Here is a 72,089-nt window from a genome sequence, read left to right on the forward strand (position 1 = left end):
AACAGCCACCGGGTGTACCAAGATGGCCGCCGCTCTAGAGCTAGGCCGAAGCCGCGGCCTTTCCTAATATGCCGATCCAAACACGTTGACCCCTTCGGATCACAGAAAAGATTACAAAAAGTTTGGTTTATACTGCAAGACACTGGCAATCTTTTCAATGAGCATAATCCAAGTGAGCTTATGTTTCACCAGGGCTAAATCTAAAGTCAGATTTTTCCAAGAGGTAACAATAGCGATTTTAGCCTCTAAGAACATAAAGTGAATTAAAGTTTGCGTGTGTCTTGGGACATTCTCCACTGGTTTGTTCAGCAAGGCAGTGCAGTCATCATTAATATTAACCATGGTACCTGAGTATATGAAGGAGTGAATCCTTATGCCAAGTCCACCATGTGTGTAAAGCTGTGCCTACCTGACCACAACCCCTAAAGCAGGAGGCTGACAAGCCTGGATACATCTTTGAAAGGCGTTCTGGTACCAAATACCACCTAGCATAAACGTTATACCCTGCTTCAATCAGGGCTACATTCATAATGCCTTTGTGAATGCACAAGTTCCATGACTGGCAATCCTCCACCTCTGGTGTCATGTCCAAATCCTTCTCCCACGCCAGTTGATAGGAGAGTTTGGCAGATAGGGTGGTGAACAGTTTGTACAGCACAGAGATGCCCCCCTGCAATTACAAATTCATACACTTCAATGGGACTGTGTCTTGAGCAGTGTTAATTTTGTAGACTAAATTAATACTAAAATACGACTACAACTAAAACAATTTAGATGACTAAAATATGACTAAAACTAAAATGCCATTTTAGTCAAAGGACTATGACTAAAAATAAATTAAATTTATATCACAAAGGCTATATCTGTGTCTGTAGTGCATGTTCAAACCTTAATACCATACATAATAAACATGTTAATAGATATTTACTCCAGGAGTATATAATGTTTGGCCGTTCTGAAGAAATAATGTATTTAAAATTTAACTTTTACTGCAGAGTCAACTAAAATACGACTAGAACGAAAACAACACAGGTGACTTAAAATACGACTAAAACTAAAATAGCTTTTTAGTCAAGACTATAACTAAAACTAAATTGAAATTTGATGTCAAAATTAACACTGGTCTTGAGATGGTGGGAGAAAGCTGAAATGCCCCTATAGATGTCTATAGCAGTGGCCATCAACCCTGTCCTCAGGGCCCACTAACAAGCCAGGTTTTATGTATTACCTTGGGGAGATGCCGACTAGAATACTGCAATCAATGAGCAGCAAATGATATCACCTGTGATGTATTTCAGTTATCTTGCAAACCTGGGCTGTTAGTGGGTCCTGGGGACAGGGTTGATGACCACTGGTCTGTAGAGTTTACAGGTGTGTAGGCACAGCCAGTATGTAATCCTATGGCCATTGGATTGCGGTAAGTGGTGGAGTGGAGTAGAAGGTTGTTAATTTGGGTCAGACATGGGGCAAAGGGAAGCAAGCAAGGAAGAAAGGGTGACAGGGGGAAAGGAAGATCAAGATAACATGGGAACAGAAAGGACAGGGTAAAAGTAAGGATAGGGGGACAGGATAACAGGGCGGTCAGGAGCACAGGAAGGACAGGGTAACAGAAAGGAGAGGGTGACAAGGTGACAGGGAGAAAAAGGTAACAGAGTGACAGGAAGGACAAGGTAACAGGAATAACAGGGTGACAGGAAGGACAAGGTAACAGGAATAACAGGGTGACAGGAAGGACAGCACACTCCCATGACTATTCTGATTGGCTATCACAGTGGTCACATGATCTGGATTCCCCTGTCTTCTAATCATTACTGGAGAACTGTAGGTGTCTATGACAGGTAGGTCCCTCTCCTGGGATCTGCACAGAAACCTCTGCTGTCCATGGACACATACACGGTTTGTGGGGGTAAAGCCCACCCTCTTCACCACCACACATATGCATTACTAGGGTGGTAAGTAGGGATGAGCCGAACACCCACCCCCCATCCGGCTCGGTTCGCACCAGAACATGCAAACAGACAAAAAATTAGTGTGAACGCCGTTAAAGTCTATGTGACACGAACATGAAAAAGCAAAAGTGTTTATTTTAAATGCTAATATGCACGTTATTGAAATAAAAATTGTTTGGGGACCCAGGTCCTGCCCCATGGGACAAGTATCAATGCAAAAAAAAGTTTTTAAAACTGCTGTTTTTTTTAGGAGCAGTGATTTTATTAATGCTTAAAGAGAAACAATAAAATTAAACATTCCTTTAAATATCGTGCCCGGGGGTCCCCTTAGTCTGCCTGTAAAGTACCACATCTTTCCCATGTTTATAATAGTACCACAGCAAAATCGAACAGCATACAGGAATTGGTTCAGTCGGAAATATTTAGAACATGTTCTATTTCTAGGTCCGTTAGAATTTTTGACGTAAAAAGTCAGATGGGTCATACACACCATCAGAATTTACAATGAAAAGCTCCCGTCTGATTTTACTATCGGACATTCCGCTCGTGTGTACGCGGCATAAGACAGGTGTTGTCTGGTCCTTAGGGTTACTGTAGCCAGATCCACTGGTCTTGTGTTCCAGGACTTGGGAAGCAGCTTTTGGAATAGGGCAGAGCTGAGCAGCATAAGTAACAGAATTTCACACTGAGATATCAGGACACAGCACGGAGCTAAAACCTCAAGGGAATTTAAACTGGGATAGTTGGCAAGTATGAGGCAGCTGCTTTATTTATTAAATACACTGCCTGCGAGCCACTAACTAACCTGCTTGCCTAATCTAGCTCCTCAACACTATACACGGCCACTATGTAAGCAGCCTTATATAGTGTGGGGCGTGGACTTAGTCCCCATGAGCCATGATTGGCCAAAGGCACGCTGCCTTTGGCCAATTATGGCTCTCTCAGCAGAGCGTGCTGTGATTGGCCAAAGCATGCAAGTCAGGTGCATGCTTTGGCCAATCATCATACAGCAATGCACCGCAATCTCGCAGTGTATTATAGGGTGTTCTGCAGCGCTTGAATTTCCCGCGAACGCCCCATAATATTCGCTGTTCGGCGAACATCAAGCTTATCCCTAGGGGTAAGAGCGGAAAGTGTTACTAAAGTAAATTTTTTAATAAAAATAACAAACATGTTATACTTACCTACTCTGTGTAAGGGCTCCATTCACCTTAGCACGCCCCCAAAGTCACATGATTTCAAGAGCAACTTTACATGGGGACAGGAAGGACAGGGTGACAAGAAGGACAAGGTATTGGGGGGGCAGGAAGGACAGGGTAACAGGAAAGACAGGGTAGCAGGGTGACATCAAAGACAGGGTAACAGAGGGACAGGGTAAAAGGGGGACAGGAAGGACAGGGTAACAGGTAGCGCAAGGTGACAGGAAGCACAAGGTAACGACACAGGAAGGACAAGGTGACAGGAAGGACAAGAAGGAAAAGGTAACAGGGGGACAGGAAGGACAGGGTACCAAGAAGGACAGGGGGACAGGAAGGATAAGGTAAGGAGGGGGGGGGCAGGGTAACAGGAAGGAAAGGGTAACAGGAAGGGAAGGGGGACGAGAAGGAAAAGGTAACGGGGGACAGGAAGCACAAGGTAACAGGTTGACAGGAAGCACAAGGTGACAGGAAGCACAAGGTAACAGGGTGACAGGAAGGACAAGGTAAGGGGGTGGGGCGGGGTAACAGGAAGGACAGGGGGACAGGCTGACAGGAAGCACAAGGTAACAGAAAGGACAAGGGGATGAGAAGGAAAAGGTAACAGGGGGACAGGAAGGACAGGGTACCAAGAAGGACAGGGGGACAGGAAGGACAAGGTAACTAGGGGGGGGGGGGGGGCAGGGTAACAGGAAGGGAAGGGGGACAAGAAGGAAAAGGTAACGGGTGACAGGAAGCACAAGGTAACAGGGTGACAGGAAGGACAAGGTAAGGGGGTGGGGCGGGGTAACAGGAAGGACAGGGGGACAAGAAGTATAAGCTAACAGGGGGACAGGCTGACAGGAAGCACAAGGTAACAGAAAGGACAAGGGGATGAGAAGTAAAAGGTAACAGGGGGACAGGAAGGACAGGGTACCAAGGACAGGGGGACAGGAAGGACAAGGTAACGAGGGGAGGGGGGCAGAGTAACAGGAAGGAAAGGGTAACAGGAAGGGCAGGGGGACGAGAAGGAAAAGGTAACGGGTGACAGGAAGCACAAGGTAAGGGGGTGGGGCGGGGTAACAGGAAGGACAGGGGGACAAGAAGGAAAAGGTAACAGGGGGACAGGCTGACAGGAAGCACAAGGTAACAGAAAGGACAAGGGGATGAGAAGGAAAGGGTAACAGGGGGACAGAAAGGACAAGGGGACAGAAAGGAAAGGGTAACAGAGTGACAGGAAGGACAAGGTAAAGGGGGACAGGAAGAACAGGGGGACAAGAAGAACAAGGGGGCAGGAAGGACAGGGGGACAAGAACAGGGTGACAGGAAGGAAAGGGTAACAGAGTGACAGGAAGGACAAGGTAAAGTGGGGACAGAGTGTCAGGAAGGACAGCCCACTCTCATGACAATTGTGATTGGCTATCACAGTAGTCACAAGATCTGGATTCCCGTCTTCTAATCATTATTGGAGACCTGTAAGTGTCTATGACAGGTAGGTCCCTCTCCCATGGACATATACATGGTGTTGGGGGGTAAAGCCCCCTCTTCACACCACACATATGCATTACTAGGATGGGAAGAGCGGAAAGTGTTACTAAAGTATTTTTTAATAAAAATAACAAACGTTCTGCTCTCACATCCCCATGTCACACTGTTTCTGGAGACTTTACATTGTGTGGACCAATCCAGTCTCCTGACAGTAGTACGGCACCTTTGGTGACTTTATGTTGCTCTGCTTTGATTGGGTGTCAGTGAAAAGAATGGGCTACGACTTGTCATTTGTCTTTGATGTCCAAAGTCGCAGACAATTCGCACAATGTGCATGTAGCCTGGAATGTGCCCCATCCTCCTCGTCTGCTCCCTGTGAGAAGGGGGACACTGACATGCTCAGGTAGGTGTTGGGGTGGGGGAGGGGATTACACCAATGCAGGGAATGCCAAGCCTTGGTTTATTTTGCTGCCTTTCCACATACAGAGCTGCTCTCATCTCTGTCTCTTCTATCCTCTTGTAGCCACATTGGCGCTGAGCTCAGCCCTCCTCCTCCTATCCCAGGGCAGGGGGCGGTGACTGGAGACGTGACGTCGCCGGAGGACTACAAGTCCCAAGATGCAGCGCGGCGCTTCCTCCCCCCACGTGGGGGCCGCCTGGTTGCAGAAACAGAAAGTGTGCGGCCAGGGTTCACCTTCACCCTTATCGGCTTGTCTCATCATCCGGGGAGGGGGGCGAGGAAGAAGACATGAGTGCCGGAGCCCGGGCCGCCGCCGAGGAGGAGATCCAGCTGACTAGAGGGCCGTCCGGTAAGGGCAGAGAGGGGCGCGGAGGACGGGGCCTGGGGGGAGCGGGACATTGGGGGGGTCACCCCGGGGAGGGCGGACTGTCCTGGGTGGGAGGATGGGCAGCAGGCTGGTAACCCATTCATGACCGCACTGTCACTTCATAGACTGTCACTCCCCGGACACATTCTGAAAGGACTTTATTATTTTGTAAAGCACTTCCACCCTTCTCCTCTAAGCGAAACGTCACCGCCGCGCATGCGCTGATCCCAGACAGCTTTTAAAGCACATCTGCACCCAATATCTGCACATGTGCAAAGACCACCAATAGGGACATGGGACGCCATCTCTGTCATCACTGACTGACATATCAGTGTGGATGTCACAGCACATCCTTAACCACTTAGTTACCGGGCACCTAAACCCCTTTCCTGCCCAGACCAATGTTCAGCTTTTAGCGCGGTCACTCTGACAATTGCGCGGTCACACAGCATTGTACCCAAATTACACTTTTATCATTTATTTCCCACAAATAGTTTTCTTTTGGTGGTATTTGATCACCTCTGGGTTTTTTATTTTTTGTTAAAAAAAAAAAGCAAAACTATTTTTTGTATTTTGTTAATACATTTTGCAAACCAGTAATTTTTCTCCTTCATTGATGTATTCTGATGAGGCGGCACCGATGGGCTGCACTGGTAGGTGACACTGGTGGGCATTGATAGGTGGCACTTTGCACTGATTGGCACTTATGTACTGTGGGCATTGATTCGCGGCACTGGCAGGTGGTACTGGTGGGCACATATTAAGCTCTCCCTCTTCGGGGCCAATGTCCCTTCAAACAGAACCCGGTTACTAGCTTCTTTTTTCTCCTCACGCTGTCAGCGTGAGAAGAAGAAAAAAACTATTACCGATCTTCTGTTTACATCACATGATCATCTGTCTTGAGCTGACAGCCGATCACGTGGTAAGGGGCCAGGATCCCCCCTTACTCGGATCTGTGATCACCCGAGTCTGACTCTCGTGATCACAGCACGTACCCTTCATCGGGACGTGGTGAGCCTTCAAAGGAAAGGATGTCTATTGACAGCCTCCCAGCATAGCAGATCCGCACTGTAGCCGTCATTCGACTATAGTGCAAATCTGAAGCAGTTAAACATAATCTCTCTAAAACTGAGCTATTGATATCCCCCCTGCTCGTGCCACCCTCCATGACTTTTCCGCCAAAATCAACAATTCAACTATCACGCCAGGGTACTAGGTGTAATCTTAGACCAGTGATGGTGAGCCTTGGCACCCCAGATGTTTTGGAACTACATTTCCCATGCTGCTCAACTACACTGCAGGGTGCATGAGCCTCATGGGAAATGTAGTTCCAAAACAGCTGGGGTGCCAAGGTTTGCCATCACTGTCCTAGACTATGACTTGTCATTTCAGCCCCAAGTCCAATCGTTGTCAAGTTTGTAGAATTCTCCTCCCTAACATCTCTAAAATTCACCCCTTTTTAACAAATGAAACCGCCAAGCTCCTCATTCACTCCCTTGTTATCTCTCGTCTTGATATTGCAACTCCCTTCTCATTGGCCAACCTCTTCATAGGCTCCTCCCCTCTTCAGTCTATCATGAATGCTGCTGCCAGACTTATCCACCTTACCAACCACTCAGTGTCTGCCAACCCTCCCCTCCAATCCTTACACTGGCTGCCAATCACCCAGCGAATTACATTCAAAATACTAACCACAACATACAAAGCCATTCTCAAATCTGCCCCGAGCTACATCCCCAATCTTGTCTCCAAATATCACCCAAATCATCCCCTCTGCTCTTCTCAAGACCTCCTACTCTCAAGTTCTCTCGTCTCCTCCCATGCTCGTCTCCAGGATTTCTCCAGAGCTTCTCCAATCCTCTGGAACTCACTACCTCCACTGGTCCGGCTATCTCCTGCTCTCGCTACCTTCAGGCAATCTCTTCAGGAAAGCCTATCACATCCCCAACAACTTCCATCAGCTCATTCCCCACAGTTACAACCTTTTGTATCACCTGCCCCACCCTATTAGATTGTAAGCTCTTCTAAACGGGGCCCTCTTAATCCTCTTGTATTTTATTGTATTATAACTGTATTGTCACCCTTTTCATATTGTAAAGCGCTAAGTAAACTTGGTGCTATACAAATCCTGTATAATAATCATTGAGCATGCATGGCATTTCCATGGCGCATGTGCAGATGCACTGAAAGGACCCATAATTTCCCTTGGGATCAAAAAAATAAGACCTTGGGGAGGTGGCCGGATTGCCCCCCTGAGCGCCTGTCAGCCATTGCTTCGCTAACTCCTGAAAACTGATCCACACCAGATAGCTTTTCAAAGGACAGCAGACACTGCCTTCTGAGTTAGTGGTTGACCCCTATAAAAAAATAAAATAAAAACAACCTGTAAGACAAAAGCATAATGAGCTAGTATGCATTGCATAATAGCTCAGTATGAAATACTCCCCTTAGATCAAAGTTGTTGCAGAGGTCCCCGTACACTGATGTGACTGGTGATGTGTCTCCGGGAGTTATTTACAAGTATGTGGGCTCTGGTGCTGTGATTAGCAAGAGCCAATATGATGTCACTCCCGTGCACGGGAGCCACTGGTCACGGCACAGGCCCTTTAGAAATGGCGCGATTAAGCCATTTCTTCAGTGCATATGCGCCAGCGATATCGGCACAAGCGTATTTGGCAAATATCTCCAAAAGGTGCAGGTTTAGGAGATATTTCCAGTACCTACAGGTTCGCCTTATAGAATTACCTGTTGGTACAAGTGGTGTAACAGAGTTTACAACCGAACCACTTTATAGAACCCAAAAGCTGAAGTTTAGTGTTTTTTTTTTCCTCCACGGCTTTATTGACCTATTTTACCTGTAATTAAGAAAGTCCCACCTTGGGCAGACTGTTTGATCCTGTAGAAGTCTTCCCTGCAGGAATAGCCTGTCCTCTTCCTGGGTCTGTACTTCCGGATTTCTGTCAGATTAGCCAACCCGCCAGATTAGGTAACGGAAGTGACGTAACGTCAGCTGCGCATTTGTTCCACCGCTACCAGGTTTGCTAATCTGACAGAACACCTGAAGTCAGAAGAAGGCAGGGAACATCTTAGTACACCCAGCTACATCTTGAATTTCACAGTAATTTTAGCAATAGTGAGCGTATATATACCCTGTTTCCCCTAAAATAAGAATTAGCGTGATTGTCGACGATGGCTGCAATATGAGCCCTACCCCCCAAATAAGCCCTAGTTAAAGTCCTTCTATGTATTATTCTCAGTGTAGGGCTTATTTTTGGGGAAAGAGGGTAGGGCTTATATTGCAGCCATCACCGGCACTCGCGCTAGGTCTTATTTTAGGGGAAACAGGGTAGTACGTTGACATCTGTGATACTGTTTGGTTGTTAAATTTTGAAAGCCTAAAGGTTTAGCACTGGGTAGTGTGAGGTGTACCGACATGGCCTCCGCCACCTTTCTAAAAGCTGGCGTCCAGCTCCTTTCAAAATATAACATCAAAACAGCATCACAGATGTCAATATATTCTAGTTATTTATATACGCTTTTTTTCAGAGAATTTGAATGATAAAACAAAAACTTTTCTTTCACTCATGGTTAGTGTTTGGCTGAAGCTATTTATCAATCAACTGTGTTTACTCTTTTGAATTCATAATCACAACAGAAACTACCCAAATGACCCTGATCAAAAGTAGGAGGAGTTTTCATAATGCACTGGCTGTCCTATCAAGATGCAGGACCCCTGACCATCTGTCTGGACAGTGCTGATTGGCCCTGTGCTGATCACATGCACTCTCCCAAGAAAAGAAAAAACTAGCCATACACACCAAACTGAGCATGTGCAGCCTGACTCCACTAACTGTCTTATCCGAACATGTTTTGGGGGCAGTGCAAGAAGGGGAGGATCTGTGCATACAGCATCAAACAGCCTTTTCACACAATGCAGAGGATTAACCCCTTAGGTTCCACAGTGAGTATAAGAAGCATACTTTACTGCATATACAGACTGATTTTACAGTTGTGGGTTTAATAACACGTTAAGGCTTAAGAACCACTTTCAGCCAATCATACATGAAATTAAATTTGGCCAGTTCTGGAGGAATCGGCTTGAATTTCGATCCATATATGGGCAGCCTTGTGGTACACAAGTCCATCTATTGATTGTCTTGATCAGTGGCTGAAGCGATGAGCGCCCGTTTACCGTGATGCACTGGGTCCTGTGGACCTGGCGGTCACGGATGTTCTCGAGTGTGCGTGAGAGCAGAATTCTGGGAGGATGTCATAGTACGCCCTCCCAGAGTTAAGCAACCGCCCTGTAGCCATTATTCGGCTATGGGCAGGTTGTTAAGTGGTTAAAAAGGGGTCATCCATAACAGCTGCGTGTATCAGCTCCTCAGTAATTAAGAGGGAAATTGCTACTATGTATACAGTTTTGTACTGACATTGATTTTAATGTTTCTATTAATTACTTTCTCAATAAAATGTATTAATTTTTAAATACTTTCCTGGTCTGTCCTCACAATCCTGAGGGGTTATGCTGTGCCTTGTGTGCTAGGCCTTTTTCTTATTTGTAAAAAGTGAGTTCACGCTAATGCCGTGTACACACGGTCTGATTTTTCGACGGAAAATGTTCGTTGGGAGCCTTTTGTTTGAAATTCCCACCATGTGTAGGCTCCATCAGACATTTTTTGACATCTGGATCTCAAATTTCCAACAACCTCGTGTGACTGTGTGTATGCAAGACAAGTTTGAGCCAACATCCATTGGAAAAAATCTTGCTGATTTTGTTGTCGGAATGTGCGATTGTGTGTACGCGGAATAAGGCTTCATGTACACTAGCCTACATTGGCAGCTCCTAAACTTGAGTTTAAGGGCTCTTAGCATTTTTTACCAAAGCTCCTAAATTCATATAGGCTTTTAGCAGAGTTTAGGAGCTGCTGTGTTTTAGTTGAGGTTAAGCCTCCCTCTCCTGAACGTGGAGGAATCGCACTCAGGATAGGAATGTTTTGACTGCGGGAAAACAAAAAACGTGGCAAAAAGGCAAACTGTTTTGCTGCGGTCTGGGTAAGGCTAATACATGTAGCTTTAGGTGAGTTTTTAACAGATTTTCTCCACTCAGGGGAAACAGCGTTTACAATAAACCAATGTGCATGAAGCCTGTGAGTTAGTAAAAGGCAAACCTTTTCTTTGGTTTTGGATAGAGCGGAGAGGGATTAGAACCTCGGTCAGTTTTTATTGCTGTCTGTGCCCCCATTAGGGAGATTCATTGAAAGTGAAAGAAAATCCCGGAATTTTTGGGTCATCTCCAGAAAAGTAATAGAGGGGAAATCTTCCAGTGGGGACACTAGTTCTGGTGCCCTGGGGATCCTCAAGAGGTTCTTTTACTTTGCAAGGATTTCCTCTCACTACTTGATTTGGTTGTGGGACAGGAAGTGTAGCTTTGCAGGGAGAAGAAACAGCCAGATCGCTATTCCCTGTACACAGAACTCTGTGTGATTGGACAATCAGCCAATCACCTGACTTCAGCCAAAATCTTTGTACAGGTATGTCGCCCGGGCCTGCAGGTTGGAAGTAGTTAAAATATGTAAGTCAAAGCATTAAACAACGATACGTACGAAAAACGAATGGTCATCCATTTACATCCGGTTTTCACCCGCCTCTTTTTTCTGTTAAATGGAACAAAAATGCAGACTTGTTCCCTTTAGAAAAAAACAGACCTGAACGAAAGCAGACGAAAAACTGTTGTAAATGACCGACCTCCAATTTTCCATTCATATGCCCATAGGAATGCATGGACAGACGGAATGCCTGGGTCTGGAAAGGGGCCGCAGTCCACCCGGGCGAGTTGCTTGTTAACCCACAAATAGTCTTGATGTGGCAGCCGATCTACAGAAATCTGGGAAACATCTGAATTGTCTGTCCCTACGTAAGCGACGTTAAGATTTTCAGGATCTGTTTTGATGCTGTGTGTCTAATTCTGAGCTTACCACCATTCTAGTATCTGTATAGCATTCAATTCATACCCAGGTGTGTTTTCATTGGCACCACATAGAATTCTTGGTTGGGTTTTGTCAGAAATACTCCACCCTGCAAAGACAGTGTTCTATTTAGCTCTGTAATACTGTTGAAATTATTAATGAAAAAACATACAGAATATGATGGAATAATCTCACTTAAAGAGGAAGTAAACCCTGATGAGTTTACTTCCTCTTTTTTTCCCTGCAAAGGCAAAGCATAATGGACTACTATGCATCGCATAGTAGCCCATTATGTGTCACTTACCTGACACAGGAGCCAGCGAAGTCGCCGCTGTCCCCTGTAGTCCGCCGCATCCATCTTGCTGGTGGCGTCTCGCAGCTCCGCCGCTGTCATTCGGCGAAGCCGCGATGACGTCACTCCCGCGCATGCGCACGGGAGTCGACAAATGCGGCAGCTCCATTCTTGGAACTGCCGCACTCAGTGCGCCTGCGCGCCGCTGTCTACGGCGCATGCGCCGTAGACAGCGGTGCCCGTTTTCGGGCAAATATCTCCTAAACCATATAGGTTTAGGAGATATTGCTTGGACCTACAGGTAAGCCTTAATCTAGGCTTACCTGTAGGTCAAAGTGGTTTGTAAGGGTTTACAACCACTTTAAAGTGAATACAAACTGCTTGGCTTAGGTGAAAGAACAGGTTTCCTTGATAGTAGGCCCCACAGGGAATCTTAATGCCTTCTCTATGCTCCTCCACTTACCCGCTACAGCCTCCGAAAATTTCTTTGCAGTCTTTGGCTTTCACAAAATTTACAGGGGGCGCTGTTGTCAGAGTCATTCCTTTATACAGGCACCACCTCTGCTGAGCCCCCCAGAGAAGATCATGGGGCTCAGTACTGAGGGCGACCCCCCGCCCCTAAATTGGAAGCCCTGCTCTATGCTGGGAGTGCGCTGTGCGGCATGCTCCCAGCACAAAGACAGATGCACATATATGCAGACCCATGGGCAAAAAAAAGCCCAGTCCAGTAAGGCCACATATGTACTGTCCGCGCCAAAGGGTTAAATAATATTTCTATTCTCCAAAAATAATCCATGCTCAGCTACTACTTAACCACTTGCTTACTGGGCACTTAAACCCCCCTCCTGTCCAGACCAATTTTCAGCTTTCAGCGCTTATGCACTTTGAATGACAATTACGCGGGCATACAACACTCTACCCAAAATACATTTTTATAATTTTTTTCCCACAAATAGAGCTTTCTTTTGGTGGTATTTGATCACCTCTTTGGTTTTTATTTTTTGTTAAAAAAATGTTTAAAGACCACATTTTTTATATTTTGTTATAAAGTTTCACAAACAGGTAATTTTTCTCCTTCATTGATGTACGCTGATGAGGCGGCACTGATGGGTGGCAATAATGTGCACTGATCAGCACTGGTTGGTTAAACCGATAGGCAGCACTGCTAGGTGGTTCTGGTGGGCATTGATAGTTGGCACTCATGAGCATTGATAGGTGGCACTGGTAGGGGGTACTGCTGGCACAGATGCGGCAGAATTGCCGCCTCCTCTTCGGGACAGATGTCCTTTACAAACAAGCCGGTGAGGAGCGTTTTTTTTCTCCTCATGCTGTCAGCGTGAGGAGAGAAAAAAACAGATTACCGAGCTTTTGTTTACATCATGTGATCAGCTGTCATTGGCTGACAGCTAATCACGTGGTAAGGGGCCGGGACCAGCCCCTTACTCGGATCTGTGATCGCCCAAGTCTCAGTAAATCTGAGCTCACAGCGTGCGCACTGCAGGGGGGCGCGCAGGGCGCATGCAAAGGGGAGGCTGCGGTATGACCGCCTCCTGGAAATTCAGGTCCGCGCTATGGCTGTCATTTGGCTATAGCGCGGACACCAAGAGGTTAATAGCCCTGTAATCTATTTTTCTTTTCAAATATTTTATTGGCAACAATCAAGAAAAAGAAACCGGCACAGTTACAGATGTTATAGACGTAGGTGAACATTCCAGCAGAGCATTGGAGTAGTAAAAAGTCACGACCATGCATATAGATATAGATTGTACAACTGATTCCCATTCAAAGTGGATCAAAAATCAACAAGTAGCATCGATGGGAGAAGTATGTGAATGTGAGTCCAAAAACTATAACCAACACATAAGGCAGGGATACTCTGCCCGAGCAATCTGGGCAACAGTAACAGGTACATAACGTGTATTATATGCCACCATAGTCAGAATAGTCAGTGAAAGGAGAGAAAAGAGCAAGTAGAGGGAAAAGAGAAAAGAAAAAGAAAAGGGGGAACTAAAGGTAAAGAAGAATAGAGACTAAAGGAAAAGATAAGGAGAGAACAAATAAGGTAGAGAGAGAAAAGGTACTGGCCAGGCCGCCCCCACGCCCCATGGAAAATTGGGAACAAACCACCACCACTAGGAATAGGATCAGGGTTCCAGGAGACGGCTATCAAAATCGGGGGGGGGGGAGATAATGATCTGCCCAAGGGCGCCAAATTTTAAGGTGTTGAGGAATCTTATCCAAGATTGTGGCTTCGATTTTACTGTTTATCATAGCCAGAGTGACTCTATTTTTAACTTCCACAATATTCAAAAGAGGGGATTTCCAGGCTTTCGCAATGGTCTGTTTGGCGGCAGTGGTGAGCTGGAGGAAAAGACGCAATTGTGCCCTAGAGAAGTTGTGTGGGGGGAAATTAAGCAGTGCAAGGGCTGGGTCCGGGACAAGGGTTGTATTAAACAGGGTGGAAGCCATTTGGAATATGAGTGCCCAGAAGTGTTCCACCACAGGACATGTCCACCATATATGAAGATGGGTACCCCCTGCATCACATCCTCGGAAACAGTTGGGAGAATAGGTTGGAGTGTATTTAGCAATCCTAACTGGGACCAGGTACCACCTCATTAGAACTTTGTAACTAGCTTCTAATGCCACCACATTCTGTGATGATAGTTTAGTTGTTGACCACATCCTTGTCCAGTCTTCCGCATCCCAATCTATGGATAAATCTTTGGACCAAGCAGAAGCATATGACGGTAGTGGGGAAGGGGAAGACATGAGATGCGCATAGAGGCTAGAAATGATACCCGGTGCATGTGGGTCCGAGTCGCATATATTCTCGAATGTGGATAGGTTGTTCGATACTCTGTAGGGGCCTATAATTGTTTGGAGTAATCTATTTTTCATAAATTGTTTCTTACTGTGTTTTTCTGCTTCCTTGTAATGCCCTCTCTGAGCTCCCAAACCTCTCCTTCTCTCCTTCCTTTCTGCTTGTTTAGGATGGGCAGTTCATGTTAGTTGTGGTCATATGCACACTACAATCCCATAGTCCAGGAATATGCATTTAGCGGACCTCCAGCTGTTGCAAAACTACAAGTCCCATCATGCCTTGTAGTTTTGATGACTGGAGGTCATGCTTGTGGCTGTTAGTCTTGATATGCCTCATGGGACTTGTAGTTCTGCAACAGCTGGAGGTCCGCTAATTGCATATCCCTGCCATAGTCCATCTCAGGAGCGGGCTGCTGCATAATTACAGTGGGACCATAGAAAACAGACACCTTCTAAGGAAGTTAAATCACAGCAGCAAAAAAAAAAAGTATAACTATAAAGGCCCACTATATAAGCGCTTTTGGCCTGTTTACGATTAATCATTAAAAGTGAAAGAAAAGAAAAATCCCAAATTGGATTGTCCCCAGAAAAGTAATATAGGGGAAATCTTTGGGGCCCCAAAGAATTCCCTTAATCTGTATGGATTTGCTCTCACTTCCTGTTTGGCTATGGGACAGGAAGTGAAGAAAAATCTCCGCAATGCGACACAGATGGCAAAAAGTGAAAAAAATTGACAGCCATTATAACTCTCCCTGGCCCTATCCAGAATGGGAATAAAAAGGTTTACCTATAGTTTTACTTTGATTTGAAGAGGACTAGTGTCTGGGTCTTACACACTACCTATGTTTTGGTGCATTTTGCCTAGATTTTGGCACTCCCTATTATTGTTTTCCATTTTTTCTTGGCTGCTGTTCTTCTTTCTTCAGCATATTGTCTGCTGATAAATTTTGCAGTTTCACTGAATTTTTAATAAAAAAAAAAAGAGAGAAAAATATGCCCAGAATCATTGAGAACAAAAGGTCGGAGTGATGTTTCATATGGCATCCACCTGCTGGGCACCAGTAAGCTGATCTCTGGGATCGGAGGGAGAATGCACTTAAGGAGAGTTGGAATAAAACTCTCCTGTAGGCTTCATTGATTCCATGTAGAGACGTTCTGCTGGCAGGAGATCTAATGGTGTCTGCCGAGCTCCAGAAAGCCACATCATTGACTCCACAGATACTAAATGTACTTGGTAATAAGATAATGGCTTACAGTAATTGTGGCCTTGTGTAGAATAGAGATGGAACATGAGGTTCCGTATACTGGAAGTCTCCGGGGTACAAACAAGATGGGTCTGTAGGTTTTTTCAAAGCGGTTGTAAACCCGCTGTTGTGTGTTTTTTTTTTAAAGTTTTTTTCCCCACCTGCAAAGGAAAAGGCATATTGAGCTAGTATGCACCGCATACTAGCTCATTATGAAATACTTACCTTAGAACAAGGCCCCGACATCTGGCCCGATCCACGCGGAAGGAGCTGACATGTTCCCTCGGCGTGTCTTCTGGGTATTGCGGCTCCGGTGCTGTGAGTAGCCGGAGACGCGATATCGTCACTCCCGCGCATGCGTGCGGGAGATTTCTTCCCGGCAGGGTCCAGCGTCTGCCGGGCTTCCAGCCGGGAATCCCCTAAGCGCATTGCGAGGGGAATATCCCCTAAACTGTACAGGTTTAGGAGATATTTTTTTTTACCTACAGGTAAGTCTTATAGGCTTTCCTGTAGGTAAAAGTCCCCAAAATTACTTTACAACCTCTTTAAGTTGATTTTGTAAGCTGGAACAGGTACATTAAGTGTAGCACCAGCCAAAAAAACTATTTTTAAGCTTTTGGGATAGCATAGGGAAGGGTTATCACCCCTGGAATGTTTGTTTTGCTGTCTGTGCCCCTGTTCAGATTTCACCTCACTTTCTGTCCCTGTGATAATTGGATATTGAAAATTTTGGGTTGTTGTAGAAACAAGGATTGGTGATAAACCATCAGTGGAGACACCTTTTTCCCATAATAACTCTTAGGCCTCATGCACACTGGACATTTTTTGACATTTTTACAGCAGCTGTTTTTGGCTGTAGATGTTTTTTTTCTACACTCATTAAACACTCATGTTATTCTGTGTCCATGGACACATATTCTGTTATCCGCAGTTTTGGGCAGTGGCGTTTTTGAGCAGTAAAAAAACAAAACTAGTGGGTCCTGAGAGATGTTTTTCAGCTGTAAAAACGCTCTAACGCCGATAAACGCTCAAAAAGATGCTCACCAGTGGTTTTTTTTTTTTTTTAAACGTTTTTGATCCATTGAAGCCTCAAGCACAATGGACGTTATCTAGGGGTGCACCGAATGGGTTTTTTGGTGCCGATACCGAAAATGAAAAATACACTAGGCCGAAAACCGAAACCGATACTGAAACAGCACCGATACCAAAACATATTTAAAAAAAATGTTTTTATACAGGAGATGGTCAGAGACTGGGGACATAGTACAGGAGATGGTCAGAGACTGGGGACATGGTACAGGAGGTGGTCAGAGACTGGGGACATGGTACAGGAGGTGGTCAGAGACTGGGGACATGGTACAGGAGGTGGTCAGAGACTGGGGACATGGTACAGGAGGTGGCCAGAGACTGGGGACATGGTACAGGAGTTGGTCAGAGACTGGGGACGTGGTACAGGAGATGGTCAGAGACTGGGGACGTGGTACAGGAGATGGTCAGAGACTGGGGACGTGGTACAGGAGATGGTCAGAGACTGGGGACGTGGTACAGGAGATGGTCAGAGACTGGGGACGTGGTACAGGAGATGGTCAGAGACTGGGGACATGGTACAGGAAGATGGTCAGAGACTGGGGACATGGTACAGGGAGATGGTCAGAGACTGGGGACATGGTACAGGGAGATGGTCAGAGACTGGGGACATGGTACAGGGAGATGGTCAGAGACTGGGGACATGGTACAGGGAGATGGTCAGAGACTGGGGACATGGTACAGGGAGATGGTCAGAGACTGGGGACATGGTACAGGGAGATGGTCAGAGACTGGGGACATGGTACAGGGAGATGGTCAGAGACTGGGGACATGGTACAGGGAGATGGTCAGAGACTGGGGACATGGTACAGGGAGATGGTCAGAGACTGGGGACATGGTACAGGGAGATGGTCAGAGACTGGGGACATGGTACAGGGAGATGGTCAGAGACTGGGGACATGGTACAGGGAGATGGTCAGAGACTGGGGACATGGTACAGGGAGATGGTCAGAGACTGGGGACATGGTACAGGGAGATGGTCAGAGACTGGGGACATGGTACAGGGAGATGGTCAGAGACTGGGGACATGGTACAGGGAGATGGTCAGAGACTGGGGACATGGTACAGGGAGATGGTCAGAGACTGGGGACATGGTACAGGGAGATGGTCAGAGACTGGGGACATGGTACAGGGAGATGGTCAGAGACTGGGGACATGGTACAGGGAGATGGTCAGAGACTGGAGACATGGTACAGGGAGATGGTCAGAGACTGGGGACATGGTACAGGGAGATGGTCAGAGACTGGGGACATGGTACAGGGAGATGGTCAGAGACTGGGGACATGGTACAGGGAGATGGTCAGAGACTGGGGACATGGTACAGGGAGATGGTCAGAGACTGGGGACATGGTACAGGGAGATGGTCAGAGACTGGGGACATGGTACAGGGAGATGGTCAGAGACTGGGGACATGGTACAGGAAGATGGTCAGAGACTGGGGACATGGTACAGGAAGATGGTCAGAGACTGGGGACATGATACATGACACATGATACAATTGATACAATGCAGCCAGTGTCCCCTCATAGCAGCCAGTGTCCCCTCATAGCAGCCAACCTGTGAAGAGAAGAGGAGAGCCGCCTCCGTCGCCTGTTTGATCACAGCGCCGGGAACATCACAGCTTTCAGTTCAATAGCTCTGTGTTCCCGGCCTCGCGCTGTCACGTATAGCCCCTCCCCCTTGTCAGGGCACTTTGATAGACAGATCATCCGTCCAATCCTGCAGGTGATCTGTCTATCAAAGTGCCCGGACAAGGGGGAGGGGCTGCACGTGACGGCGCGCGGCCGGGAACACACAGCTATTGAACTGAAAGCTGTGATGTTCCCGTGCTGTGATCAAACAGGTGGTGGAGGCGGCTCTCCTGCACTATAGCACGATATATCTTTTCATGATGGGCGGCACCAGGGGCAGGGGGCGGAGCCCTGCCCCCTACCCAGGCCCCGCCCCATTTTCTGCTCCATTATCGGACGTTTTTCTCTTTCGGCAAATTGCCGAAAAGGGCATTTTCGGCCGATATGTTTCAGCGGCCGAAATTTCGGTGCATCCCTAATAATAACGTCATAAAAACGCTAGCAGCTTTGCAGTGAGTTTTTCAGCCGTTTTGCAATAGCGTGTTGTAGCATTTATTAGCTTTTTTCTGCGCTATCGTTTTTTTGTGTTTTTTTTTTTTTTTTTTTAAGAGAAACATTTTTTATTTTCCATGGATCAAAAATGTTAAAAACCGGTGCCGAGCAATATTTTTGAGCGTTTATCGACGTTTATTATATTCTTATACATGATTTATATAGCGCCAACAGTTTACGCATTTACGCATCTCTTTACATTGTACGGGGGGGGGGGGGGAACACACAAAAAAAGTACAGTTCAGTACAAAAGGTACAGGAGGGCCCTACTCGTAGAGCTTACATTCTAAAGGGAGGGGGTGGTACAAAAGGTAATCGCTGCAGAGAATGATGTGATGGAGGTTTATCAGCATTAGGGTGTTTTTACAGCTGAAAAACGTCTCTCAGAACCATTGTTAATTTAGTCGACTAAAATACGAGTAAAACAATTGAGATGATTAAAATGCGACCAAAACTAAAATAGAATTTTAATCAAAAGACTAAAATGGGACTAAAACTAAAATGCCATTTTAGCCAAAAGACTAAGACTAAAACTAAATTGAAATTTGACTTCAAAATGAGCACTGGTCTGTAGTGCATGTTCATACCTCAATACCATAAACAATAACGTGAGATTATTCACTCCAGCAGTATAGAATGAGTTTGGAAATTGTAGAGAAATGTTAACTAAGGCATTCCAATTTAATTACACCCATTCGATTTTAGTTAACTAAAATGTACTAGAGATTTTAGTCGACTAAAACGTAGGACATTTTAGTCAACTAAAATTTACTGGAGATTTAGTTGACTAAATACAACTAAAACAATTGCAGAAGACCAAACTGGGACTAAAACTAAAATGCCATTTTAGTCCTAAGACTAAAACGAAATCGAAATTTGCTGCCAAAATGAACACAATTTTTTTTTTTTTTTTTTTTTTTTTTTTTTTTACTACTGAAAAACGCCACTGCCCAAAACTGATGATAACAGCCTATGTGTGCATGGACACAGGATAACATGATGGGGAGTTTAATGACTGTAGAAAAAAATGTCTACAGCCAAAAACAGCTGCTGTAAAAACGTCAAAAATGTGCAGTGTTCATGAGGCCGGAAAAACAAAATTTTTTAAATTTTCTTAAAAAACAAACAAAAAAAACCCTAATGCGTAAAAACGCTATTGCAAAAACATTGAAAAAAGTTGAACAACTCACTGCAAATCTTACTGGCATTTTTATAACGTTATTTTAACGTCCAGTGTGCATGAGGCCTTAAAAGAGTGAATTTCCCTTCCGAGGGGTAATTTCCTCTCACTTCCTGTTGTCTATAGGGGGCCGCCTGGAATAACACGGGTTACACACATCCATAAACTAGGAAAAGGCAAACCTAGCAATGCCTCGTTTACCAAGATATCGTTACAGCGGACCTTCACTCCCCCGAGTCGTGTAACCCCCCCACAGTCTAACGGCCCCCTTTCCCTTTTACATGCTTTGAAGTTAGTGTATTTATTCCGGGGTCAGCTCCTTCCAGCTCTTTTCTTGAACTTTTCCTAAAATAAAAAACCGCCTCCGACCTTTTGCAGTTGCCTGTCTGTTCTGCTTACCCACTTGCCTTTAGTACTTTGATTTGACCTGAAAACAATTGTTTGCATTCTTTGGGTCAGTGACTTAAAGCAGGGGTTGACAAATTTGCTTGGAATCTAGGAGCCAGCTAAAAAAGTTAGGAGCCGGGTCGGTAACGGCAATCCAGACCTGTCCCTGGCCTGACATGGAGACGAGTGAGGGGAGGATAGCGCGGCCCCCCCACCTGTCTCCATGTCATTGCCCATAGCTCTTAGAGGGACATTTTTTTTTTTTATTTTTTTTTTTTCAAATGACAATTTTTTTTTTATTTTTTTTTTTTTTTATTGCATTTTAGTGTAAATTTGAGATCTGAGGTCTCTCTGACCCCAGATCTCATATATTTAAGAGGACCTGTCCTGTTTTTTTCAATTACAAGGGATTTTTACATTCCTTGTAATAGGAATAAAAGTGACAATTTTTTTTTTTTTAAAAGCACCGTGAAAAAATAAAAAGTTAAAATAAGAAAAAAAAAAAAATGTTTTAAATGCGCCCTGTCCTGCCAAGCTTGCGTGCAGAAGCGAACGCATACGTGAGTAGCGCCCGCATAGGAAAGCGGTGTTCAAACCACACATGAGGTATCGCTGCGTTCGGTAGAGCGAGAGCAATAATTCTAGCCCTAGACCTCCTCTGTAACCCAAAACGTGCAACCTGTAGAATTTTTTAAACGTCGCCTATGGAGATTTTAAAGGCTAAAAGTTTGTCGCCATTCCATGAGCGGACGCAATTTTGAAGCGTGACATGTTGGGTATCAATTTATTCGGTGTAACATTATTTTTCACAATATAAAAAAATTGGGCCAACTTGACTGTTATATTTAATTAAAAAAATAAGACTTTTTCCCTGAAAATGCGCTTGTAAGTCCGCTGCACAAATACGGTGTGACAGACAGTATTGCAACGACCACCATTTTATTCTCTAGGTTGTTAGAACTCCTAAACACACACACACATATACATATATATATATATATATATATATATATATATATATATATATATATATATATACACACACACACACACATTTTTTTTTTTTTTATTATTCTAAGTAAAGGTGAGATGGGTGGGCAGTGAAAGCTTCATTAGCATCGCTGGCTGTCATACCAACAGCCACCACTAGATGGCGCCAGATTACAGAACTAAACATAGGACCACAGAAGGCCTCAAAGCCGCGGCCTCAATTACCGGCCGGCGGCGGCGCGGCCCGACACGATCACGCCAGGGGGGGTGGAAGGAGACAGGATACCCCCGCTGTGCTGCCCCAGGCGCCAGATCACAAATTCTAGTCGCCAATGCGATCTGGCGCCCGGGGTTTGTCGAGCCCTGACTTAAAGTATTTAAAGCTGTATCTGCAGACAAAATTAATTTGCACCTCGTGTTTCAATTATTTCTAGCCTGCTTCTGTTAACCACTTGCTGCCCGCCTTATAGCACTTTTACTGCTACAGGGCAGCAGCTGTGTGCAGGATCACATGTATATATCTGATTGTGCACTTCCACCAGCAGGGGGCGAGCGCTGCTTCTGCTGTGTTCACAGCTGAATCTGATCTACAGGTGCTGGGCACTTTATGTCTGCTGGCACACGCAGATTGTTATCTAAACAAGGCAGAGTTCCGTTCTGAGAGGGGAAAGGGACGGATTCTGGGTTCCTGCCAAGCAGGGACTTAAATCCACATTTTCCCCCTAGTAAAAGTAGCACACATAGTAAACACAAACACTGGCTAGGCACACATTTAATTCTTTGATCGCCCCTGGTGTTAACCCCTTTCCAGCCAGTGTCCTTAGTACAGTTACAGTGCATATTTTTAGCACTGATCATTATATTAAAGAGGAAGTAAACTCTTGTTTAAAAAAAAAAAAAAAAAAAGACAATCTGCAAGACAAAAGCATTACCTCAGATTGAAGACCCCAAAGTCATCCTCGTCTCCCCTCCGGCTGCCGACCTGTCGTCCCAGAGTTACGATGCATGTGGGAGACACCAGTAACGGCACGCAGACTGATGCAGCAGGTACATAAGTTCTATTTCGTCAGTTTCCTCTAGTGCGCATGTGCCGGTGTCATCCGCACATGGAGGGGACAGGTTTAGGAGATATCCTGGTTAGATGCAGGTAAGCCTTAATTTAGGCTTACCTGTAGCATAAAGTTTAAAAACAGGGTTTACAACCACTTTAAGGTCACTGGTTCAGGTAAAGTGTCAGTGTCCGTTTGTCGCCGCAATATCGCAGTCCTACTATAAGTCGCTAATCCATAGATGGCATCAAAAAATACTAAGCTAGGTAGCTTAGCACTGAGGAAGGGGGTTCACCCCAAAATGTGTCAGCGGTACACCCCATGTTGTGTATATGGCACATTTATGTCCATCCTTTTCAGCACTGTTTTTATGGCTTATGTCTATTTGCCATCTTGTGAGTATTCATTTTTATTTATCTAAATTTTTGAGTAAATATTTTTGGTAATGTACTAGGTGTACGGCCTTCTATTTTTGTCTGTCTTTGTATCACTGTATTAATGTTAGTGTCAGATTGACCACCGCACTATCGCAGTCCTGTTATTAAATGCTGATTGCCATAAGCAGGGTAAAAATTCCAGTATATAGACCGCAGTTTGTAGGCGCTATGACTTTCACGCAAAACAAATTAATAAAAACTTATATTGATTTAAAACTTAGCAGAATACATTTTGTCCAAAATTTATGAAGATCAGTCAGACCGATATACCCACAGGCTGAATGTCAAACGTTTTTTTTATTGAACCGGCCAATGTCTCCCGACATTCGGCACATGTGTACAAGGCTTGAGGCAACAAGCATTTGCAATTGTTCACCAATGTCAACCTGCATGTTTATCTTGGGAAATACGAAAGTTTCATCTGGTAGAACCTTGCTATTTAAGGCGCTAGGTTTGTCTATGGGGCTATAGCCCTGTTCTTGCAGGCCATGTGCTCCACTTTTAGGCTTAGTTCACACTGCTCCAATTTGTAGCTGCTGACTTTTTTAAAAAAAATTCCCCAGGCTGGAACACCTCTTTAAGGTGAGTTTGTATGTAAGTTGGAACAGGTACATTTTCTAAGTGTAGCCCCTGCCAATAATTTGTTGTCTGTGCCCCTGTTCGGAAGATTTCACCTCACTTTCTGTCCCTGTGACAATTGGATTTTGAAAAATTTGGGTTGTTGTGGAAAGGAAGGATTGGTGATAAAGCTTCAGTGGAGACACCTTTTTCCCATTCTAAAGCTTACAGGAATGATTTTCCCTTCCTAGGGATAGATTTCCTCTCAATTCCTATTGTCTCAATCAGTTTGTCAGTAGGAACCATTTGTAAGTCTGCTGTTTGTAACACGCAGACTGCCTGTGTATATATATATTTTCTGACCAAGATAATCATGGCTGCTGGGCCCTGTCTACAGTGGTCAGCTTATGTCCCTCCATCATCTGCAGCTCTCCTTTTGTCCTCCTCGCCCCTTTCCTCCCTGCCTGTCAACTCTGTGTCTGGCGCTATTCGTAAGAAAAATATCTTGGCAGCCTTTTTTCCAGTTCTCTTCAGGCCAGTCAAGTGACTCCCAGCCGCTCTGCTACTATGATCCAAGGCTACAGTGGGAGGGGCCAGCACAGTGGTCACATGACTCCTGGCTGACATCAGAGGACGATTATGGCTCCTCCCGCTGTAGCCCTGGATCGTAGTAGCAGAGCCGCTGGGAGTCACGTGACTGGCCTGAAGATAATTGGGAAAAGGTATTTAGAAGCATCTTTTTAACCACTTAAGGACCGCCGTATTGCCAATGTGCGTCATTACAATGGCGCAGGCACAAGCACGTACATGTACGTGCCTGCCTTCCAGCGGGTGGGGGGTCCGATCGGACCCCCTCCCGCTGGATACGGCGGTCCGTTTCCCTCCAGCAGCGATCCGTGATGAGGGGATGGCCGTCGGTTTCTGGCCACCCCCTCTCGATCGCTCCTGGCCAATGACGAACTTCCTCCCACTGTGTATTGTTTACACAGGAAGGAGGAAGTGATGTCATTCTCCTCGGGGCGGTCTTTTTGACCGGACTACGAGGAGAAGACTAAAAGTAAGTGCACCAAAACACTACACTGACACATAGGTACACATAGGTACACAAACCCCCCCCCCCCGATCCCCCCCAGTCACAGTGTCACTGATTGCATTGATCATTTCTTTACTGATCAATGCATTCAGTGTCAGTTGTAAAAGTAAAAACTGTCAGGGCAGTTAGTGTTAGGTCCAGGGTAGCCCCCTATCACCCCCCAATAAAGATTTAACCCCCTGATTGCCCCTAGAGTTAACCCTTTCACCCCCTTTTGCCAGTGTCACTAAGCGATAATTTTTCTGATCGCTGCATCAGTGTCGCTAGGTAGCTAGTTATTTTTTTAGGTTCACCGCCAGGTTTTTATATCGCTAGGTACCCCGATATACTACCCAATAATGGTTTTAACATCCTGATTGCCCCTAGTTAACCCTTTCACCCCCTTTTGCCACTGTCACTAAGCGATCATTTTTCTGATCGCTGCATTAGTGTCGCTACTGTCGCTAGGTAGCTAGTTATTTTTTTAGGTTCACCGCCAGGTTTTTATATCGCTAGGTACCCCGATATACTACCCAATAATAGTTTTAACATCCTGATTGCCCCTAGTTAACCCTTTCACCCCCTTTTGCCAGTGTCACTAAGCGATAATTTTTCTGATCGCTGCATCAGTGTCGCTACTGTCGCTAGGTAGCTAGTTATTTTTTTAGGTTCACCGCCAGGTTTTTATAGCGCTAGGTACCCCGATATACTACCCAATAATGGTTTTAACCCCCTGATTGCCCCTAGTTAACCCTTTCACCAGCAATCACAGTATAAGTGTCACTGGTGACGCTGGTTAGCCAGTTAGTTATTTAGGGTTCCCGTTAGGTTTTTATATAGCGCCAGGGACCCCCATATACTACCTAATAAAAATTTGAACCCCCTGATTGCCCCTAGTTAACCCTTTCACCACTGATCACCATATAAGTGTTACGGGTGACTCTGGTTAGTTTGCTTTTTATAGCATCAGGGCACCCACCATTTATTACCCAATAAAGGTTTAACCCCCTGATCACCCGGCGGGTGATATCAATTAGGTTTTAGGGTCAGGGTCTGCGTCGCCCCAGGCAGCGCTAGGTTAGTGCCAGTACCGCTAACACCCACGCGCAAAGCATACACCTCCCGTAGTGGTATAGAATCTGAACAGATCAATATCTGATCTGATCAGATCTATAATAGCGTCCCCAGCAGTTCAGGGTTCCAAAAAAATGCATTGTTAGCGGGATCAGCCCAGATACCTGCTAGCACCTGCGTTTTGCCCCTCTGCCCAGCCCACCCAAGTGCAGTATCGATCGATCACTGTCACTTACAAAACACTAAACACATAACTGCAGCGATCGCAGAATCAGGCCTGATCCCTGCGATCGCTAACAGTTTTTTTGGTAGCATTTTATATTTAAATCCGGAAGGCAGTGCTTGGTTTTCGGGGTCCCGTACGTGGCTAGGCTCCCAAAAAGTCCCCCACATGTGGTATCCCCGTACTCGGGAGAAGCAGCAGAATTTATTTTGGGGTGTAATTTGACTTCTGCCCATAGCATGTGTGAGCAATATATCATTTAGTGACAACTTTGTGCAAAAAAAAAAGGGGGGGTTTTGTGCTATTTTGGCATTTTATGGCCTTCGAAACTGTGATAGGTAGTGAGGAGTTAAATAAAAAATTTGCACCCTTAGAAATCCTGAAGGTGGTGATTGGTTTTCGGGGTGCCGTGCGCGACTAGACTCCCAAAAAGTCATTATTCAATCCCTTGGGACAAAAAAAAAATATTCAATGGTCTCAACATGGCCCTCAGCAAATAGCTTGGGGTGTCTACTTTCCAAAATGGGGTCATTTGGGGGGGTTTTGTGCCATCTTGGCATTTTATGGCCTTCAAAACTGTGATAGGTAGTGATAGGTAGTGAGGAGTAAAATAAAAAATGTATGCCCTTAGAAATCCTGAAGGCGGTGCTTGGATTTCGGGGTCCCGTACGCGGCTAGGCTCCCAAAAAGTCCCACACATGTGGTATCCCCGTACTCAGGAGAAGCAGCAGAATGTATTTTGGGGTGTCATTTCACATATGCCCATAGCATGTGTGAGCAATATATCATTTAGTGACAACTTTGTGCAAAAAAAAAAAGTTTGTAATATTCCCGCAACTTGTGGCAAAATATAAAATATTCCATGGACTCAACATGCCTCTCAGTAAATAGCTTGGGGTGTCTTCTTTCCAAAATTGGGTCATTTTGGGGGGTTTTGTGCTATTTTGGCATTTTATGGCCTTCGAAACTGTGATGGGTAGTGAGGAGTTAAATCAAAAATTTGCACCCTTAGAAATCCTGAAGGTGGTGATTGGTTTTCGGGGTGCCGTGCGCGAATAGACTCCCAAAAAGTCCCACACATGTGGTATCCCCGTACTCGGGAGAAGTAGCGGAATATATTTTGGGGTGCAATTCCACATATAACCATGGCATGTGTGAGCAATATATCATTTAGTGACAATTTTTTGTAAAAAAAATTTAATTTTTATTTTTTTTGTCATTATTCAATCCCTTAGGACAAAAAAAATAAATATTCAATGGGCTCAACATACCCCTCAGCAATTTCCTTGGGGTGTCTACTTTCCAAAATGGGGTCATTTGGGGGGGGGTTTGTACTGCCCTGCCATTTTAGCACCTCAAGAAATGAGATAGGCAGTCATAAATTAAAAGCTGTGTAAATTCCAGAAAATGTACTCTAGTTTGTAGACGCTATAACTTTTGCGCAAACCAAAAAATATACGCTTATTGACATTTTTTTTACTAAAGACATGTGGCTGAATAAATTTTGCCCTCAATGTATGACTAAAATTTAGTTTATTCGATTTTTCTTATAACAAAAAGAAGAAAATATCTTTTTTTTTAAAAATTTTCGCTCTTTTTCCATTTATATCGCAAAAAAAAAAAATCGCAGAGGCAATCAAATACCATAAAAAAAAAGCTCTATTTGTGGGAAGAAAAGGACGCAAATTTCGTTTGTGTGCAATATTGCATGACCGCGCAATTACCAGTTAAAGCAGCGCAGTGCGAAATTGGAAAAAGACCTCTGGTCCTTAAGGTGTTTATTGGTCCGGGGCTGAAGTGGTTAAACACACTTGGAAAGTAAGTTATTGCCAGATAAAGGAGAGGGGCTCCCAGTGAAAGCTGTTTTTAGGGTTAAAACCACTTTAATATCATGAATTTAAATTAATATGAATTTATTGTCGGCCATTATCAGCACCTTTTAGATGGAAACGGTGAGTGGAAGCACCGGAGTGCGGCGGGGCGGTCCCCTCTCTCCGCCCGTAAGAACGATCACACGGCGGAGCAGCCACTATGATCATTCTTATAGTGTAGGGAATCGCCAGGCTGAAAGAGCTGATATCTGAATGATGCCTGTAGCTGCACTCATAATTCAGATATACCCCCACAAAGTCAAGGACGTCATATGACGGCTGGCAGTGGGTAAGTGATTAAATTTTATTTCTTTTTGTTGAGTTCATTTCTACTGTAATCATTCATGTTGTCTCTGGCTGGGTTCAATGTTACCCTTGTCATAACTGTTTTAAAATGTTTGTAAACCCCAACAATGAACTTATTTTCTCCCTTTTTGTCTACTCAATATGCCATGTTTTTGAATGTTTTTGGGTTTATCTGTTTAAAGTGGTTGTAAACCCTTACAACCAACTTTGACCTACAGGTAAGCCTAGATTAAGGCTTACCTGTAGGTCCAAGAAATATCTCCTAAACCTATACGGTTTAGAATATTTACCCGAAGACAGCCACCGCTGTCTACGGCACATGCGCACTGGGCAGGCCACAGATCGCGGCGATATGCTGCGAGTGTCGGCTCCCCGTGCGCATGCGCGGGAGTGACGTCATCGCGGCCCCGGCGAATCACAGCGCTGGAGCCGCGAGACTCGGAAGTCGCTCCGGGATACATGGCAGCTGCGAAAAGGAAGACGGAGGACCGCTTCAGGGGCTTCGTTCTCAGGTAAGTTATTCATAATGAGTTAGTATGCTATGCATACTAGCTCATTATGCCTTTGCCTTACAGGGTGTGTGCTTTTAAAAAAAAAAAATGTCTTTACTTCCTCTTTAATAAGTACCGTATATACTCGAGTATAGGCCGACCCGAATATAAGCCGAGGCCCCCAATTTACCCCCAAAAAAACTGGCAAACTTATTGACTCGTGTATAAGCCGAGGGTAAGACATGCCTGTCCATCCCTGTGTGTGTGTCCGTCCATCCCTGTGTGTCCGTCCATCCCTGTGTGTCCGTCCATCCCTGTGTGTCCGTCCATCCATCCCTGTGTGTGTGTGTGTGTCCATCCATCCATCCATCCCTGTGTGTGTGTGTCTCCATCCCTGTGTGTGTGTGTCTCCATCCATCCATCCATCCCTGTGTGTGTGTGTGTCTCCATCCATCCATCCATCCCTGTGTGTGTGTGTGTGTGTGTGTGTGTGTGTGTGTGTGTGTGTGTGTGTGTGTGTGTGTCCAGCCTACCTGTGTCCTGAGCCTTTGTCCCGAGCCTCCGTCCCGTGCCGAGCCTCCTTGCCTCCGTGCCTCGCCGCCGTGCCTCGCCGCCATGCCATGCCTTGCCTCCGGTCCCGTCCCGTCCCGTGCCGTGCCGTGCCGTGCCGTCCTGTGCCTTGCCTCCGTCCCGTGCCCTCTTCGTTCGTCGGCGCCTCGGCGGCCATTGTCAAATTCAAAAGCTGCGCCGCCGCCTTCGCCTGTGATAGGCGGAACACTGAATTTCCCAGCAGCCTGTGTTCCGCCTATCACAGACGTCGTATCATCCTCGTCCGTAGTACGAGGATGATACGAAGTCCGTGATAGGCGGAACACAGGCTGCTGGGAAATTCAGTGTTCCGCCTATCACAGGCGAAGGGGGAGCCGGAGGCGCGGCTTTTGAATCAGAATGGCCGCTGTCTGTCTGCTCGACACGCTGATCGAGCGGGCAGACAGCGATGACTCGAGTATAAGCCGAGGGGGGCACTTTCAGCCTCAAAAAAGAGGCTGAAAATCTCGGCTTATACTCGAGTATATACGGTACATAAAATACCTGTTCATTTTGCCAAAAATCCTTTGAGCTAAAACGTGTGTGTGCGCTCTGCTTATGTACAAAGAGAGGGCTATTGGAGATGAAGTCTGTGTTCTTTGTAATCCATCAGCCTTCAGGTAGGCAGGGCTGACACCACGTGCTTGGTTATGCTGTAGTGTTAAAAGCTCGGTTCACATGTCTGGCTGTGGTTTCAGTGTGATTTTTTTTTTAAAAGGAGTCCGGTGCAGTTTTGTTCACTGGTTCAGGTCAGAATTTTTACTTGAAATTGCACCTTAACTGGACTGAAAACAAACTGTGGCTAGCCTGAACATACACTATATTACCAAAAGTATTGGGACACCTGCTTTTATACGCACATAAACTTTAATGATATCCCAGTCTTAGTCCGTAGAGTTCAATATTGGGTTGACCCACCCTTGGCAGCTATAACAGCTTCAACTCTTCTGGGAAGGATGTCCACAAGGATTTGGAGTGTGTTTATGGGAATGTGAATTTGTGAGGTCAGGCACTGATGTTAAACAAGAAGGCCTGGCTCTCAGTCTCCACCCTAATTCATCCCAAAAGGGTTCTATCAGGTTGATGTCAGGACTCTGCAGCCCAGTCAAGGTCCTCCACCCCAGACTCATTCATGTCTTTTATGGACCTTGCTTTGTGCACTGGTGCGCAGTTATGTTGGAATGGGAAGGGGCCGTCCCCAAAACTGTTCCCAGAAAGTTGGAGCCGTGACATTTTTCAAAATGTCTCGGTATGCTGACATCCTAAGTGTTCTCTTCACTGGAACTAAGGGGCCAAGCCCAATCCCTGAAAAATAACCCCACACCATAACCTCCCCTCCACCAAATAATTTGGACGAGTGCACAAAGCAAGGTCCATAAAGACATGGGGGTGAGCAAGTTTGGGGTGGAGGAACTTGACTGGCCTGCACTGAGTCCTCACTTCAACCCGATGGAACACTTTTGGATGAATTGGAGTGGAGACTGTAAACCAGGCCTTCTCATCCAACATCAGTGGCTGACCTCACATATGCGCTTCTGGAAGAATGATCAAACATTCCCATAGACACACTCCTAAACCTTGTGGACAGCCTTCCCAGAAGAGTTGAAGCTGTTATGGCTTCAAAGGATGGGCCAACTCAACTCAGACTAAGTCTGGGATGTCGTTGAAGTTCATGTGTGTGTAAAGGCAGGTGTCCCAATACTTTTGATGATATTGTGTATGAACAAGCGCCATAGAAAGCTGGTTCAGTTCACATGTCATGAAAATCGGTTGCAGTTCCAAAATTCATCCTTTTGGCATATATGTGAACCGAACCTAAAGGGATCAAATCTGGTGAAATGTAAATGTATTGCAAAAATGTTTTCCCCCTTCTCATCTGTAATGCTTTCTTGTTGGTTCAGGCCTAGGGTTCAACATTGTGGGTGGCACAGACCAGCAATACGTGTCTCATAATGACAGTGGAATATACGTTAGTAGCATCAAGGAGAATGGAGCTGCCGCTGTGGATGGAAGGCTACAGGAAGGAGACCGAATACTGGAGGTAAGACACCATTGTATTCTGTTTGTCTGGGATCGCTTGTAGTGTAAACTGTCTGTCTGGATTTTCTTGTAATGTGAACAAACGTTTGTACAATTGTCCTCTCTGTGATCATTTAAACTGTTTACTTAATTCAGCCTACTTCCATTCAAAGAGGAGAACTCTGCAGTGGCACGCCTCTCCCTCTGGCCTGGAGTTTCATGAATGACTAGGTTTGTGTTATTGAAGACAACACCTAGGTGTGTTGCAGAGTCGAGCAACAAGGTTATTTTTAAGGATATGGAAGAGTTTATTTTTTTGTTCTTCATGTTGCATATCTGCCAATAGTTTTCAGCAACAAATATTTGCTTTCTTTTGCCTTTCATGTACTCAGTCTTGCCTATCCATAGAGCACAAAGTAGAAGCTGCAAATATGTGTAGAAATATGGGTTTTAATGCTTCATATTCTCAAAAACAACATGCAACATAATACCAGCCCTTAAAGTGATTGTAAGGGTTATTTATTTATTTTTTGAAATGACGAACATCATACTTCCACTGTGCAGCTATTTTTGGAACTGTGGCCGTTGAACCTAGTCTTCTGGGACCCCCTTTGACTCTCACAGCTCCTCCCCACATCAGATAACCCCATAGGAGAAGCTTTGTCTCGGGGGGTTACCTTGTGGGTGCGTTCCTGAGTCCAGCATTTGCATCCATAGAAACAAATGCTGGACTCCGCCCCGCAACAAATAGTGTAGCTGCTGACTTTTAAGATAAGGACACTTACCTGTCCAGGGAGCCCGCGATGTCAGTACCCAAAGCCAATCTTCGGATTGACTCACGGCTGCTGCTGCCAACATTCCTGGTGAGGGAACCAGGCAGGGAAGACTTTCCGCTTCACTCCTGGTTCCCTACTGAGCATGCAGAAGTTGCCCGGTGCGTTCTGAATGGTCCCTGCTGTCTTCTGGGACCTGTGTGTCTCCCAGAAGACAGCAGGGGGGAAGGAGGAGGGGCCGGACATGGCGTAGTTCACCGCACAATGTGCGGCGCTATTTTGCCGAAAGTGGGCGCAAATACCTGGATTTGACAGGTATCTGCTCCCCCCTACCCACTGAAAGGTGCCAAATGTGAAATTGGAGGGGGGAGGAATCCGATCAGCCGAAGTTCCATTTTTTTTCGGTGGCACTCCGCTTTAATATCACAGTCCCCCCTCCCCCTTAAAGCGGTGCTATAGTGTTCTCAGTTCCCATTCATATCACAGCTCCCCTTTACATTACAGTGCAGTCCACTTTTCTTCACAGTGCCCCCATACAATAATGTAAAGGGACTGCTCTGTAAAGTGGCACTGATATAAAGCACCTGCACTGTAAGGATTACAGTGCAGTGCTATTTATATCACTGTGCCCCTTTACATTCGTGCCCTTAGCAATCACAGTTAGCCCCCCCACCACAGTGCTCTTGCAGTCATGGCCCCCCTTTCCTCTTACACCAGAGTGCCTACCCTGCACAGTCCTAGCCTTTGGCAGTGCCAGGGCAGTTAGCAGAGAACTTTGCAGATTAGGTAATCCTTTCAGCAGGGCAGGGGGCAAGGAGCTGCAGATCTGGATGGATTGTTGGAGCTGCCCAACTTTTAATGTTAACAAGCGGGTAATTACCACACTCTGTCCCGATCTGCAGCTCCTCCAGCCCATTGACATGCAGATAGGATGACATTGTTGGGGGTGCGGGAGACCTTTGAGAGAATACGCAGGCTGTGGCACAGCCACACAGCAGAAGGTGAGCAGCGAGCGCAGTTTGTGCTAATATTGTCCGGACAACAGTTTCCGCTCACCTCCTGCTGTGCAGCCCGGGGGTTGGGGACCTAATGGGCACAGAAGAACTGTTGTCTATAAAATCTTGACATTAAGGCTAGGTTCACATTGCTGCGATGCGGGAACGCCGCGAATCCGCGGCGTTTTCCCGCATCGCATTACTCCCGCCGGCAGTTCACACTGCCCTATGCGGACGGCTGGGGGTGTCAATGTTATGTTAATGACACCCCCAGATCCGTCGGCATATCGCAGTGCGATCTGCCGACTCGCACAGGAATCGGATCGCATGGTGTGAACCCCCATGCGATCCGATTCCGTTGCGGACCCAAAAAAGGGTCCCGTGCGAGTTTGCTGCGGGACCGCTGCGAGTTCAGCCATACTATCTGTATGGCTGAACTCGCAGCGCTACGGAGATCGGATGTGATTTGCTGTGCGAATCACATCCGGTTCTCCCCCCGCAGCGGTGTGAACCCAGCCTAACAGTTACAGTTGTGCTCATAAGTTTACATACCCTGTCAGAATTGGATTTCTTGCCCATTTTTCAGAGAATATGAATGATAACACAAAAACTTTTCTTTCGCTCATGGTTAGTGTTTGGCTGAAGCCATTTATTATCAATCAACTGTGTTTACTCTTTTTTTTATTTTTTATTTTAATCATAATGGCAACAGAAACTACCCAAATGACCCTGATCAAAAGTTTACATACCCTGGTGATTTTGGCCTGGTAACATGCACACAAGTTGACACAAAGGGTTTTGAATGGCTATTAAAGGTAACCGTCCTCACCTGTGATCTGGTTGCTTGTAATCAGTGTGTGTGTGTTAGGTCTCATGCACACTGGACGTTAAAATAATATAAAAATGGCAGTAGCTTTGCAGTGAGTTTTTCAAAGTTTTTGCCATATCGTTTTTTACCGTTTATTAGTGTTTTTCTGCGTTAGTGTTTTTTTTTTTTTTTAAATAAATTATTATTCTTTTTTTTCAATGGCTCAAAAACGTTAAACGCTGGTGAGTGAAGTTTTTGAGCATTTATCGATGTCTATCAGCGTTAGAGTGTTTTTTACAGCTGAAAAATGTTTCTCAGAACCCACTAGTCTAGCCTTGTGTTTTTTTTTTTTTTTTTTTTTTTTTTCTGCTCAAACGACACTACTCAAAACTTCTGATAACGGCCTATGTGTGCATGGACACATAGGATAACATGATGGAGAGTTTAATGACTGTAGAAAAAACATCTACAGCCAAAAACAGCTGCTGTAAAAAGGTTTCTGGATTCTGAATCATGGGGAAAGCAAAAGAATATTCAAAGGATCTGTGGGAAAAGGTAGTTGAACTGTATAAAACAAGAAGGGGATATAAAAAGATATCCAAGGAATTGAGAATGCCAATCAGCAGTATTCAAACTCTAATCAAGAAGTGGAAAATGAGAGGTTCTGTTGAAAACAAATCGCGGTCAGGTAGTCCAACTAAAATTTCAGCCACAACTGCCTGGAAAATTGTTCGGGATGCAAAGAAAAACCACAAATAAATTCAGGTGAAATACAGGACTCTAAAAACGTGGTGTGGCTGTCAAGATGCACAATAAAGAGGCACTTGAAGAAAGATGGGCTGCATGGTCAAGTCACCAGAAGAAAGCCATTACTATGCAAATGCCACAAAGTATCCCGTCTTCAATATGCCAAACAGCACAGAGACAAGCCTCAAACCTTCTGGTACAAAGTCATTTGGAATGATGAGACCAAATTGAGCTTTTTGGCCACAACCATAAATGCTAAATTTGGAGAGGAGTCAACAAGGCCTATGATGAAAGGTATGGAGGTGGATCACTGATGTTTTGGGGATGTTTGAGCTACCAAGGCACAGGAAATTTGGTTTTGTTGGCAAGATGAATGCAGTTTGTTATCAAATACTGGAGGAACATTTGCATTCATCACTCAGGAAGCTGCGCATGGGACGTACTTGGACATTCCAACATTGCAATGATCCAAAACACAAGGACAAGTCGACCTCTCATTGGCTACAGCAGAATAAAGTGAAGGTTCTGGAGTGGCCATCTCAGTCTCCTGACCACAATATAATTGAGCCACTCTGGGGAGATCTCAAACATGCATTTCATGCAAGACTGCCCAAGAAATCACAGGAACTGGAGGCTTTTTGCCAAGAGGAATGGGCAGCTTTACTATCTGAGAAGCTAAAGAGCCTCATCCACAAATACCACAAAAGAATTCAAGCTGTCATTGATGTTAAAGGGGCCAATACACAGTATTAAGAACTGGGGTGTGTAAACTTTTGATCAGGATCATTTGGGTCGTTTTTGTCATGATTTAAAGAGTAAACACAGTTAATTGATAATAAATGGATTAAGCCAAACACTAACTATGAGTGAAAGAAAAGTTTTTGTGTTGTTCATATTCTTTGAAAAATTGCCAAGAAATCATAAATTATGCCAGTGTATGTAAACTTGTGAGCACAACTGTATACCCACAAAAATTCAAGTATTTGTAAGACCCCTTTCACACTAGGGTGGTCCAGCCACTACCGGGGCACTTTTAACCCCGCTAGCAGCCGAAGAAAGGGTTAATAGCACCCTTGATGCGGCGCTGCCGGAGCACTTTGCAGGCACTTTGGCAGTGCTGCCCATTAATTTCAATGGGCAAGGGCGGTGCGGGAGTGGTGTATACACCACTCCCGCACCACCCCAAAGATGCTAATTGCAGGACTTTTTTTTCCCGTCCTGCAAACGCCACCGCCCCAGTGCGAAAGCACTCCGGCTTTCACACTGGGGTGGCTTGAGAGACGCTTTCAGGCACTTTACAGGCACTATTTTTAGTGCTAAAGTGCCCCAGGGTGAAAGGGGTCTAAATGTAAAGGTTTATGGAGTACAGAATGTGTACTGCAACAGTGTAGAACATTGAATTGTCTACACATTCTATAAATTCAAGCTGGTGTTTAGAATATGCCAAGTGGATAGCAACTTACCAATTATTCTTTATTTTTTTTTCTTGTCCATTCAGGTGAATGGTATTAAGCTAGAAAAACTTTTGCACAGACATGCAGTGGAACTCTTCAGAAATGCTGGTGAACATGTGGTCTTAAAGGTTCGGCACCAGGTAACTGGGTCTCTGTACTGTATTTGAAACAATATATATTGATTGTTATGTCAGAACATGAGCTGTATAACATTCCTATTATATATATATATATATATATATATATATATATATATATAATTTTTTTTTTAAAGTGTACTTTATATTAATATAAAAGCAAACTGATGCCATAAGATGCGGAAGAAATATTCTAGCTGTATAGCTATAGTGCAAGCCTATTCTTCTAGATATATTTTGTAGTGTAGGGCTGTCATCTTCTATTACTACTTAAAATGTTTTCTTGAGGATAGCAGGGAGAAAAGCAAAATCATCTGAAATATGTTGGTGACTGTGGAGTGTTGAGTGTTCTGGTCTCTATTAAAGGGTAACTCCACTTTTGTGGGAATAAAAATAATATAGCATATACCAGTGATGGCGAACCTTGGCACTCCAGATGTTTTGGAACTACATTTCCCATGCTGCTCATGCACTCTGTAGTGTAGTTGAGCGTCATGGGAAATGTAGTTCCAAAACATCTGGGGTGTCAACGTTTGCCATCGCTATCATATACAATTGTGACACAAGTCATATTGTATTGAAATGTTACTAAAAGTGACCTTTCCTTTTTAACCTGCAGCTCTGTAATTTTCTGTAAAATTCAATGCAATATGGCTACCTGGAGGTGCTCTGTACACAGAATGCCCCCTGAAAATGTCATAACCTACGTGTGTGATTGGCTCACTGATTTTCCCAGAAGTCTGCATTAAGATACAGGTCAGATATCTGGCATCCCCTTCAACAAAAGGGTAATTTTTGGTGAGCTACTCCTAATAGGAAATTTCGTCTAATGGGATGCAGACCCAGAAATATTCCTCATTAGAGCCCTGCAAGTGCAACAGCTGATTGATAATTATGAAACCACTCCCATACAGAGTCATTTTGCACATGGACACAGACAAACACACAGGGATTTCTTCAGAATAACAAAAGGTAGGCATCTGCAACAAAGTTTGTCAAAATCCCAGCAATGTGTATATATATAGTATTTCACAAAAGTGAGTACACCCCTCACATTTTTGTAAATATTTTATTATCTTTTCATGTGACAACACTGAAGAAACTACACTTTGCTACAATATAAAGTAGTGAGTGTACAGCTTGTATAACTGTAACTGTAAATTTGCTGTCCCCTTAAAATAACTCCACACACAGCCATTAATGTCTAAACCGCTGGCCACTGTTATTTTCCAGCACTGCCTTAACCCTCTTGGGCATGAAGTTCACCGGAGCTTCACAGGTTGTCACTGGAGTCCTCTTGCACTCCTCCATGATATCACGGAGCTGGTGGATGTTAGAGACCTTGTGCTCCTCCACCTTCCGTTTTGATGCCCCACAGATGCTCAATAGGGTTTAGGTCTGGAGACATGCTTTGCCAGTCCATCACCTTTGCCCTCAGCTTCTTTAGCAAGGCAGTGGTAGTCTTGGAGGTGTGTCTGGAGTCGTTATGTTTTAATACTGCCCTGCGGCCCAGTCTCCAAAGGGAGGGGATCATGCTCTGCTTCAGTATGTCACAGTACTTGTGTTTGCGGGCTTTCTTGTGCATCATCTTTAGAAGCGATGCAGACCAATTTGATGCAGTGTATGTCATATGGTCTGAGCACTGACAGGCTGACCCCCTAACCCTTCACCCTCTGCAGCTATGCTGGTAGCACTCATATTTCCCCGAGACAACCTCTGCATATGACGTTGAGCACATGCACTCAACTTCTTTGGTTGACCATGGCAAGGTCTGTTCTGAGTGGAACCTGTCCTGTTAAACCGCTGTATGGTCTTGGCCAACGTGCTGAAGGTCAGTTTCAGTGTCTTCAGTGGCAATCTTCTTGTCTAGGTCATCTTTATGTAGAGCAACAATTCTTTTTTTCTCTTACGTTCACCGACTGACACAGCTCCTTTCTTAGACCATTGGGTCGTTACGCCACCTTCAGGAGAGGACTAGGCATAACATGTTAACAATAAAGCTAGAACTTTCTAGTTCCGCCCAAGGGGCGGTCCCTTAGGTAACATCCCCTCAGCCTGCTACTGCATCCTCAGTTTTTTTCTGCCTAGTGAAGAAGGACCTAGGAACCCTGCGGGCCCATCAGTCCATGGATTTTTCTGCAGAAGTTTTGCTTTTTGCACAAGATCTGCTATCAACAGCCGACTGGGTGACAGGCTGGATACGCTTATCCTTGTAGTCTCCCCAGCCTGGCCAGCGAGCGTGTGAAGACCAGAGCTCCGCGCTGGGTTGGCCACGACATGCCCCCAGCTCCTGGGGCGGCTGATGGGTGTAATGCCCCGGGGCACACATATGACCGGGCTACTGATGTCTACGTCAGTGTGCCGGGCCAGAAGCCACCCCGTACTGATCAGAGAGTGGGTCTGTGATGTTATGTCTCCCAGCTCTTCAGGACTGGTAAGTACAGCTCTCCCTGCCTCTGTGGGGCTGAGCAGCTGGGCATTCCCTGGGATGTTGATTCGGGGGTCCCTCACCTCCCTCTCTTCTCTCCCTGTCCCTATCTCCCCCCCCCCTCCCCCCGCCTTTCCTGTGGGGGATGTTGCATGGGCTGCTCAGCGGTGTGTGTGCCATAGACAGGGGCTTTCCGGGGGGGAGGGGGGGTGTCTCTCACCTGGGGGGGACTGCGCTGGATAGCTGTGCCGTGGATGTCTCTCCTCTGAGGTGTCTGGAGGCTGTGTCTGTAGATAGCTGTAGCGCTTTTTCACCGCCATTTTTCTGCCTGTTTTTTCACTGTCCCTCATGGCATACAGTTCTCGGCGGCCATTTTTGGTGTGACCAGGGAGCTGCATGCATCTAACCAAGGGTTCCATCAGGTTAGGTTTTAGAATTCTCTTCAGGGAGAGTGTACTTTATTCCTGTAGATCAATGATTACATTTTCTTTTCTAGTGTGTTCACCAAGTGAGCTCTTACTCAAAATATAATGATGTACGCATTTAGTTTTTACGAGTCGTCACCAGAAAACACATTATGAATTGCAGCTGGAGTCATAGAAACTGATCTCTATATTTATTTATAATGGGGAGCAGCTCATGGCTTTTAATATGTTCTGGAAACCATCAGGCATTTCTTACCCCTGTCACTAATGTCTTCCTGAGCTTGTACATTTGTATCATCCTCCATGAGTTTGAGCGGCAGAGCAGGTAGTTGGTTCCGCTCCGGTGCCTCTGTCTGCTCTGTGTAACTCCAGGGGAGAATGGCTTTCAAAACCTGTTTGTTTAATAATTTTTTTTTTTTTTTTTTTTTTTTTTACAAAGGTGAGTAAGTTGCAGTACCAATTATACAGACAGACAATATGAAACTTAAAGAGTAACTTGACTTCTATTGAGAGAAAAAAACATTCCTCTCTGGGTCCGCTATGTACGTATAAAAAGGGAGGGCACACCGACCTTGTGCATTACCCAAAATAATTTTAATAAACGTAAAAACAGCAATGGTTATACTCGTATGAAAACGTGGTATACAAGCATATCAAGGCAACAGCAATAGCGAACGGGTTCTCTAAGGTCTATGGTTGGAATCGGAGATGCCGGAGGACCAGACAGTATTGCAGGGGGGCTAACACATTTCAAGGGAGGGCCCTCTTCAAAGCCAAAGTGATGAGTGACTGGTCTCTTCTGTATGTATATACACACATATACACCTTTATACACGCCCACATGATGGCATATTCTGACACGCCCATCCACATAGGCACTGCCTCCCTGTGGACAAAGGGGAGGATTCTGTGTGCCACGGTCAGGCATCTCAGGCTCACCGTTCCCATATTGACAGTTTGTGTAAAGGTATAGCATTGTAGCCTCACAATACATGTAAAGATTAAACCGTATAGCTATAGCTTGAAAACATGGGGTGTATTAAACAATCACAATTGTAAATCTAACCTGTTACTGTGGGGAAGTTGGTATCCTCTGATGGGTCTAACATCGATCTGTGGTATATAGCATGCTCTGTGTCACCCAGGCTCTGGCAAGGTGGGCCCAGCGGCGTTCCTGACAAAATAGCATGTGATCTATGTACATTGCAGGGATTTTTACCAAACTTTGTTGCAGATTCCTACCTTTTGTTACTCTGAAGAAATAACTGCATGTTTGTCTGTGTCCATGTTCTGCATGAATTTGTATGGAAGTGGTTATATAATGATCAGTCAGCTGCTGCACCTGCAGGCCTCTGGGGAAATTGACAGGGGCTGCATCTCTTTAGACGTGATTCCCCTTTGGGCGTAACTCAATGATGCAATGATTTTAGTAAATATAAACGGCTAAATACCTTTTCTCATCAGCAGTATATAGAAGTCAGAAGACTTCTATCAGTGTTGGCTTGTAGAAGGAGTTTCCATTTTCCTCTGACTGTCCTATCGGGATGCAGAACCCCTGGCCCTCTGTCTTGATAGTGCTGATTGGCCCTGTGCTGCATCCTTCCAAGAAAAAAAAAAACCTCTAGCAATACACACCAAACTGAGCATGTGCAGCCTGTCCCCTGGCTCTGTATTATCATAAAATATATTGTGGACAGTGGAAGAAGGGGAGAATGAGAAGACAGGATCAAACAGCCTTTTTACACAGTGCAGAGGATTAAACCCTTAGGTTTCACAGTGAGTATAACCAGCATGCTTGACTGCATATACATACTGATTTTACTGTTGTGGGTTTAGTAACACTTTAAAGCCCAATTGAACTTTAATTTTCAATCAGCATGCCGGGCTCTTGGGAAAAGGTGTTAGCAGCCACAGTTAAATAAGCTGATGCCCTGCCAGCATGCTGCAGACTAGGGTCCTTTCTGTGTGGAAGCAGTTGTCTCTGTGGCTAGATAATTTGGTAGATTGGTGGCTCCAGGTTTGTTGTCACAGCAAGCAAAAAGAGTCGGCGGGTAAACCATAACCAAAATTAATACAATGTAGGTGGTCTTGTCTGCTCCTTGTAGAGTTTATAGCTCAACTCTGAAAGACGTGGGAATTCTCCCTTTGCAGTGGGGCTGTGCCTGCAGTTCAAAGATTAATATTGCACAATTAGCTCTAGCGGACGTAGTAAAGATCTATGTACCCAATCATCCATGCTGCTACACTGGTCTGGGCAGCATCTTTTCCCCTACTCCCCAGCAGTCTAAGGTCCTGACGACATCAAGACTAATGCAAGGTCTGGAGCAGTGATGGCAAACCTTGGCACCCCAGATGTTTTGGAACTACATTTCCTATAATGCTTATGCACTCTGCAGTGTAGTTGAGCATCATGGGAAATGTATTTCCAAAACATCTGGGGCGCCAAAGTTCGCCATCACTGATCTAGAGCCTTGCACTGTTGTGTGTGTGGGGGGGCGTAGTGGATATCGGGTAAGTTAAAGTGCTTCACCTCTCTCCTATAATACATTTCTCACTGCAAAGAATATTTTTCACATTTCTGGCAGTTGAGTTTCAGCAAGCTGTTGTGACAGATCCTGGTAGTCAACCAAAACTAGCAGAACCTTTTTGAGGGGTCTTTTAAGTATTTCTAACCAAATCTAATTATTTTCTTTGTTTTGTTTCTTTCACACTTTGCTAATCTCTGCCCTTGCCTCTGTTTTTTCTTAACAGAATCATCTAAATGGACCTCTTGGAGGTAGAAGCGACACAGACTCTGATGGAACGTCAATAGCCATGATATTGGTGCCTGTAATATTAGCTGCCGTGGCTGTCTACACCTTTATAAAATATCGGCAACGTATAACAAAATATTAGACTGCCAAACAATGCAAACGCAAAGAACACAAGAAAATACAGTTATAATCACACTAGTCCTTTGTATGCTATCGTGTAAGATCCCTACATCCTATGTGCTGCCTGTAAATATATTCAACAGCTTGAAATGGTACTGACCACAGGAATGTTTCAGTCCAACCTTTCTGACAATATGCGGTATCTAGCCTTAGAAATTGCTTTAACTTTTTATCTCTGCTATGTTTAATCTGAACTTGATTCCCTTGAAGTAAGTTATTCTTATCAATGTTTTCTGTCCCTGAATATTTTAAATAATTTAATTTGTGGTACTGTATCTTTACATTTATGTTGTCAGAAGAAGAGGAATATATAAATATTTAATTGGACATTCCACTTATAGTGGAAAGTAATTTTCTTTGGAGTGAGGTCCAATGAAATGGGCAACACCCCATAGGCCACAACTGATCAGCTGATGGGAGCTTTCTACAGTTGATGATAAAGCCACACAGAGCCAAGTGGTTTTCAGTGGGCTTTTTTCATTAGCTGACTTTTGGGGGATTTGAGAAAGGGACCTTTTTTTCCACTTGGGGAATGAGATCATCATCACAGTGAATGTGAATGTTGTTAAAAACGATACCAATCAGAAGGAATAGTAGAGGGTATATTGCATATGTGCAATTTGTATTCAACAAGAATAATCTGCTGTACTGCTGGGTAATGTGTTGGTGTCTGCATTAAAGCCCATCTTCTTCATGCTCTGTTCTTCCTCTGTGGCTTCACCAAAAATTACATAGTACTTCCGGGTATAGGGGAATATATGGCCTTCTTTGATGCAGTCCTCAGACCTAGCGACCAATTGCTAGGCTGGAGTATAGTCATATGATGACTGATGAGTCGGGGGTCATGTCCTCATTCACTCTGAGCTCCTATACCTGTTGACACTGGGTATTTTTCTGGTGGCTACAACAGAGAAAGGAACAAGGTGCCAATGTCCCTTTATTATAAACCAGATATCAGAAAATCTATGTGAATTTGTGAAAACCAATCAGGTAAACTCTGGTTCATGTTGAGGTAGCTTTACAACGTGCACTATGCATTCTGCCACTTTTATAGGTCCCTTTATAAATGAACTCAAACAAGGTTAGACCTAAGGGAAGTTTCATTTTAATTCCCCTTTTGTCATTTCAGAGTTCAGTTTTTATGATTCTGTAAGAATCCTAGTTAAAGTTAGATGTAAATGTTGGTTACTTTTGAGGCATCCAATGTATATACTCCTTCCTGCAACCCTCCCGTTTTACTGGCAGCCTAGTCTTCATTTTCTACCTGCTGGTTAGTATTATGGTCAGTTCCTTCAAATATAATTGCTTTTAATATGCATTACATTTGAAAGGATTAACCTTATTCTTTTTAGCAGTATCAACAAACAAGGATAAGCCTATTATGCAGCTGGAGCGGGACAGTGGGTGAAAGCAGAGTACCTCTTTAACAAAGAACCCCCCCTTGTACCTTCTTGTATCTACAATAGAGGCTTGGATTATATTGAGGTTCAGCAAACACTAAAAAGCGTTATAATGTCCTAATATCCTAAAAGTCTCTTCTGAAAATTAGTAGGTTCATAACAATAAAGTTGGAGGAAAATTTGGTTCCATAACTGGTTGATTTGGTGGATTTGTTCACATGGAAATACTATGGTTGATTTTAAACATGTTTGTTCCTCAAGCTTACCTATGCAACATGTGTCTCATTATGTCAACTTGGTGGACGTGCCTTACATTTTTGCCAAATTTCCTTCTTAGCTTTGACTCCAGTATCTCCAGGAACAGGTTTTTTTCTATATTTAGGATGATGCCATAAACTTAACAGAGGTTGTTGGCCTTCCCCATCATACTATGAAATGTCTAAAATGTCCCTCGCTTCCTGTTAATGTGACCACCATCATTGGGATAGGAAGTGAGAGAGAGACTTCCTGTTGAGGGACAAAGACATTAGTAAAAAACCTGACAGTGGTACTACCCCAATCTATTAAAAAAAAAAAAAAAAAAGTTGAATGTAGAGGCTCATTTTTAGGTGTGCTTAAAGTCATGCTAAATCCCAAAGAGTGCTTTAGAGTAACATTCTGCAATTTAGGAGTGAGTCATTGTGACATGAATTTTCATGTGTGTACAATGAACAATTGTGTATTAACACATCACCGTAGTTATACTATTGTCATACTAGTTTGCGTTGTTAATGCAATAATTATTCTACTGAATATTTTAATTGAAGCTTGACTAATCGGCTTCCCATTAGTCATAATGGAGTTCTTAGTTCTAGCTTAATGTACTAGCAAGGCTCCTGTTTGTAGTTCTGCTATTGTTGGCAAGCCATGGATAGCTGACAAAATTTGAAGGAGAGTGACTATTCATAATCTGCACTCCTTTTTCCTTTTTTTATTTTTATTTTTTTTATATATTAATGTGCTGTTGTGAACTGCACCATTGTCTGTATATATTGCTTTGCACAAAAACATGAAAAGGCAAATCCGTGTGACTGCTAGAAAAGGAAATGTATTGTATAGAGAATGGTGCTGAAAGTTTATACACAGATCCTGGTAACTATGATTCAACATGGCCTTAATGCATACATTTACAATATCACTAAGGGTTCATTCACATACACTGTGCCTTCTGAAGAGAAATATGTGTTGGATCACCTGCATGTGACTAGGGTTGAGGAGGCATTATGTCACCTCTTCACCTAATTTACCTTGTAAATGCTGCATTACCAAGCTGCAATCATGCTGCAGCCCCATTCATTTGCATTGGTCCTGTTCGGGAGCAGTAATAACCTCCAAATGCGTCATGATTCTTAATTTTGCCATCCCCGAAGCACTGCATCTTGCAGCATTTGTACAGGCCTGAGCGGCTGCATACCTGGGTTCATTCAGGCAGTTGGGGATGGTGAAACTGTGGCTAAACTACCATCTCTTACTGCATCCTACCTGCACGTGTGAATGAAACCTGAGAGGCCACTTTAGCACGTCTTTCTTTTAATTTGAGGTGCCTTCAATATTAATGCGGGTTAAGGAATCAGGGGTCTGTATGTACATGTTAGTCATGTTTTTAAACTTAATATTACTTGAGGCAAACATGGAGATTGCCATTGGAAATATGGATTGCTTGGCTGTCATGATAACAACTTACCAGTAGTTGGAGTCATAGAGTGGGGGCAATTATGAACATAGACTTATCACTCCATTGTGCCTTTCTTGATGAGCTAAATTATCAGATGGGTTCAGAAAGCACTGAAGCCAGGAATTCAGCAGAACAGCCAAGCAGCTATTCGGGAGGTCAGCAAAGGCAGTCTGCATCTCGATTCTTTAGGAAAGTTTTCGTAAAGTAGGAATCTACCCAAGGTAGACATTCACTCCTGAAGGGAGAAAAGTAGAATCTGAAATCCAAAGATACCCCCTGGTTCTAGACCCCAGGAAAGTTATCTCCAATCTCCATCTTCAACTTTTTTTTTTCCTTTTGTCACTGTGCTGGGGATGATGCAAGTTTAGAAGCAATAACTGCACTACATTGTCAACTCTTAATTGGAGAATTGGTAGGTGGGTGTCTGTTTTTTGGTCAGGAAAAGGAGAGGGGGAGAATGCCAGTTGATATAAAAAAAAAAAAATACTTTTCTGTTTACATAGGTTTAAATTGAACTGATCACTCACATGTTAGAGGCAACCATTTTGTGACTGAACAAGGGTAATTCATTTATACATGATATGCCAGGTATGTCACATTCCCAGTAAACTAACAACATGGTTTGGTACAGATTAACATCCTTTCCGCTATGTAAACTCATGAGGCACCACCATCCTTCTGCTTTTTATTTTCGAAAGGACCAGAAACTGCAATTTTTGATTTCCCCCACAGTGCTACTACAGTTGAAAAGTGGTATGGTGCTTTGCCCATTCAGATATAATAAAGCTGTGTGCCTGTATGTCAGGGTAGCCATTCATTGGGGAAAAAGGGCCTTGATCCTTAAAGAAATGTTACTACTCTGCCAATTTAGGGTAAAGTGACAGTACCTTTGTAATGGGGCCCACTGCCCCTATTACACTCACCTCTCCAGCGATCTCTCGCTGCTATTGCTTCTGGTACAGTTGATGTCCAAACCTGATAAATTCAGGTATGGAGAGCATCTAACCTCCCCTCTGTATGACCAGGCTTGGGGCCAGCAACCAAACATTAGGTCTGAGCACTGTCGCATGACTGGGGGAGTGACATCACCACCTCACTTAGTGAATGACACCTTGGATTTCTGTGTGGCGGCATCAGAGAAGGAATCCTGAAAGGATGACTGGTAGAGTTGTAGGGCAAATATAACTGGGTTTAGTGGACCTTTGCAAAAAGTCACATCCTACATGGACAAGATGACAGTGTCTTTGAAAGTGGATTTTTTTTTTTTTTTTTGAAGTGCAGCCACAGAATCAACACTATCAGAATCAACACACACTGTATTAAAGTGGAGTTCCACCCAAAACTGGAACTTCTCCTTTAAGGGAAGGTGACCCCCTAACATGCCACATTTGGCATGTCTTTTTTTTTTGGGGGGGGGGAGCGGAAACCCTCTTTTAGAGGGTTCCAGCTCCCACTTCCTCCCAGGCACCGGAAGGAAGATCACCTCTCCCCCTACCACTCGGCAATCATCTGGGACACGTTGCAGCGCGGGTCGCGGATACGCAGTATGTGCATGGCTGTGAAGCTACAGCCAGGCGCGCACAGTGACCATGCCGGTGCCGCAGAGAGGAGGGGAGACCAGCGGGGCTTCATTCCCCCGCATCGCTGGACCCTGGGACAGGTAAGTGTCCGATTATTAAGTCAGCAGCTGCAGTATTTGTAGCTGCGGACTTTTTTGCCACTTTAGGGTCATTGATCGCAGAAACGTTTGTAATTTTTATGTGCTAAAAACCCCTAACCAGTCACAATTCCTCTTTTGCTCATATAACTTCGCCAAAGTCTGTGTGCTTAAAGTGATATTAAATTCTTTTTTTTTTTTAAAGAACTTTCAGCAGCTCATTTAATTGCTTATTTAATATGCAGCTTTATTTTCTATTCCCTTTCTTCTTTATGCTGGTGCCCAAGGTTTCCAGTTTCAGAGGGGTGTCTGTCTCTTGCAGCATCCTATAGAGCAGGGGTCTCAAACTAGTGGCCTTCCAGTTGTTGCGAAACTACAAGTTCCATCATGCCTCTGCTTGGGAATCACGCTTGTGTAACGGTCAGCCTTGCAATGCCTCATGGTATTTGCAGTTTGGCAACAGCTGGAGTGCCACAAGTTTGAGACCCCTACTATAGAGCCACCCTAGTGTGCAGGGACTAATCGAGTCTCTGTATACTATGTGCATCATTAGAAACACACATCCCCACAGCCTAAGTTGGCAAACCACTCCCCCGTTCCGCTCTTCTCCAAACTAATAGACTGACTGGAGACTACACTGTCCCCTGTAAACTCTTCCCTGTGAAAATCAGAAGTTCAGGGTAGCACTACTGAGAGAGAAGGAGCCAACAGCATTGAAAGTTTAAACTGAAAGTGCTTGGGTAAGGCCAGCCTTAGATGGAGCGATTTATCCCATGGTTGCAGGAAAGTAAATCTCTCAAATCCATCAATGCAGACAATGTTGACAGGGGGAATCCCTCCCGTGGAGCCATTGTGTTTTCCCAGCGGAGGACTGGGGAAGCCATCCTTACTGGAAGAACACAGTGATTATTGCTAGAGGGTATACCGGCCACTAGCAATAATCGCATATAAAATCTGGCCGGGCCATTTGTACCCAAGTTTATCGCTCAATCAACTTGAGTACATTCAGCCTGCCCATACATGGTTTGCATCTCGGCCAGTTCAAACCATCTATGGCCGGCTTAAGAGTTTTAACAAATAACTGGGGGATGTTCATTCTATTGTGTTAAGTGTGTTGAGCTAAAAAAATCAAATGCTGAGGGTTTAACACTTCTTCAAAGAATATATATCATTTTAAATTGAGATGCATTAATGCCTTTTCAAATAGCAATTCCAGAAAAGGGAATCCCAGCAAATTTGTATTTCCCTTGTCAAGTATTACATTTTTTTTTTTTATTTTTTTTTTTTTTACAGACTACAACTATACACTATGGCAACATTTTTACCTTTGATGTAAATCTGATTTTTTTCTTTAAATTTTTTTTTTTTATTTTGAAAGATTAACATTAGTGTACATAACATGAAAATAAAGAAAGTCATTACATCTGAATGTCTCCCTTTTTGTCTTTTTAGCAAAATTAACTGCTGCAGTTTATGTTGTATTGTGATTGCAGCGGTGTACTGAAGAGATGGCATGCTGTCCTGTTTATAGTCTGCCTGATCTTTTCCAAATACGCATTATTGCTTATTTGCCAGTAGCTATTTAGCTGCAAAATGTGTGTGTAAGATATACAGTATATGCTCAATAGCTACTAGCAAATGAGCAATAGAAGAGAAAAAGCAAAAAATGTGTGTCTGTATTTATACAGTCATGGTTGAGTAATTGCAATTACAAATGTATAGGCATTCTTATGGTTATTTCTTGTATCTGTATTGGTATGGCACACTAAAGTGGAGAAACAAAAAGCCAAATGTGACACATTCCATGCAAAAAAAACTCCAAAAAGGGACTGGACAAAATTATTGGCACCTTCTCAAAATTGTTCATACAATGGGAGTGCTTCACCGCGTGCGATACATCCCCCGTAGGGGGTTAAACTCACCAGACAATGTTGGTAAATTGTAAATTAGATGTATCGCACGCGGTGAAGCACTCCCATTGTATGGTGGAAGAGATGTCAACAGCACTTTGATATAACACCGTGAACACCTCGCAACGTTGATTAAATCACTACAATCACCCTGTCTGCACATTAAGGACTTTCTCTTTTTAGAGTTCATACATAAGTATTTATGAAAATATCTTGGACTCCATATAGAGCGCTGTTTTAATACTGATATTCTCAGACCTATATTGATGAATTGTTTGTATTACTGGTTTATATAATTACTATAATATATATATATATATATATATATATAAAATATATAGGATCTGTGGTATAGTCCTCTTTTGGCGCTGAGTGGTGTATTATAGGCCGTTTTTGAAATATACCTGGTGTTTAGATTTACCTTCTCAAATTTGTGAGAAATAATGCACTCCAAGTTTTTCTGATGTTCCTGTAATTAAACTTACCTGTTTCTGTTGCTGACAATAAAGAAACCACACTGGCAACCAGTTAAAATGGTGAAAATTTTACTTAACCTTTCTGTTTGTCTCTGTGCTGCATGGAGAAGAGCAAAAGTAAGCAAATAATTGTTTAAGGATTTGAGAACAAAAATTGTGGAAAAGCATGAATAATCTCAAGGGTAAGTCTATCTCCAAAGAGCTTAATGTTCCTGTGTCCACTGTGCACAACATCATCAAGAAGTTTACAGCCCATGGCATTGTAGCTGATTTCTGTGGACGAAAGAAAAAAATGATCAAGGATTGTTTAAATGGTGGATAAAAAATAAACCTTGATCAACTTCCAGACAAATTCAAGCTGACCTTCAGGCACAGGGTATAACTGTCAGCTTGCACTATACGTCACCATCTGAATGAAAAAAAAGTGACACCATGGTAGAAGACCCAGGAGGACCCCACTGTTGACATGTGCACGTAAAAGCCAGATTGGAGTTTGCCAAAAGTTACATGAGGAAGCCAAAATACTTTTGGGAGAATGTGCTGTGGATAGACTAAACAAAATGTAAAGCCCATCGTTCTACTATTTTCAGAAAAATAAATGATGCCTTTAAAGAAAAGAATACAGTCAAACGTGGTGTGAAGGTTCACTTGTTTTTGGGGTTGTTTTGCTGCATCAGGTACTGGATGTATTCACTGTGCATGGCATTATGAAATCTGAAGACTACCAAATAATTATGGGACGCAATGTAGGGCCCAATGTCAGAAAGTTGGGTCTCTGTCAGAGTTCATGTTTCTTTACAGCAGGACAATGACCCAAAGCATATGTCAAAAAGCACCCCAAAATGGTTTAAGACAATGTGCTGGAGAGTACTGAACTGGCCAGTCCAGATCTAAATCCCATAGAGCACCTGTGGAGAGAACTCAAAACGGCAGTTGGGAAAAGGAACCCTTAAAATCTGAGAGACCAGGAGCAGTTGACAAATGAAGAGTGCTCCAAAACTCTAGTAGAGAGGTAAGAAACTCATTGATGGTTACAGGAAGCGATTAATTTAGTTATTTTTTCCAAGAGGTGTGCTACAAAATATTAAATTGAGCATTACCTGACAGAAATGTTGGGGTGCCAATATTATTGGCCATGACTTTGTGTGTATGTATATGTGTGTATATATATATATATATATATATATATATATATATATATATATATATATATATACATACATACAAACACAGCGAGGGGAAAAAAGTATGTGATCCTCTGCCGATTTTGTACATTTGCCCACTGATAAAGAAATGATCAGTCTATAATTTTAATGGTACAGTGCCTTGCAAAAGTATTCGGCCCCCTTAAACTTTTCAACCTTTTGCCCCATTTTAGGCTTCAAACATAAAGATATAACATTTTTATTTTTTTGTGAAGAATCACCAACAAGTGGGACACAATTGTGAAGTGGAACGAAATCTATTGGATAATTTAAACTTTTTTAGCAAATAAAAAATGAAAAGTGGTGCGTGCAAAATTATTCGGCCCCTTTACTTTCAGTGCAGCAAACTCACTCCAGAAGTTCAACGAGGATCTCTGAATGATCCAATGTTGTCCTAAATGACTGATGTTGATAAATAGAATCCACTTGTGTGTAATCAAGTCTCTGTATAAATGCACCTGCTCTGTGATAGTCTCAGGGTTCTGTTGAAAGCGCAGAGAGCATCATGAAGACCAAGGAACACACCAGGCAGGTCCGTAATACTGTTGTGGAGAAGTTTAAAGCCGGATTTGGATACAAAAAGATTTCCCAAGCTTTAAACATCCCAAAGAGCACTGTGCAAGCGATCATTTTGAAATGGAAGGAGTATCAGACCACTGCAAATCTACCAAGACCTGGCCGTCCCTCTAAACTTTCATCTCAGACAAGGAGAAGACTGATCAGAGATGCAGCCAAGAGGCCCATGATCACTCTGGATGAACTGCAGAGAACTACAGCTGAGGTGGGAGAGTCTGTCCATAGGACAACAATGAGTCGTACACTGTACAAATCTGGCCTTTATGGAAGAGTGGCAAGAAGAAAGCCATTTCTCAAAGATATCCATAAAAAGTCTCGTCTAAAGTTTGCCACAAGCCACCTGGGAGACACACCAAACATGTGGAAGAAGGTGCTCTGGTCAGATGAAACCAAAATCGAACTTTTTGCCCACAATACAAAACGATATGTTTGGCGTAAAAGCAACACAGCTCATCACCCTCAACACACCATCCCCACTTTTCATTTTTTTATAATGCCCCGTACACACGAGCGGACTTTTCGACATCCAAACTCCGACGGACTGAGTCCGGCGGACTATCCGATCGTGTGTGGGCTGCAACGGACTTTAGCGAAGCTAAAGTCTGACGGACTTTAGAAATGAAGCATGCTTTAAATTTTCCCGACGGAACTCCGCCGGACCCGGTCCCCTTTGAAAAATCCGCTCGTGTGTGTGCTACTCCGACGGACTAAAACCGACGCTAGGGCAGCTATTGGCTACTGTCTAGGAACTTCCTACGTCGAATCCAGTCGTACGTCATCACGTTCGACTCCGTCGGAGTTTGGTGTGATGGTGTGTGGTCAAGTCCGTTCGGTCGAAAAGTCCGCCAGAACTCCGTCGGAACTCCGGCGGAACTCCTTTGGAGGTCTGTCAGACTTAATCCCTCTCGTGTGTACGGGGCATTAGTTAAAAAAGTTTCAAAAATCCAATAGATTTCGTTCCACTTCACAATTGTGTCCCACTTGTTGGTGACTCTTCACAAAAAATAAAAATTTTATATCTTTATGTTTAAAGCCTGAAATGTGGCAAAAGGTTGAAAAGTTCAAGGGGGCCGAATACTTTCGCAAGGCACTGTAGGTTTATTTTAACAGTGAGAGATCAGAATAAAAAAAATCCAGAAAAACGCATTTCAAAAAAGTTATAAATTGATTTGCATTTTAATGAGTGAATTAAGTATTTGACCCCTTCGCAAAACATGACTTTTACTTGGTGGCAAAACCTGTGTTGGCAATCACAGAGATCAGATGTTTCTTGTAGTTGGCCACCAGGTTTGCATACCTCTCGGGAGGGATTTTGTGTCGCGTGTCTTTGCAGATCCTCTCTAAGTCATTAAGGTTTCGAGGCTGACCTTTGGTAACTTGAACCTTTGGCTCCCTCCACATGTTTTCTATGGGAATAAGGTCAGGAGACTGACTAGGCCAGTCCGGGACCTGAATGTGCTTCTTGAACCACTACTTTGTTGCCTTGGCCATGTGTTTTGAGTCATTGTCATGCTGCAATCCCCATCCACGGCCCTTTTTCAATGCCCTGGCTAAGAGAAGAAGGTTCTCACCCAAGATTTTGACAGTACATGGCCCCATCCATTGTCCCTTTTGATGCGGTGAAGTTGTCCTGTACCCTTAGCTTAAACACACCCCAAAGCATAATGTTTCCACCTCCATATTTGATGGTATTCTTGGTATCATAGGCATCATTCGTCCTCCAAACACGTTGAGTTGATGCCAAAGAGCTCGATTTTGGTCTCATCTGACCACAACACTTTCACCCAGTTTTCCTCTGAATCATTCAGATGTTCATTCGAAAAATTCAGACAGGCCTGTACATGCCCTTTCATGAGCAGGGGGACCTTGTGGTGTTGCAGGTTTCAGTCTTTCACGGCGTAGTGTGTTACCAATTGCTTTCTTGGTAACAATGATCCCAGCTGCCTTGAGATCATTGACAAGATTCTCCTATGTAGTTCTGGGCTGATTCCTCACCGTTCCCATGATCATTGAAAAACTCCACGAGGGGAGATCTTGCATTTAGCCCCATACTGAGGTAGAGTAATGGTTATTTTGTGTTTCTTCCATTTGCGATTAATCGCACCAACTGTTGTCACCCTATCAACAAGCTCCTTGACGATGGTCTTGTAGCCAATTCTAGCCTTGTGTAGGTCTACAATCTTGTCCCTGACATCCTTGGACAGCTCTTGTCTTGTCCATGGTGGACAGATTGGAATCTGCTTCTGTGGACAGGTGTCTTTTATACAGGTGAAAGCTGAGATTAGGAGCACTCCCTTTGCCTAGGTTCACATTGTTGTGGGTTAGAAATTGCGCTAGTTCAGCTGAACTCAATTTTAAACCGGCAATGCAATCTGACTTCTGGGGCGATTTGACAGACATCTGCAAACATCTGTGTGGGTCCATGCGCAGATATCTATATCTATTCGAAACGCCCCCAAAGTAGCCAAAAGTAGTACAGGAACTACTTTTGGGAATCGGTGCGGTGCTGCAAAGTTGGTGTCACACCAATTTGGATGGTGCCATTGCTGGCAATAACCACCAATTTGGCATGCGATTTGACATGTCAAATCGCATGCTAAATCGGCCCAATGTGAACGTGGGCTTTAAGAGAGTGCTCCTAGTCTCAGCTCGTTACCTGTATAGAAGACACCTGGGAGCCATAAATATTGCTGATAGGGGGTCAAATACTTATTTCACTCATTAAAAAGCAACTCAATTTATAACTTTTTTGAAATGCGTTTCTGGATTATTTTTTGTTATTCTACCACTCACTTTAAAATGAATCTACCATTAAAATTATAGACTGATCATTTCTTAATCAGTGAGCATACAAAATCGGCAGTTGATCAAATACTTTTTTCCTGCTCACTGTGTGTGTGTGTGTGTGTGTGTGTGTGTATATATATATATATATATCTATATCTCTGCCCTTCCAAAATACAATTTCAGCCTCCTTGCTGCTAATCGGACCTATTTTATCACTCTCATTAGCAGCTTATCATCCCGTCCCCATAAACTCTTTTCTACCTTCAACTCTCTACTTCGCCAAGCACTTCAACCAGATTGATACAATTTACAAGGAAATCTCTACTGTTCCGATACCCTCCACACTTTATACTTCATGCCCACAGGTACAATCATTCCCTTTTTCAACCCCACCACTATAGGTGAGGTTGCTAAACTACTTGCTAATGTCCACCTTACTACCTGCCCTCTGGATCCTGTTCCCTCACAAATACTACGTTCACCCCCTGACTCTATGCTACACTCTCTAACCCACATCTTCAATCTCTCTCTCTCTTCTGGCATCTTCTCCAACTCTCTAAAACATGCACTTATCAGACCCATACTTAAAAAGCTCTCACTGGACCCATCCAATCTTAACAACCTTCGCCCCATCTCCTTGCTCCCCTTCTTATCCAAATGCCTTGAACGTCTGCTCTACAACTGACTGAGTGTCCACCTCGCTGATAATAGCCTTCTTGATCCCCTTCAGTCTGGATTTCATCCTCAGCACTCCACAGAAACTGCTCTCATAAAACTAATAAACGATCTACTAGCGCCCAAAACCAATCTACACTATTCTGTACTCCTACTCCTGAACCTCTCTGCTGCCTTTTATTTTTGACCACCCCCTCCTCAAAAAAACTCCATGCCTTTGGTCTCTGTGACTGTACTCTTCGCTGGTTCTCTTCCTACTTATCCAACTGCACCTTTAGCGTTTCTTACAACTCTACTTTCTCCTCTCCTCTTTCCTTTCTCGGTTGGGTTCCCCCAAGGTTCTGTTCTTGGACCTCTCATTTTCAATCTACATCTCCTCCCTGGGTCAGCTGATAGCCTCCCATGGCTTCCAATACCACCACTATGCTGACGACACCCAAATCTACTTCTCTATCCCTCAGCTCACTCCCTCTGTCTCCTCACGTATAACTAATTTACTATCAGATATATCAGTCTGGCGTTCACACCACTACCTCAAACTCAATCCAGAACCGAAATTATAATTTGTCCTCCACCATATGCCCCTTCCCTTGATCTCTCTGTCAAAATCGATAGCACGACTATAAGCCCATCCCCACATGCCAAGGTTCTAGGTGTAGTCCTGGACTCTGAACTCTCCTTTAAGCACCAAGTCCAATCACTGTCCAAATCCTGCCGCCTCCACCTCCGTAACATCTCAAAAATATGCCCCTTTCTAACCAATGGCACAAGCTTAGTCCATTCCCTGGTCATCTCTCGCCTTGACTACTGCAACTCCCTTCTAATTGGCTTACCTTTACATAGTCTATCACCTCTTCAATCCATCATGATTGCTGCTGCCAGACTCATCCACCTTACCAATCTCTCTGTGTCTGCTAACCCTCTTTGTCAATCCCTCCACTGGCTTCCGCTTGGCCAAAGAATTAAATTCAAAATACTAACAACTACTTACAAAGCCATCCACAATTTAGCCCTCAGCTACATCACTAGCCTAGTCTCTAAATACCAACCTACTCGTTCTCTTTGTTCCTCTCAAGAACTCCTGCTCTCTAGCTCCCTCGTCACCTCCTCCCATGCTCGCCTCCAGGACTTTTCCAAAACCTCTCTAATCCTATGGAATACCTTACCCCAATCTGTCCACTTATCTCCTACTCTATTATCTTTTAGACCAAGGGTCTCAAACTGGCGTCCCTCCAGCTGTTGAGGAACTACAAGTCCCATCATGCCTCTGCCTGAGGGAGTCATGCTTGTAACTGTCAGCCTTGCAATGCCTCATGGGACTTGTAGTTTCACAACAGCTGGAGGGCCACCAGTTTGAGACCCCTGGTTTAGACAATCCCTGAAAACCCTTCTCTTCAGAGAAGCCTACCCTACTGGGTATATGGGATTGTATGATGATATTATTTTTTTTTTTTTGTAGTTGAACTAGATGGACTTGTGTCCTTTTTCAACCTGACTAACTATGTAACTATGTACTCACACCTAACAACTGTATTTTCATTTTCTCCATCAGCTCACCCCCCAGTTATTACCTTTTGTTTTCACTTGACCCTCCCTTCTAGATTGTAAGCTGTAATGAGCAGGGCCCCCTGATCCCTCCTGTATTGATTTGTATTGTAAGTGTACTGTCTGCTCTCATGTTGTAAAGCGTTGCACAAACTGTTAGCCCTATATAAATCCTGTATAATAATATTTTATATATATATATATATATATATATATATATATATATATATATATAAAATGTGTGTGTGCGTATATATACACACACGGTGCATCTCTAATTATAATATCAAAAAGTTCATTTATTTCAGTAATTCATTTCAAAAAGTGAAACTCCAATATTATATAGATTCATTACACAAAGAATGATATATTTTAATCATTCTTTTCATTTTGATAATTATGGCTTACAGCTTGTGAAAACCCAAAATTCAGTATCGGATAATTAGAATATTACATAAGACCAATAAAAAAAAGGATTTTTAATACAGAAATGTTGGCTTACTGAAAAAAATATGTCCATGCACAGTATAGTATGCACACAATACTTGATTGGGGCTCCTTTTGCATGAATTACTGCATTCATGTGGTGTGGCATGGAGGTGATCAGCCTGTGGCACTGCTGTGGTGTTATGGAAGCCCAGGTTGCTTTGATATTGGCCTTCAGGTTGTCTGCATTGTTGGTTCTGGTGTGTCTCATCTTCCTCTAGAGTCTTGACAATACCCTACAGATTCTCTGTGGTTTGCTGGCCAATCAAGCCCAGTGATACCATGATCATTAAACCAGGTATTGGTACTTTTTGCAGTGTGGGCAGGTGCCAGGTCCTGCTGGAAAATGAAATCTGGATCTCCATAAAGCTGGTAGGCAGAGGGAAGCATGAAGTGCTCTAGATTTTCCTGTTCGAGTGCTGTGCTGACCTTAGACTTGATAAAACGCAGCAGACCAACACCAGAAGATTACACGGCTCCCCAAATCATCACTGATTGTGTAAAGTTCACACTGGACCGTTTGCAACTTGGATTCTGTGCCTCTTCACTCTTCCTCCAGACTCTCGGACCTTTATTTCCAAATGAAATGCAAAATTTACTTTTATTCAAAAAGACGACTTTTCTCCCTAGCCCTGGTAAGACACTTCTGACATTGTCTGTGGTTCAGGAGTGGCTTGACACAAGGGATGCAACAGTTGTAGCCCATGTTCTGGTTACATCTGTGTTTGGTGGCTCTGGAAGCACTGATACCAGCCGTATTCCACTCCTTGTGAATCTCCTCCCTAATTCTTCAAGGCTGTGGTTATCCCTGTTGCTTGTGCACCTTTTTCTAATACACTTTTTCCTTCCACTCAACTTTCCATTAATATGCTTGGATACAGCACTCTGTGAACAGCCAGCTTCTTTAGCAATGATCTTTTGTGACTTATTGTCTTTGTGGAGGGTATCAATGACTGTCTTCCGGACAACTGTCAAGTCAGCAGTCTTCCCCATGATTGTATAACCTACTGGACCAGAGAAAGGCTATTTAACCACTTGCCGCCCGCCCTATAGGCAATTGACGGCTGCAAAGTGGTTTCATAATCCTGACCGGACGTCATATGACGTGATCAGGATTATGAGCCGCTGCGCGCCCCCGGGGGCGCGCATCGCGGCGATCGTTGTTGCGGGGTGTCAATCTGACACCCGGCAACTACGATCTCGGTAAAGAGTCTCCGACGGAGACTCTTTACCATGTGATCAGCCGTGTCCAATCACGGCTGATCACAGTGTAAATGGAAAGAGCCGGTGATCGGCTTTCCCTCACTCGCGTCTGTCAGACGCGAGTAGAGGAGAGCCGATCGGCTGCTCCTCTGACGGGGGGGTCTGTGCTGATCGATTATCAGCACAGCCCCCCCGAGGATGCCCACACTGGACCACCAGGGACGCCACCAGACCACCAGGGAAAAGGTAATAAAGGTCATAATCCTCCCTAGACCACCAGGGATGCCAGTCAGCACAATGGGTGCCAATCAGTGCCCATAATGGATGCCAATCAGTGCCCACAATGGGCATCACTGATTGGCATGCATTATTGTTTGGCACTGATTGGCATCCATTACTATAGTATAACACCGTTGCCGCCTATGAGTGCCCACCTGTGCCGCCTATGGGTGCCCACCTGTGCCGCCTATGGGTGCCCACCTGTGCCGCCTATGAGTGCCCACCTGTGCCGCCTATGAATGCCCACCTGTGCCGCCTATCCATGCCCACCTGTGCCGCCTATCTATGCCCATCCGTGCCACCCATCCGTGCCGCCCATCCGTGCCAGCTATCAGTGCCAGCTATCAGTGCCAATTTGTGCCACCTATCAGTGTCCGTCCGTGTCGCCCATCCGTGTCGCCCATCAGTGCCGCCTATCAGTGCCACTTCATTGGTGCCCATCAGTGCCGCCTTATCAGTGCCCATCAGTGTAGCCCCATCAGTGAAGGAGAAAACGTACTTATTTACAAAGTTTTGAAACTGAAACAAAAAAAAACATTTTTTTTTTCAAAATTTTCGGTATTATTTTATTTGTAGCGCAAAAAATAAAAACCGTAGAGGTGATCAAATACCACCAAAAGAAAGCTCTATTTGTGGGGAAAAAATGATAAAAATTTCATTTGGGTACAGTGTAGCATGACCGCGCAATTGTCATTCAAAGTGCGACAGCACTGAAAGCTCAAAATTGGTCTGGGCAGGAAGGTGTTTAAGTGCCCTGTATTGAAGTGGTTAAAGGCTCAGGAAACCTTTGCAGGTGTTTGGAGTTAACTAGCTGATTAGAGTGTGACACCATGAGTCTACAATATTTAACTTTTTCACTTTTTTTTTTTTTTCATTATCTAATTTTCTGAGATACTGAATTTTGAGTTTTATAAGATGAAATGCTTGAACTATATCGCTCTGTATGTAATTAATCTATATAATATGAGTTTTACTCTTTGAATTGAATTAATGAAATTACGTATGTACTTTTTGATACTTTTATTTTTTTAATGCACCTTTATATAATCAAAGCAGAGCACTTCGTATAAGCATTCCCAGCTTTTATTTCAAAGTAAACACATGCTAGGAAAGTATTTACATTCGAATAACGTTCAAACTTGACGGACCTTGACTTTTTTCAGGTTTACAACTCTATTAGCACCAGTTGGTTTATTGAGCTTATGTTTACAAGCATCACAACACCGAGTAGGCAGAGAAATGGAAGATGATATCTGATGTAGATTATGGGCTCCTGCAATCTGTTGCTCTTTGCACTATCAATAAGGCTACTTTCACAATGGAACGCCTGACTGTTAGCGCTAAAGCGCCGCTCGTTTTAGCGCTGTTTCAGCTGCGCTTTTCGGCCGATAGCAGGATGCTTTTTACCAAAAAAAAGTCCAGTTTTGTGGTGATTTTAAAGCACTTTTAAGACACTTCGGAAGCACTGCCCTTTCATTGAAATGGGTAGGGTGTTTGGGAGCACTAAATACAGTGCTCCCAACCCACCCCAAAGATGCTGCTTGCAGGATTTTTTGTAACATCCCGCAAGTGCACCGCCCCGGTGTGAAAAGACACACTGCAATGAATGGGAGGTGCACTTTTCAGAGGCACTAATTTCAGTGTGAAAGTAGCCTTAAGGCAAATGAACATCATGCCACATTAATTTTCTTTTTAAATTTTCATTTAATAGTCTAATCACATCCTGCTTAAAATCAAATCACCTGTCAGCACTATTCCCTTTAAGCTTAATTGGAAGAGGACACGTTCTGAACGATTGGATTGCTATTCCTTTATTTTTGATAAGTGGTTTCAAGCATCACAGTCATTTCATTGAGTGGAAATTGTTTCTTTAGTAAGCCACTTGCTTAGTTTATAGCTATGTGCATTCAGTTAATGTCATGGGTGTTGTATTTGGTATCTGAAACTAAACCTATTGGAGAGAATTCTGGAGGCAGCCATTCTTATGTCTTCAAAAAATATTAGTTGCCTGGCTGTCATAGTAACATTTTTGCTTCATTCAATTTGAGTTGTTGAGCAGAGCTAGTTTCCAGACCAGGAGTTTAAAGAGGAAGTAAACCCTGATGGGATTACTTCTTCTTTGTCTCCCTGCAAAGGTAAAGCATAATGGACTACTATGCATCGCATAGTAGTCCATTATGTGTCACTTACCTGACACAGGAGCCAGCAATGTCACCGCTGTCCCCTGTAGTCCGGAGCATCAAAGGGATATGTTCCTAGGGAGTGCTTGCTAACTGTGTGGGGGAGGTGCTTGTACTGTGGGAAGGCAGAGATCCGTGTTTTTGCATAGCAGAAACACAAGATCACTGCCTTCCCTTGTCATAGAACATTGATCTGCCTTGTTTATATAGGCAGATCGCTGTGCTGCCTGTGCCTCAAAAGATCGGCAGACTTTGAGTCAGCTGGACCTGCTGATTGGGAGTGTGTTACCAACAGTGCGCATGTGCGCCTCAGACCCGGAAGTGCAGAATCCCGTACCTGTAAGTGATTCTGCACAAAGGGGCCACCCTGCCACAGTAAATGTGCATGGACTGGTCCGCATCTTGTTAAAGTGGATTTTTTTAAAGTGATTGTAAATGTAAAATTTGTGATCACATACTTTCTGTTCTCAGCTGCATAAGAGCTGGGGGAGGAGAAGCAGCAGCATACTGAGCTTCCCAGTGAATGGTTGTGAAGTGGGGAGGGGTGTCAGGAAAAGTCTGATCATTGGAGGAGAGCACACTGAGTTCCCAGCACACCTAGAGAACTGATCACGGTGTGCTCTCCTGGTTAGTGTGGTCAGTTTGTAATAGGAAAGCAGAGGGACTGGCAGGATTTCACATAAAGGAAGCAATACAAAGAGAACAGGACACTTTCTCATACAAGTACATGGCATTGCAGGCACATATTAACAATATGAAGTATTGGGGTAACAAACACTTTCCGATAACAGAACCCTTATCCTGACAGTCTGCCCCTTTGCAATAAATTTTTTTTTTTAAAGCCCTGTAATGCTTAACTGTGCTGCAGAAAATTCTGTTTTGGTCTCAGGATGGCTGGTCAGGTGACCATTTGCCATGGCATGTGTTCATAGCTATAAATGGCTGGGAAGAGATCTTCCACTTCACTTTTACTTGAGCAAATATTTCTGCAGGCTTCTGCACATCATTTTATCCCTCAAAGTGACTTGAGAGCCTCTGAGCCCAGAACATTCTGTATGCAATGGCATAGTTTGGAAATCTCAGTTTTAACCACCTCCCCTCCCCATGCTCAGGTAAACAAAAAAATTGAAAGTATATGTGAACCCAATCTCAAAAATTTCATATAAGCTTTAACATGTTGATGTCATCTCATTTTTAATAATTCTGCAGCTTTCAATAAAATAATACTTGGTGATCCTGCCATTGAGGTCCCTGTTTATGCACTTCCTGTTATAGTGGGACGATGCTCTAACCCTGTATCCCAATTGTGCTACTTTGTCAGCCTGTCACGGTGCTTTGAATGCAGACTGCAAGTGGCTGTTGCAACACAATACAATGGCATGGCCTGTCACTATCAAAAAATCTACCCTGAGAACTATGGCTAGGAAGCATTTCCCCAGGAAGTAGCTGCAAAGAGGCTGCTGAAGCTCTGAAGCACTGAGCACAACAAAGGATCAAAAGTAAGGAAAGCCCTTTGTAATATTAAAAAGCTATTGTTTTATTATACACAGTGCTTTAGAAAACGAAATGCCAAATACTGTATCTACTGTCACCACTTGCCAGCCGCCCACAGTACATTTACTGTGGGCGGCATGGGCAGGCTGGATCACATACATGTACATCACCAGACCTGTTCGGGGTTAGGGATGCACAGCCCTATGCTCCTGCGACTGCTGTTTCCCCTGGACAGAGCGGATCCCGGTATCCAGCCGCTTTCGGCGACCGGGGGATCATGTCATTGCTATCCGATTACATGATCCCAATGACAGCAAAGCTCTTATGAATGAATTTCATTACCAGCTGTGTTCCTTATAGAGTGATTGGCCCACAGCTATCACATGGTACCTGGGCTAACCATAGCACCCTGTACCATGTGATTAGCTATAGCTAATCACAGATCACTAGTAATCACAACTGTTCTGTATGTAACCCATTCATGACAGTTAAAAACATTGCTGTTACAGTGATCATCATTGTAATAGCAATCAAATTGGTCAAGAAAAAATCCCTGATCACCCTCCAGAGTAGCACATCGTCAATAGTAAAAAAAAAAAAAAGTAAAGGAAAATTTAATATTTAAAAAAGTTTTTAAAAATTCTTTAAAATTTTTTTCATTTTTTACACACTTTCACAAGTCAGTCATATGATGACGCTGTACTACACAGGTGACAACATGTAAGCTCTATCGGACAGTATCATATAAAAAAAAAAAAAAACTGTCATTTTGTTTTTTTTAAAACTACAACTTCAAAAAACTTGCCATGCCTCTTACTAAATACCTCAGAATGTCTACTTTCCAAAAAGGGGTAATTTGGGGGAAATTTGTACTGTCCTGGCATTTTAGGGGCCTCAAGAAATGAGATAGTCCGTCGGTACATCAGGATTGATCAATTTTCAAATATATATACCATAGATTGTAGATGCTATAACTTTCACACAAACCAATTAAAATACACTTAATGGGTTTTTTTTTTTTTTTTTTTTTTTTTTACCAAAGACATGTAGCAGAATAGATTTTGGCCAAGATTTATGAAGCAATTTGATATTATTGGATGTTTTATTTTTTTTTATTTTTTTCCATAAAATATTTATTTATTTTCAAAGAAAGAGGTATAACAGGTAAGACTTGATGTACAAAATGAGAAAAGTACAAGTTGGTATCACAGACAATAACAATGGCATAGATAAAACATGTGAACAGTCAAATCGGACAAGGTTTCCTATTGGAGAGCAGAGGTGAGTCCTACCCAGCGTCTCCTATTAAAACTAAACACAATGTTATGTCCCCTACGCCTCTACTCCCTTCCTTTTCCTCACCACGAATGCAAGCACATGAAGCGGTAAGGGGGTCGCAGTTCAGTTACAATGTAGCTCAACACGGGGATATTCAGTCTCCCATGGCAATCGGTCAAGAGCCCCAGTGAGTAGTGGAGTGAAGTGGAGGAAGGGTGGTAAAACAGCAGTCATAAGAGAGGCGCAGGGGGCTGGGGAGGGGTACACATAGTCAGTGCGAAGTCGTCAACCGTTCTCGGGATGGGAGTCTGCGTCAAAAGTCTAAACCCCATACAGGGGGGTAGTCAAGTCAAATGAAAGAAGGAAAGAGGGAAAGAGCAGGTATGAAAGGAAGGACAAAAAAAGAAGGGGATGGGGGGATAGGGAGTAGGAGCCCCGGTTGGGGAGGAGGGATTTCTCTCCGGGCTCCCCCAAGTGTCCGTGAGCAGAATGAGGGGGAAAAACGATAAAGCGGGCTGGCCTACATATCCCGGGACCGCGCAATCGGGGTGATTCGAGGCAGATAGGGTAACCCAATTTAGACAAGCGGTCACCCGTTAAGTGGGAGACTAGTCTGGTTGGCCCCTAAGCTCAAGGGGTGACAGCTTTGAAAAGTCGTCCATTTATCCCAGATCTGTGCGAATTTGTGCGGTGAGTCTTTGGCAATGTAAATGAGTTCCTCCATTTCAGCTATTTTAGCCACCCTTTTTAACCAGTCAGATGTGGAGGGAACAGTGGGAGATCCCCAATGGATGGGGATGCACAATTTGGCAGCGTTGAGTAGGTGCAAGCCTAGTGAGTGCATATAGGAGCGGTTTGGGATTGGAGTGTGGTGTAGGAGCATGTGGGCTGCTGTAAAATCAATAGGGCTGTCAGTAATGGAGCTAGCTATTCCATGCACCTGGGTCCAGAAATTCTGGAGACGGGGACATGACCACCATATGTGTAGTAGGGATCCGTCAGTATCAGAGCACCTCCAGCATTTGTTAGGGATCTCAGGGTTATATTTGTTAATTAAAGCCGGTGTTCGATACCATCTAGAAATAAGTTTAAAATTGTTTTCTTGGGTATGTACGTTCAGGGAGCCTTTGTGCGTAATGATGTAAATTTTTTCCCAATCTTCTTCTGAGAACTCCATTTGCAGATCCCTTTCCCAAGCTAGACATGCTTTCCAATGTTTCGAGGATGCTGGCTGGGAGAGGAGCGAGTGGACCTCCGAAATTAGGTGGCGCTTGGGCGCGGCTTGAGAGCAGAGAGTCTCAAAAGGCGTCAGCTGTCTAGAGAGATCAGCCTCTCTGTGAACTTTTCTAAGGAAATGGCGTATTTGGAAGTAAGACCATTTGGGAACAGGGGGAATATCCCCATCTGTCGGAAGAGTCGAGTAATCCAGGATCTCCCCATTTTGGTAAAACTGATGCGCCAACAGTTCTGCATGTGGCCAGTTATTTTTAAGGAAGTTTACAGACATGCCTGGGGGGAACGCAGGGTTAAGCCGAATAGGCGTGAGGGGCCCCGGATTAGATGAGACCTTAAATTTTTTACATGCTTCCTTAAAGTTAAGCAGTGTAGCATGCACTAGCGGGTGGCTTTTCAGGGCCTTAGGTATAGAGGAAGTGGGGATCCAGGGCGTGTGCTTGACAGGGATGTTCGAGAAAGCATTTTCTATGGAGACCCAGTCCTTATCTGACCCATGAGCTGACCAGTCAAAGATTCTGACCATTTGGCAAGCAAGGGAATACAGTTTGAGATCCGTGAGACCTATACCTCCTGCGGTTTTAGGGCTGGTAAGTTGATTATAACTGATTCTCGGGCGTTTATGTTTCCATAAAAATTGTGTGAACGCACGTTTGAGGAGCACGAAAAAGGAGGCAGGGATTTGAATGGGAATTGTCTGTAGAAGATATAGGACTCTGGGGAGCACATTCATCTTGAGAATGGCTGCTCTGCCAAACCAGGAGAAGTGGGGTTTGTCCCAGCGTCGTAGATCTTCAGTAATGGAGCGTGACAGCGGAAGGAAATTATTAGAGTATAGGTTGGACAAATGCTTGGGAAGTTGAATTCCTAAATAAGTGATAGCGTCCTGTTTCCATGAGAAAGGGAACGCTATTTGACATTGTGAAACTATTTCGGTAGGTAAAGTGATGTTTAAAGCATTGGACTTTGAAAAATTAATTTTTAAGTTGGATAGTTTGCCAAAGGCTTCAAAGTCCTTGAGCAAATTAGGGATAGACGTTAGCGGTTCACTAAGGAACAAAAGGATGTCGTCCGCGAATGCCGCTAATTTATGAGTGTGTCCTGCTACCTGAATTCCCCTAATATCTTCATTGGAATGTAAGCGCCGAAGGAGAGGCTCGAGCGTCAAGATAAATAGAATCGGGGATAGAGGGCATCCCTGTCTTGTTCCATTTCGGATGTCGAAGGCATTTGACAGGTGGCCATTGACCCTTATGGATGCAGTGGGAGTGGTATAGAGGGACAGGATCAAGGTCAGCAGTCTGTTGGGTAGACCCAGGTGTCGGAGTACCGAAGCTAAATAATCCCAGGCCAACCTGTCAAATGCCTTCTCAGCATCCAGTGACAGGAAAAAACCCCTTTCATTACGGGACGTGAGCCAGTGGTGAAGGTTGATGGCTTTGGTAGTATTATCCCTGGCCTCCCTGCCAGGGACAAAGCCCACCTGATATTTGCCGATAAGAGAGGGGAGGATTGGGAGTAAGCGGTTGGCTAATATTTTGGCGAAGAGCTTGATGTCGGAATTGAGTAGAGAAATGGGTCTATAACTGGTGACCGATGAAGTGTCTTTCCCTGGTTTGGGGATGACCGTGATGTGTGCATCTAGGAGCCGATGGAATGGTAGTTCCGAGTTACTAAGGGAATTAAAGGCCCGCAGAAAGGGTGTAGTGAGGATCTCAGTGAAAGCTTTATAATAGGGGGCAGACAGACCATCCGGCCCCGGACTTTTGCCCGGTTTTAATTGCTTGATAGCCTGCTTGAGCTCCAGCTCAGAGATGGGATTATCCAACTCAGAGGCTAGTTCACCAGAAATCTTTCCAGGGCTGCATTTTTCCAAAAAGTTCGTAAGGAGCATTTCCCTGTGTTTTTGGGACGAAGGAGTAAACGTTGGGTTGTGTAAGTTGTAGAGACTTTTATAGTAAGATTCGAATTGGGATGCTATACCCTCCGGTGATGTGTGTGCCGTGCCCCCTGGATCTTTAATGGTGTGAACTGTAGTGGACAAGCGCTTAGTACGAATGGCTTGGGCCAGAAGTCTGCCATTTTTATTGCCCTGTTCGTAGAACAGTTTCTGGTTAAGAATGAACTTACGGTGGGATTTACGGTTCAACGTTTCCTGTAGGAGCTTTCTCGTGTCAGTCAAGTCTTGAAGTGTGGCCTGAGCTAACGAGCGTTTGTGGGCTCGTTCGAGCTGTTGGATTTTGTGGACTAATTCAGAGATAAGGGCTTGGTTCGCTTTTTTCCGCAGTGCAGCAAGTTCTATAAATTTCCCCCTTATAGTACACTTATGGGCTTCCCAGATCGTAATAGGAGAGATCCCGGGTGTGGTATTTTCTTGGAAGTAATGAGTAAGGCTTGAGGAAATAGCATTCAGATCTATCTCAGAGGAAAGGAGGGAAGCGTCCAAGCGCCAGATTTTCGTGGTCCTATTTTGAATCGGGAATGTAAGGAGCATGGAGATCGGGTTGTGATCTGCAAAAAGGAGTGGTTCGATCCTCGCTGATTGGAGAAGAGGGAGATCTCTTTGAGAAATGAAAAGGTAGTCTAACCTGGAATACCGATTGTGTGGTGCAGAAAAAAAGGTGTAGTCTTTTGTGGTAGGGTGTAGAGTGCGCCAAGCATCGTGCAAAGTAAGAGCCTGTAGTAAAGTCCTGATCTGTCGTAGAGATCTATAGGGAATGGAGGACGTACCCGACGATGAGTCTAGGAGGGGTTGGAGTACCACATTAAAGTCACCGCCCAGAATCGTCATTCCCGCCTGGAAGTTCGTAAGAAGGTCAACGACCTTTCGGAAGAAACTGACCTGCGCCGTGTTAGGGCTGTATACGCTCGCCAATGTAACTGGTTTATTATGAATGGTTCCCTTCAAAAAGACAAATCTGCCATCAGGGTCTATAAGTGAATCCTCCCACTGCCATGGGATATTTTTAGCGATGAGGATTGAGACACCCTTAGTTTTTGCAGAGGGGTTTGTAGAATGGTAAGCCGTAGAAAATTTTCGGTTTAGTAGGTTAGGGACCTGTCCAGCACGGAAGTGCGTTTCCTGTAGGAATGCTATATCTACTTTCTGCTTGGATAAAAGGTTAAGGACTTGGCTACGTTTTTCTGGGATGTTAAGGCCCTTCACATTTTGAGACCAAATTTTTAGAGTATCGGGGCCTAGTGTAGGAGTCAGGTTGGACATGGTTGCGTAAAGTAGATTGTGTGGGAACGCTTGTGAAAATGTGGCTAGTCCCTGTGATCCGCAATTCGGGCTCCTCAAAGTCAGGAGGGAAGGAGCGCGGATAGTTAGGTGTAAGGTGTAAGCCCAGCGCTAGTAAGGATAACCGCTCCTCGCGAAGTGGCGTGCGGTTCAGGGGAGGCCGGAGAGAAGTATGTGGGGAGGAAGAGGCAAAGGGGTATAGGAGAGAGAGTGAGGAGGGGGATAGAGGGGAGGAAAAAGCAGGAAGAATAAGAGAGAAAGAAGGGGAAAAAAGGGAACAAAGAAGAAAGAGAGCCGGAGGGATGTGTAGCACAGCTACCTTACCCTGACCTAGTGTGGTAAGTCCGGAAAGGGTCAACAGTCGGAGAGTCCGTCTGTCGTGCGAGTGCGTGGAAGGTCGTCCGAGAAGAAGTCCTTTCAGTTTCGGTCCAGCGGGAGTCCTTGGAAGGCGTCTGTAGGTTTGGCAGGAGCTCGCTATACTAAGCAAGAGGGGACAAAATGTTAGGTTGCATCACCATGACTACGTAGCCTGTGAAAAACAGAACAGTGAAACAGCAACAATAGGAAAACAAAAGTAAAACAGAACAACACTAGGGGGCCCAAAAACAGCACAACGCCTCGGAACGTTGCTGCTTATGCAGAAAGTGAGGCCGTGAGGTAAATGTAAAACACAATAGCTAATCTGCATCTAACAGTCCCCCTCATCCTGGTAACTCTATGTGCTATCTTATACTGGACCGGACACATAGCGTACCAATTTCCCACCCCTGCCCCCCCTCCTCCCGCCCCCACATAGTCATCAAAGCAGTTTAAAATAGGCAGGAAGTACTCCGCTGCTTATCCCATACGAGAAACAATGGTCCGTGATATCAAATCGTATGAATACTTGCAGGAGACGTCCTCTACATGTTGGCGGGAGGCGGTGGTACAAAAAAAAAAAAAAAAAAAAAGGGGGGGGGATCCCTTGGCTAGCTATATCCAGCCTTGACGTATGCGGACTTAATCAATCCGCGAACTCCCCAACCTGAAAAACTTGCTCAATAATCATCAACTGAAAACGGCAACATGTCAAGTTAGGTAAAAACAGCTGTAATCTCGTGGGATAATTTGGTTGGAGGGGGGGGGTAAAATAACCCACAAAAAAGGGAAAGAAAAAAAAAAAAAAAAAAGGGGGGCATACGGGTGAGTGAAGCAATGACTGTGACTCTTCGGCCCTCCAATTCGGGAGGGGGCGAGGGAAGATCTACTAAGAAGCGTCTGAGGCAAATGAGAGTCTCTAACAGGACGAACCAAGGCACACGATCCTGCCGATTGAAAGAATGAAAATGGTGCTTAGTTTAGGGGTCATCTGGTCGCGCTCGCCTGTGAGCCGGTGAGGCAGTGGGGCTATTGTAGGCCCTGTCTCCACGATCTCTCTGCTGAAGCGGGTCCGGTGACGAAGATCTGCGTCTTCTGATATGGAAATCATCTCTCTCTGGGATGGTGTCCATCGAGTCAGATCTGCGGAGATGAGTGGACCGGAAAGCTTTGTACCAATCAGGTAGCTCCACCGGGGGCAACTGCAATACCTCGCAGAACCTGCTCAGTTCTTCTGGAACTCGCAAAATGGCGGTGCGACCGGAAACAGATGCTGAGAGTCCAAAAGGGAATCGCCATTTGTAGGGAATGCCTTTGCGGCGCAAAACCTCCAAAAGGGGGCGCAGATCTCTCCTGTTTTGTAGTGTCACGGGAGACAGGTCCTGGAAAATCTTTACTTCAGTGCCTTGGAACAGCAACTGTCTTCTGTCTCTAGCCTTCCTCAGAATTTCCTCTTTGGTTTTAAAATTAACTAAACAGCAGACAACGTCTCTGGGGGGGTCTGTATCTCTGCCCCTAGGTTTCAAGGCTCTGTGTAATCGTTCAAAGTCCAGGGAGGTATCCGGGGGTCTGCCAAGGACATCATTAAAAATCTGTGTAGTGGCCTGAGTCAGGCGTGTGGGTTCAACAGTCTCGGGGATGCCTCTTACCCTCAAGTTATGGCGGCGCCCCCTGTTGTCGAGGTCCTCCATGTACCTGTTAACATCTCTCAGTTGCATGTTGTAGGAGGAGGAGGTGTGCTGCAGCTGCCTGATGGCGGAGTCATGGCGGGCTGACACTTCTTCCACACCAGAGATTCTGGTGTGCATGGCCTGTAAATCTCTGCGGAGCTCCCCTATAGCTGCTGAGAGGGAGTTTTTTATGTCAGTGGCCACATCCCGGAGGTCTGCTACTGTGAGGGCCTGTCTGGCATGTGGGCTGGGCGATCCCTCCGTTCGCGGGGAAAGCTCCGCCGGCGTAGAACTCCTAGAAGGAGATGCGGCCTCCGGGTAGGCCCGAGATGAAGCCTCGGCCTCGCGTGAGCGGGGACGGAATAGTTCCGGTATTCCGCGCCCCGTCTGCGCCTCGGAACTCCTCGGGGAGCGCGAGCGGGACAGCGAACGCTGTCCCCGTGATTTCCCCATCCACTGGCTGATGTTGCTCCTGTATAAGGGCTGATTAGAGGACTCCATCGGACGGAGCTCTTCTAGCAAGCGGCCATTTCGTCTCGGCTCCAAGCCACGCCCCTCCGGATGTTTTATAACAAAGTAGAAAATTATGTTTGTTTTTTTATTAAAAGTTTCACCTTTTTTTATTTATATAGCAAAAAATAAAAAACCCAGTGGTGATTAAATACCACCAAAAGAAAGCTCTATTTGTGTGAAAAAAATATATACATTTCATTTGTGTATAGTGTTGCATGATCTAGCAATTGCTAGTTAAAGTAGCACAGTGCTGAATAGCAAAGATCAGCCTGATCATGTAGGGGGTAAAACCTTCCGGAGGTCAAGTGGTTAAATTTTTTGGTGATAGTCCAAAAAATAAATAAATGAAGAATCTAGTTCATTTTAGAACACTGAAGGCTTTCGGAATATATTGGTGAAGCTATTATAATTTAGCATAGTTAACAGCATGGGGTTTCCAGTACTGGTGTAACAGACAGTTGCTTTAAAAGAGAAAGCTGTAGGTAAATATAATAAGTGAACCCATAATGTGTAGTCGCCTCTGACATTTTATTCGCTTTCATCCTTATCATTCAGCTACCATCCTTCCATACTGAAGTGGTAAACAGAAGATCAGATCCTCTCCTGTTAATAGAGCTGAGATGGGGAGCAGGTGCCTGGGCTTCACAAATGACATTGTTACTTGATGGCTTTGCAAATCCATTCCACCTCTTCATGTTGACGGATTATAAATGAGAGCTTGAGGAATTATTTTCCCTCGAGACAAATTCTTGCGCTGCCCCAAGACATCACGTTTCCTTTATCCTCAGATAAGGATAACATAAAGAAGTCACAGACAGCTAGGCCTAATCATGAATCCATATGTTTCACTTTTTAAACAATTTTAGTCGAATAAAGCAACATTTTGAGGTTCTTTTACTCAGTAACCCAATTTTAGCTAAACATTTTCAGGCTAAATATGGAGTCAGTTGCAAAGACTAGGGAGTACTCATTGTATGAGAAACTGTCCAAGTCTTTAAAACCATCTGCTAGTGCCTGTGATTTGGACGACGGCCACCGCATCAGTTAAATGATGCATTGTGGTTTGCTCAGCTTTCTTTGTAAAGATCTGCAGTGGGAATTTACACAATGACCACTTTAATTTGTCATTTCTTTTTAATAATCACAGTTCAGTAACAGCCTTAAAGACCAACTCCTCAGAAAACCGATCATTTCTGTTTGGTGTAATTGTTGGGAAGTTGAAACCCTATAATGGTGGTGAGATAGATCATATGCATAGTGAGTGAAGTGCTTATTTTTTCCAGCAGATCTACTCCTTACTTGTCCTGCATTAATTGAACCAGTAGGTCTATACAGTATGTTTATGACAAGCATACGTTGGTTTATGGTTCAGTAATCGCGATTGATGTAGTACCCACTTTAGACAGTTGACATTGAAACCAGTGTCCCTTATTGGAAGATTTAGCATTTTTCATCACTTTGTCTCATTGACTATGGTCACCAGGACAAATGAAGGGTGAACCTCTCCAGTTAAAAACACAGATGATAACAAAAACATACTTTATTTGACCAGGCTACTAATACATTACCTTTTTTCAAAACGGCAAAGATTTGACTGTACTTACATATTAATTGAGTGTTGGCAGGGCTGGATTTTTGCCTAACCAACACATACCATGGTATAGGTTAACAGAACTTTCAGGAATCGCACACCACCTGGGCATTATGTTTCTAGCTGATAGTAACACATTCTCATGATAAGCCTAATAAAAGTGCCCATCTGCTGCTAGCTTATTAGTGCAATTAGATTGGTTCCCCTTTGTTGCTGTTCCTGCAGAGTTTGTGCAAATTTGTTGCTGGAACGGTGTACTATGTACTTACAGTTCAGATTTTGGATTTTTACACTAAACTCCTAGCAGAATAGTGCAACAATATGCACTAGTCTTCTGTTGTTTTAGCCTTTCTGTCCCCAGATTTTCTGTACTCCAGATTACAGGTTAGGCCCCTTTCACATGGGCACCCCCGTGGAATAGATTCCACTTGTCAGTGGGGATCGCTCTGCTGACAGACGTGTCCTCTGTACCCACCTCCACATCGAAGCCGCGGCTGACAGCTCAGAGTGGGATCAGAGCTTCCGCCGCTAGACAACAGGTTCGATCGCCTGTAGAAAAGGTATGTATACTATCTTTTCAGGGTTAGAGAGGTTAGTGTTATGCCCTGTACACACGGTCGGAACTTCAGATGGAAAAGGTCCGATCGGATTATATTGTTGGAAAATCCGATCGTGTGTGGGCTCTATCAGACTTTTTC

General features: G+C 44.3%; 1 protein-coding gene across 1 annotated transcript; it reads left to right on the plus strand.

Annotated features, from left to right (window-relative positions):
- The first annotated feature begins 5,233 nt into the window (after window positions 1-5,233).
- Window positions 5,234-43,513, plus strand: SYNJ2BP (synaptojanin 2 binding protein). The gene is made up of 4 exons (XM_077464624.1): window positions 5,234-5,421; window positions 31,104-31,243; window positions 36,043-36,138; window positions 41,740-43,513. Exons 1-4 carry the CDS (start codon window positions 5,361-5,363, stop codon window positions 41,881-41,883), a joined length of 441 nt encoding a protein of 146 aa, XP_077320750.1. The 5' UTR covers window positions 5,234-5,360; the 3' UTR covers window positions 41,884-43,513.
- The last annotated feature ends 28,576 nt before the right edge of the window (window positions 43,514-72,089 follow it).

The sequence above is a fragment of the Lithobates pipiens genome, unplaced genomic scaffold (genome assembly GCF_037356315.1).
Source record: "Lithobates pipiens isolate NorthernLeopardFrog02 unplaced genomic scaffold, aLitPip1_a1.2 Scaffold_30, whole genome shotgun sequence".
In the NCBI taxonomy this organism is placed as follows: domain Eukaryota; kingdom Metazoa; phylum Chordata; class Amphibia; order Anura; family Ranidae; genus Lithobates; species Lithobates pipiens.

Coding starts and splice junctions, on each gene's coding strand:
- SYNJ2BP (XM_077464624.1), top strand. CDS start 5,361: ATGAGTGCCGGAGCCCGGGCCGCCGCCGAGGAGGAGATCCAGCTGACT. Junction 5,422..31,103: donor GCTGACTAGAGGGCCGTCCG/GTAAGGGCAGAG, acceptor TTGTTGGTTCAG/GCCTAGGGTTCAACATTGTG. Junction 31,244..36,042: donor AAGGAGACCGAATACTGGAG/GTAAGACACCAT, acceptor TTGTCCATTCAG/GTGAATGGTATTAAGCTAGA.